At 36.5% G+C, this 57,241-nt stretch overlaps 1 pseudogene; it reads right to left on the bottom strand.

Annotated features, from left to right (window-relative positions):
• Window positions 1-14,584: 14,584 nt before the first annotated feature.
• Window positions 14,585-53,378, bottom strand: LOC134368525 (serine/threonine-protein phosphatase PP1-beta catalytic subunit-like; annotated as a pseudogene).
• Window positions 53,379-57,241: the final 3,863 nt, after the last annotated feature.

The following is a 57,241-nucleotide window of genomic DNA, read 5'->3' as shown; positions in this document are numbered from 1 at the left end:
GGGTATAGGGGATAGGCTCAGGGATGAGACATACCAGAATACAGAATAAGTATGCCACATCTTCCAGGAGGTAAGTTTTACTCAAAGGTAAGTAACTTAAAACAGTGTTTTTATGTTAAAACAATCAAGGATATGTAGTACCACAAAATAGAACGCATATTTTCTATTAATCATAAGGTAAGATGTCATCTTCACAGTAGATATCATTACACTATTCCACTAGACCTTTATTTAATTTTTGGAATACTTCATATAAAATTTGAGCAAACTGAAAGAGAAGAAATGTCTAAAATTCCCGACGTAGAGATTCATTGAAGTTAATAAGCAAATACTGGCAGGAAAGTTGTGGATAAGGAGCTTAAGGGGAGATGTTGTTAGTGCTACAGTTTTAGTCAAATTCCACCTTGAGGTAGCTTTTAATTTTGCGCTTAGTTTAGATATATCAAGAGAACAAGAGTTCTGATGGCAAGCATGAGGAAAAGAATGAAAGGAAAATTAAAATATGGGCCATCTCAATACGGGCAAGAGATGGGAAAAGAGGAAGAAATATGCTCACATATGGTAAAGTCCTTTAATGAATTTTTACATGGACTCTACCAACACTGAAAAATATCATTCCAGAATTGGTACATTCATACTTGAATAGAATGTTGTGGATTTTTTTTTTTTTTTTTTGTAAATACATCATCACATTAATTTCACAGGAATCTGAAATAATTTCTTCTCTCTAGGAATAATATAAAGGGTGGTGGTTCACAGAATCATACAATAGGAAAAGCAGTAGTCTGGGGATTCATCTGTCTATATGAAAAAGCTAATAGCAATGTCCTTAGGCAATTCAGTTGGAGCAGGCAGGTAAGCCTTAACTTAAAATTGCAGTTGCACACTGAGCACTTAATATATGCCAGACGCTGTGTTAAATGTTATACATGTATTATCTCATTTACTTCTCAAAACACCTGTATAAGGTGGGTTATAAAGTGTCTTACTTTGTAAGTCAGAAATTTGAGGTTTAGAGAAGTGAAGACATTTTCCCTTAACCACATAAGTAGTAAGTGATAAAACTAGGACTTGCATCCAGGACCGCCAGACACCAAAGTCCCAGATTCTTTAACCACTAAAGAACTGTTTTAAATATTAAATAAAGTCATGTATAAAACATTTGACACATAGTAAGCACTCCAATATTACTTACTGTCACCTTGCCAGGAAAACATAAACCTAGCTATGAGGCTGCTCTTTATATAAATTTAATTCTAGCATTAGCAGTGTAAATGTGCACAATAAGTGGAGACTCAGTGGTTAACTAAGCCATTACTGAGGGGAAAAAAGATGGGCTTATCATCTTTTTTGCTAAAATAAAATAGCTTTTAAAAAAGAATCCTTCAGATCCTTTCACCATCCAGCTGTCCCCCCACCCTCCAAAAAAAGAATGCTTAGTGAAATAACTATAGCATTTAATTAATCATCTATAGATTATAGAACACTTTTGACCTTAGCCAAGTGCTAGGTGTTATGGTGTTTGTAAAATACAGTCATGGACTGCATAACGATGTCTCTGGCACACAATGGACTGCATATAGGATGGTGGGCCAATAAGATTATGATGGAACCAAAAAATTCCTATCGAACAGTGACACTGTAGCCATCATAACATTATACTGCAATTACTTTATTTTTTAAAATAAATTCAGTGTAGCCTAAGTGTACAGTTTTTAAAGGCTACGGTAGTGTACTAGTAATAACTTAAGCCTTCACATTCACTCACCGCTCACTGACTCACCCAGAGCAACGTTAGGTCCTGCAAGCTCCATTCATGATAAGTGCCATTGGTATACCAGTTTTTATCTTTTATACCATATTTTTACCATACCTATTCTATGTTTTGATATGTTTAGATACACGAATACTTACCATTGTAGTACAAATTGCCTACTGTATTCAGTACAGAAACATGCTATGCTGTACAGGTTTGTACCCTAGACGCCATAGGCTACACCATATAGCCTAGGTGTGTAGTAGGCTGTGCCATCTAGGTTTGTCTAAGTACATTCTATGATATTTGCACAACGATGAAGTCACCTAAAGACACATTTCTCAGAATGTATCTCAGTTGTTAAGTGACACATGACTGCAATTTCATAGCACATATATTCAAATCTGATTAGCAATCCAACAAATTAGTGAAGAAAGGAGCATTATTATAACTCAATAATAAAGTGATAGGAATACATGGAAACCAGGTCTGAATAGCATTAAAGGAATGATGTTCTAGAAAATGAGGCAGGAAATGTGAACACGTGCCACCTCCCCCCCTTTTTTTTCAATGTGGCTTTGATTAGAAGGAAGAAAATGAACAGCAGCCAGAAGGGACAGTAATCAAATGAGAAGTTTTTTTTTTGTTTGTCTGTTTGTTTGTTTGTTTTTTAAGACAGAGGATAGTTAAGCATGTCTCAAGGCAAAAGGACAAAACCAGGTGAAAGTATCTGTTAAAATACTGGAGAACAGACCTGGATTTAAGATCTGATTCTGTCTCACCAGCTATGTGGCCTGAGGCTATTTAACTTCTGAGAGACTTGGTTTCCTCACTTATGATATGGAGATAATAAAAGTACCTATCTCTATTTAAAATCTGGTAGATAGCAAGTACTCTATAAAAAATATCTATGATTAGTCATTATGAATTATACATATTTTGTAGGGTTAATGAGAAAAGGAACTATATAGATAATGCCTAGCACAGTGCTGAATGCTTAGCAAAAACTTAGTATATAGCACTACCATTATTATATCATTAGCTCTTTTACAGGACACGTCTGTAAAAGGGTGTCTTTCAGGGAAAGAAGAGTCTGCATAGGTCAGCAAGCCCAATTTCGCCTCAACTACTACGTATAATTTAAACGTTAAGACCATTTTATGGGTAACAGAGATCAGTGGTTATGTCAGAGAATAGAATTTGTAAATAGACATGCTCTCAATTTTAACACAGCATGGCCTAATCAGTCTTTAAATGTTAAATTACTTCCAACGTCTTCTAAAACGTGGAGGCTAGCTGGCCTCCGGGCATACTGGATGTCACGTAAGAAGACAACACTGGTCAGTTTTGAGAAATGGGCTACGGGCCTAGCACTGAGATACCGCAGTTCGGATCTCACGATTCGGGTGCAGCCGCTCTTGGGAAAAAGGTGTGCTGAGTGGGACACAGGAGAAAGAGGCAGGACATACTCAGAAGACCACTCCCCATCCCACCAAGGCTGCCGGCGGGAGGCCGCGGAGGCAGGAGCTCTTCCACCGGGAGCATGATCCACAGGAGCCAAGGGCTGGGAGCCTCTCTCCCAACGCTAGGGCCGCCTGAGGGGCGCCCCCCGGTGGGACGCTTCGGGGCCCCGTTACCTCTCCTCTGTCCCCTCCCGCTTGGTCCTACCCCAGCTCGGGGCGGGCCCTCACTCCCTCCGGGCCCCTGGTCGCCGCGTCTCTGCAGCCCCAGGCCGAAGGAGCTGGAGTGTGTGTGCTCATCGCCGCGAAGTCACTGAGAAGGTTCGCCGGCGGAAGCGTGTGGGCCGCGGCCACCTTCTCACACATGGTGGGCGGCGGAGCGGACAGAGTTGCCGGGCACGACCGACGCTGGAGATACGCCTGCGCGGCCCGACGTCGGGGTGCGAGGAAAGGTACCTGCGAAAACCTGTGGCTCTGTGAGCTGGGGCCCGGAGGCAAAGTCGGCCTGGCACAGAGCCCTCAGGGACTCAGACGGTTGCTCGCAGGTCGCTACAGGGAAGCGACCCCCTCAGAGCTCTCCCGCCTACCAGGGGCCGAGCGAGCGCGAGGCCTGAGGGGCCACTCAGCGCGCAGAGCCGGCCGCGGGGTGCTCCGGGCCACGCCCCCACCCGCCCCCGGCCGCCCTCCCGGATGTCCGGCTCCCCAACCGCCTCCTGCTCCAACCTCGCCCTGCTTACTCTCTGGGCCGGGCACTGGCGAAATCCGCCCGAGCCTCCTCACTGCACCTCTATCCCTGGGCCACTTCTCCAAGTCGGCCTTGTGTGGAGATGGCGAGGCCCTCGGGGCTGGGCTGCAGGCCTCCCCTCAGCTCTGCCCCCAGCGCCCAGCACAGCGCCTGGCACACGCACTGGCGGCGCTCGGGCCCCGGACACTTCCAGACATGGAGGCGCACTTGGCAGCAGCCTTTATGATGTCCTTACACTTCCAGTGGTGTTCAAAATAATTACTTGAAATGAGGAAGAGCCCGCTTAACAAAGAAGAAGAAAAGGTGTGAATGCTGTGGGGTTTTGTGAGGAGAGGGAGATGTTATTCTATGGATTCCTCTACAACAGAATTTTTTTTTTTTTTTTTTTTGGCTTATCCTAGCGCTTGTCGAGTTGCCTCCGATGTAGTAGGTGCTTAATAAATACTTGTGGAATGAATAAGGATTTCTTTCCCCTCTTGGCACCCCTTCTCTTCACTTCCCTTCTAACGTATAACCCGCTTTCTGTCTGTTAATGTATCATGGCCTTTTTCCATGTGGCTATAGTCCTTCTAAACATTTTTAATGACTGCATAATATTCCAGAGTGGATGGATAATATTTAAACCAATTTGCTATTTGGATTGCTTCCAGATTTTTCTGCTACAATTATTACACTTAAAAAGCAATTTAGCCTTGCCTATTTGTGGTACTTTCCAGCAATGAGTTTCTCAGTCAGCAACACTGAAGAACACGTGTTCCCTTCTTTCTTGGACTCACACAGCAAGATAATGGCAAAATCACAAGTAAGACGAGGAGGCCATCTGGGAAGTAATTTTTCCTTGCAAATGCCTTTGATACTTTCTCCATGTTCCTTAAATGGGGGAATGGACCAGTCTCAACTGGTTGTAGAAATATACAGGAAAATGGTTGCTTAATGCTTCATTCCTCTGGCTTTTCCTGAGGATCCTTCCGTGGTTTGTTGGTCGGTTAGTCTGTCTCATTTCTTTCTTTTGCAAGGTATCTGGTTTTCCTGTGATTACTAATTTCCAACCTTGACTATAAAATATTGACTGGACAGTGAATGTCTACTACATGGAAAGTACTGTTATAAAATGTCAGGCAAGGGAAGTAAACAATGAGTACAACATGGCCTCCTCCTTCTAGACCTTTGTAGACAAATACAGACACAAATGATTAAAATACAAGGGACAATGAGTAATGCCATGAAAGCCTTGCATACACAATGCAAAGGGAAAGTAAGTTAGGAGAATGTACTCCTTAGGAACCCAAAACTGTCACAAAGGAATTTGTATTATGCAAAACTTGCATATAAACGTCAGCAAATACACATAAATGTTAACAAAGCTACTAGGGAAGCAACTTATTCCTTAAGTTCTGGCTTCTACTTAAGGATTACTACCAGTGAGGCCTTCATGAGTGTTCTCATTCCTGAGTTTTTTTCTATATTGGTGTGTAAGGAAAAGTGAATGGAAAAATCAGACCTAGTTTGAATTCAGGCACTACCATTTTACTAGCTGTATCAATGTGGGTAAATTATTTAATATTGTTATGCTTCAGTAAATGTATATGTGGGGTGATAACCACCTACTTCGTGTGTTTGGGAAAAATTTGATATTGTGGGTAAAGTGTCTAGCAGTGGATTGGTACATAGTAGGTGTTCTTTGTTAGTTCCCTTCTTGCCTCCTTTATTTGATCTGGGATTTGGATGAGGATAATTCAATAAGCATTTAACTGAACAGCCTCTGAACTGTCTGAAGTCCTTCCCCTCGTCTTATCCATCCAGTCCACCATCTCTTACTAAAAAGAATTATTCCCTTACTAAAGAAAATCACTGATTGCCCATAATCTGATCATCCTCTGTGCTGTGTCTGCAATGCCTCCAGTTTGTCCCTATTCTATTTTCCTAAATGCACCTCACCACTATCAAGTGAAAATTCTTTACTCCAGACTTACTAATATACTTGCTTTTCTCTGAACATGTCTTGAACTTTCCCACTTCATTGACATTGGTTACCTATAATGGGCTCTCTCCTGATTGCCCTCTCAACTTCTATCTAGTGTCCATCCTTTAAAATTCAGCTTAAATCAATCAGCCTATTATCATTAGAGTACTTAATAAGTGAATTGTTCTGTGCTGCTCTTGAATTCCTGTAGCATTTTCTGAAGTTCTCAATTGTTTATGTAATCTTATTAACAAGCTATCTTTTTAATAACAAATTTTGTGTAAACATTTTTACATAAGTGGGATTGTATTCATATGCTTAAAAAGGAAATACTTCATATGTACAAAGGAATATATGTAACGTATCCGTAGGCTGAAGCATAATAAAACAAAAACTCATGAGGCTACAACCCACCAACACAAATCTAACATCAAAGAAACAATATCAAAAATATTCTTGAGATTCTGTGTGTTCCTCCTCACATTAGTCCCTATGAAGTGACTTTCTTTCCTGTTCCTGTGCTTTTCTTTGGATTTAGTGCCGTAAGACAAGTTTTGTTTGTGAACTTTACACTCAACCCTTGTATTCTTCAGATTTGGTCATACTAATACATACACTGTGAATCATTTTCTTTGTTGTTTAGCACTCTGTTCTATGAATATACCATAATATATCAATCCTCCTGTCAATGGGCATGAGTCATTTTTTGATACTATGAATGCCATAAGTACTTTTGTACACAGCCAGTCATCAGCTGCAATGCCTGTGTAGGGCCATATTGACAGCTGACTCAGGTTCTGATTAGTTGGTGGTCTGAATCGTCAGTGCCTGCATTTTAAAGCCAAACATTTTGAATACTGTTCCTGCTTTTATAAACCCCAAAATACACATATGTAGTTTTTCTATAAATGTTTAAAAGTGAAATTGATGGGTTGTAGGGTATGCACATGTTCAACTTTACAGGATTATGAATTCTAAATCCATTTTCCAAGTAGTTTTAACAGGTTTGGGTTTCCTTTAGTTTACATCTTTCCAACTTCACATTTTCAGACTTTTCCCGAGCAGATTATTTTTAAAATTATATCATAGGGGACATCTTTGGATTCTTTCAGTACCTTTTCTAGGAAATGTTCTACCCAATCTCCCAAACAACTACAATGTAGGAATAGCAGCTATGTTCATGTAATATCCCTCCCATTTCTTACCTGATGGTCATAAGAGCCCTTGATTCAAGCTGGCCCACATTCCTTTTGTGGGATTTTGCATTAGAACCAAGAATTCAGGCTGGCTGACTGCTCTTTTATTTTTATTTACTTATTTTTTAAAAACTGAACCAACTACTTTTATTTTTTTGTTTGTTAATGTATATATTTTTATATTCTATGATGTTGCAGAGCATTTGGGGGGAGGGGAAGAGGGGAAACAGGAAGGAACTCTGGGGGAGAAAAGAGGAAGGGCAGGGTTGAGGCCTGTGGCAACCCTCTCATTCCTGCAGGGGAGACCAGGGGGCTTCCAGCAGTGTCTTGGTCATTGCTGGGCTGGGTGCAGATGTCAGGGGTATGTGGCTGAAGCTCTTGCCACCCCCGAACACCCCAACTTGGGAGCCTGGGGCACTTCTTGCAGCAGCTCAGGGGTCATCGCTGAGCTGGTTGTGAGTGTTGGGGGGGCATGGCCGAGGCCCGAGGCCCCCTACTACCCTGGCTAGGGCGAACCCAGGGCTCTTCCTGCAGCGGCTCAGTGGTCGTCAGTGGGCTGGTTGTGGGTGTCAGGGGGCATGGCTGAGGCCCCCAGCCCTCCCTCCTCCGTGGCTTGGTAGCCCAGGGGATTTCTGTTCTTTCTAGGTTTTATAGGTGTACTCCGGTGATGTGAGATCTTTACTAGTTAATACCAAACTTTGTCTCTGATCTGTGGGTATTTTGTTTTTTCTTCCAGTTCTGTGTTAGATTATTTGCTTTTCCTACCACTTAAACTCGGACCTGGAACTAATTTTTTGTCTTTTGCTTACTTCTAAAATTGGGGAACTTCCTGTGGTTACCTGCACTTGAGCTCTGTGGTTGAGCTAAATTGTTACTTAGCTGCTGATTCCCTGGGAAAGGCTTTTTGTGCAGCTCAGGTTTTAATGGTAAACTTTACAGGTACTTCTGACTCTCGTGAGATCTGGTACACATGCGTTGTGTAGACACTCTGATCTGCGCCTGAGTCTTTTCAGCAAACTGCACCCCCTGAAGTTCTGTATTCCTCACCAGTCTCCACCAAGTGGTCCTGCGCTGATTGCAGGGCAGATCAGTTGTCAATGCTGTGCCCCCGGTGGGCCCGTCTCCCCCACTCCCGATGCTCCAAACCCTTTCCATGGGACAGGCCATGCACCAGTGCCTTGCGATGACTCACCAGCCTCTGAGTGGCTCCCCACTCCTATGTGGATCCACAGGAACCCTATTAGTAGTCTTGCTGGTCTGCGAGCTACCAAGGCCCTATTCTCCCCTCTGGCCTCCAAACAACTTCATCCAAAGGGCACAGCTGTGTCTTTTGCTGGCTCCTGCTCCATGTGCTCACCAGCTCTAGCCTGGAAGCAGCCAGGGCTTGAAACAGGGCGGTTCTTTCTTTCTCTCATCGTGGACTCTCCTGCCTTCATGCACTCCGTAGGTCTCCCCTCTTTTCCTCTGAACTCTAGTGGCCTCAGCCTGGCTGTGGTTGCTTTTTAATAGTTGTAAATTGGTTGATTTGTGGGGAGAGTGATGATAGACACTGGCAATTGTCTATTCTGCCATCTTGACTGGAAGCCTGACTGCTCTTTTAAATGGAAGACATAAAACTCCAAGAAGGATCAGGAATAATCAAACAAGATAAAAAGAACTATATTAAATTTATCTAGAAAGTAGACCTTTTTGTTTCATGCTAAAAATATCTTTTTGTTCTGTGCTAAAAATATCTTTCTGTTGGTCTCTCTTTCCCCATACTTGCTTCTGCCCATAACATAATTCCCTGTTAAGTGAGGCAACAGCCTCTCCACTTTCAAGTTTGGATTCCTGGTTTGGAGTGTTTATATTTACTGTGTGAATTTTGAAAGATGAAATACTACACAAACTATAGCACTTTCCTAGAAACATGAACTGTCTCACTACAAAGGTGACTTTAAGATCAATAAGACAGATGACTACAGAAATGGGGAGGCCAGAAAGTAATGACCAGGATCTAGGAATGTTCGTTTCTCAACAGGCAACTTCCCCCATGTGACTGTCAGGTTCTACATGCAAAATGTTCTTTCAAGTAAATGCATACTTTGACTTCTTATATTTACCAGTATTCTACAAAATAAGCACCACGTTTTTGACAAAGAACCATTTATTTTGGCAGCACAGACTCAAATCAATTTTCTCTTGAGGCTTTTTCAAGCATTCTTGTCCTAAGAGACGAAAGCAACTCCGTGAGGAAAAATGAAAACTGGAAACTTATGATTTGTGGCAAGTTTCTTCAGGTCAAGGTGTCAAAATAATAATAGATGAAATAGAAGTAGTCATTTTTGAAACTCACTTGCCATTCCTTAAACAAATATTTGCATGCCTACTATGTGCCAGGCACAACTATAGAAGGAAGAGAAAAATCAGTGAACAAAAGAGAAAAAAAACCTCTGCCCGCATAAGCTTACATTCAAGTCACATACAATGACACTGAATGTATGGCTTTTAGGGGCAAAGTTTTGAAAGAACATTAAACATAACCTCATGGATCTCTATAAGGAATAATTGAGGCTCTATCAAAATTGGAATGGATTACAACTGTGTCAATTTGTCAGTGAGCATACCCAGGGTATAGGGAACTCATTTGCTAAAGGATTAGGATCTCCTTCCCAAAACAGTCTTTACATTATCATTACAGAAAGATTTTCATCTAGATCTTTGAAATGATTGATCAAATTAATTTCAGTTGGAGTTACCAGGCCCCAGCTGGAGATGGATTGATTATACAACACCTGAGACAATTATCATGAGATAGAGATTTGTGTTTCTAAATCTTCTTACTGCAGTCATACACCATGTAACAATTACATGTGCTGAGTTGGACCCTGGGCCTCACAAGATTTTCTGAGGTAATGAGTAGCTTTTTAATTATTAATTTGGTAAAATAAGTAGTTTCTCGAGTTCGCACAGACATAAGCTTTCTCAAGTGATTCTACCCTCTCAGGAATTTTTATTAAATTAAGAGCTAGACACAAAGTTCATGTTCATTAAGAATGATAAACAGTGTGTCAGTCTGTTGCTAAGTGGCAGCATTTTCAGAAACTGTGCCAATTATCAGTTTGAGAGTTATATATTAGAGGTAGCCTAATGTAAAGTTTCAATACTCTGGTTTTGTTTCCTGAGCTCATTTTTGTTCAACAAATATACTAGGAGGCTTAAGACTTCAAAGTTAATTCAAATTAAGTTTGTTACATAAGGAGCACCTTCTAGACATTTTCCCTGTTATATTTTTTTGTCTTCGAGACTTTGTCAATAATCAGTTTATATATGATAAACCATAACTTAGTGTGCCTTTTAATAAATTGGTGTCATAATCTGTCAGGACTTTTGGGGGAAGAATTTTGGCCTGTACATATATTAAATTACTCAGATGAAGCAGCTGTAAAAATTAACACGCATCTTACCCAGGTTTCCAACTTTTTGCATGTAATGTCTGAAAGAAATGCTGAACTGAACCTATAACCTCAGGCAGTCATTTTGTTCTCTCGCTCTCCCTCCACACGCGCGCGTGCACACACACATGCAGCCCCCTTCCACCCTCATACACTTGCAACCTTCCACCCTATTGATACCCAAAACCATGTGGTATTACAAGTACGATTTTATAACCACCGGGATCCCTAAAAGGAAAGAAGCAAAGATTTATGGCCGTTTTTTGTAAAGATAAGGGGTATTAATAAAACACTGGCAACCTGAATGAGAAAAGAAGTAAATTACAGTGAGAAATTAAAGAAGCTTACATTGTAAGTTAAGGAACTCAAAAGGTGGTGGTTGAAGGAAACAAGCTTTAATTTTTAAAATTTCCTAACAAGGAGATTTATTTAGAAATTCTGGCAATAAAACATACTGGCAAAATCCAATTTTAAAAGATCAAAATTGTGACACTGTATCTGTTTCACTTTTGTTGGCAAAACATTATAAAGAGAATAAAAATGATAGAAGGTACGTACTCATATGGAACCAGTAAAGTTGTATACTTATATGGAACCAGTTACCATTAACTTACTGTTTATTTTACAAAGTATGCTGTTACTTTAATATTCTTCTAACCACTTTTTCTCAGTCTTAGGAAATTATAAGCCTTTGAAAGCTACTAGCAAAAAGGGGGACAACCTATTTCTAAGTGGCTGCATTAGTAAACTAAGGCTTATAGTAAGTGTCTTCTCAGGTGCAGCTTTGATTCACTCATGGACTCATTAGGAAAAGAGGTGGATGAAGTTGTGCAGAAATAAGAATTCAGACTGACCACCCTCCTTCCCTAACATACTTTTAGCATAAAAATGTTTTAAAAAATCAGTCTTTTGGTTCAAAAGTTCTGATTGCCATGAAGACAAAGGGATATACCTGAACTTATAAATTGAGACATATTTCAGTTCCTAGGCTCAATATAATACACTTTTATATTCTTAAGTGACATCTCAAGATATTCCAGGCTTTGCCATGATGAAAATTTTCTTGAAAGGCTTGATTCTCCTGAACACCCATATGGAAAATTAACCACCTACTTTAATCTTTATAATTCTTCCTGACATAACTTTTCAGTTAAAAACAAACAAACAAACAAACAAAACGTCAGGAATGCCTAGGTATTCATTATAATGGAGGGACATCACAGCATGGATACTGTGTGGTTGGCTAGGCTCTAGTACCTGATGACTCACCACTTCACAAACCAGTCTCACTGATGATTAAAATTTGTCCCTGTGCAAAAGTAAAACAATAAATGTTAAAGCTTCAAATGCAAAGGATGCACTCTAGTTGACACTTTCCATTCAAGAACTAAAAGAATTTGAATATAATAACCTTGCTTAAACTCCCAAGTGGTCAACACATTATAACAGACAGCTAGTGTATTTAATGATTTTGAATGTCACAACACGTGGAATAAATTGTATATAGAAAATCACTAAAATGAAAAAAATTAGAAGGAAGAACCATATAAGTCAGTGGCAGTATAATCACAGGATATTTTTCTCGTAACGAATGAAGTTTTACTTATTTAATGTAGCAATGCAGCCGAGCAAATATTTTAGCAAACACCTTATTTGTACATGAATAAAAGCTATTATAGTGGTTTAAAGTGTTCAAGTAATTTTTAAACATAATAAATTTCTAACCTTTAAATTTAATGACAAATATTATTTGCTTAATTACTATTTTTTTATATGTAGTCTTGACCTAGGTTAATTTCTACAAAAACCCAGTAAGATCCACATTAATAAGGTTTAACTAATACTCAGAGTAATAGACTGCCCTTTCCCTGTCAAAGGCTTATTTTCTAGACCTGCTTCAATATGACTACTAAAAGAGTACATTTTTTTTTTTTTAATGTTCAAATGCTTATCCTATGAACTGTTCTTTCTTTTTTTTTTTTTTTTAATTTTGTTTTGTCGATATACATTGTGGCTGATTATTGCTCCCCATCACCAAAACCTCCCTCCCTTCTCCCTCCCCCCTCCCCCCAACAATGTCCTTTCTGTTTGCTTGTCGTATCAACTTCAAATAATTGTGGTTGTTATATCTTCTTCCCGCCCCCCCCCCGTTTGTGTGTGTGTGTGTGTGTGTGTGTGTGTGAATTTATATATTAATTTTTAGCTCCCACCAATAAGTGAGAACATGTGGTATTTCTCTTTCTGTGCCTGACTTGTTTCACTTAATATAACTCTCTCAAGGTCCATCCATGTTGTTGCAAATGGCAGGATTTCATTCGTTTTTATAGCTGAGTAGTATTCCATTGTGTAGATGTACCACATTTTCCGTATCCACTCATCCAATGATGGGCATTTGGGCTGGTTCCAACTCTTGGCTACATTTAAAATTCTATTATTAGAAAGTGCTCAACTTACACTCCAATCAGAAAGTTATTTAAATCACACTAGATGAAAGCTTATGTGACCTAACCTAATATATCATACACAGTTCATGAACACTTTCAGAAATCATTCAATATACATCAAGAACATAATATCTACCCGAATGAAATGTGTGTTCAAATGTCTCACTGTAAATTATTTAAAAAGGAATAAAATAATCAGTCAGGATTCATATCAATTAGACAAGTTATACTAAATGAGAAAACTACGTTTAAAATGTGCTTTAAAACATAATGGAATTAGAAAACAAGACATATGCATTTTAAAGAACTTTTGCACTGTGCTGAAAATGAAATCTCTTGTAGTAATACTATGCACCAATTCATAAGATCTAAGTTAACAGAACTCTCAATTTAACATTTTCAAAGACGATATTAAGGTCAAGAATTTCACATCTATGGTAGCACATATAGAAGGGCATTATAAATATGATGTCCATCCCTATGAAGCTTCCAAATTTGCCAATGCTCAATAAAAAGCTTTTAGAATCACATCCAATAGTGTCACATCCAAAGAATCACAAATCTGTGTCCTGTAATCCTGTAAGTACTCCTTCTAAAATCTTTTTGTTGACTTTTCTACTCCTTGCCATTTGTTAAAACTAACCCTTAAAAAAAAGAGAACAGGAAAAGAAATGCAATAAATTCTTGATCAGGTACAAAAATTATTGCTACTGTAGTTCACTACAAATCATGTCTATACAATGTCGTATGACCTTTGATTATGAAAAATCAGAATAAAAATCTTGAGTGACATAAGCCTTACAATTGTATACAATATTCACATGGCAATATTAGACAGTTAAGCACCCATAGTTGACAAAATGTACCACTGACCAGGATTCATTTAAATACATCCTTCGTATAGAGAGAAAGAAAGATAGTGTCAGCTTTCCAAGACTTGTCAAAAAAGGATTCTCATGTTTGTAAATCTAAAAACAAAACAACAACAACAACAAAACCCCCCAAAAACAAAACCAATGCAGGCGAGGGTGTTACCAAAAAGTTAAGCATGCCAAAGTTTTTCGTGCGAATTAAAAACTAAAGCCAAGTTACCACATAATCACATTACCAAATACTGGGTAATACTATGAGCCTTATCTTAAAGTTAAATGAAATGCTACTGCAGAATACAGCATCAAGTTAAAAGTTAGTGTGCACAAATCCAAATCAGTGGTATTTTCTGTATAAGCAAAATATTCACTACCAGCTGTAACGTTTGCCCAGCAAACTGATTAAAATCATGACATTGCACAGTTTGCATATTTTTAAAGACAATCAATCTCTAAAATTCCTTTTTATTGTAATAAGGCATAAGTTTTCTTAGTAAGATCACACAAGTACATAAGCAAGGGAAAATAATAGTTGGTGAATGTCTTTTAAGCTCTTCCCATATTTCACTTTTTAAAATGCTTAGGGAAAAAAATATTTGCCATTATTCTAGAAAAAACAAACAAAACAAAACAAGCCAAAATAATTAAACAACCAAGCAACACTAAAACCACATTACACAGTTGGATCATCATGCTTTCATCTGATTTAACTATGAAGTATGTCCTTAACAAATCTGATGGTTTCTTTACAGAATTCCTTTCTTCACCTTTTCTTCGGTGGATTAGCTGGTTGAGGTGGAGTGACAGGGCGTCCAGAATTCAGTCCACCATACTGGTACTTAGCTTTCTTTTCACATGGTTTCAATATCTGAAAGTAAATAATTTATTAACAATGTTATTCTTTCAAGTGCAGTAAGTTCAAGAAAACTGTTAGAATGGTGGGTTTTTTTCGATAATGGGCATATTGTAAAATATTGCCATTTCACAGAAATTGTAAAAGTGCAATAAAAATACAGAACAAAACAGCAAATTCCACAAACATTTCTCACATTTAAAGTGTGCAAATGTCTGAACACTGTTATTATGTGTCATTCCACTCATATTTTAGCAACAAAGGCCTGGGCACACTATTCCTATCAACTACCCAATCCCTAGATTTAAGTAATTTTTTTTTTTCAAATTAGTGATCTCTGTGGTGAGAAAAAGAACACCAGTTTAATAGTGAAAAGACCTAGGTTCTCATCATAATTCTGACATATTTATTTAGCAGGGTAATTAATCTTCAACAAGTCACAAACTCTTCAGACCTTATTTTTTAATGTATAGATTTATTTTTAAAAAATGCTTTATTTGTATATTTCACTACCATAAAGTTCACACATTTAAAGTGTGTATGTCAATGGGTTTTAGTTAGTTTACAAAGCTGTTCAACCACTACCATAATCTAATTTTAGAACATTTTTGTCACCCTATAAAGAAATCTTGCTCACATTAGTAGTCATCCCCCATTCCTGCTCTCCACCTCCCCACAACCCCTCCAAACCTAAGCAACCAATAATCTATTTTCTGTCTCTATAGATTTGCCTATTCTGGACATTTCATATTATTGACATCATATAATATGTGGTCTTTTGTGACTGGCTTCTTCCACATATGTTTTCATAGATTCCCCACATTATAACATGTACTTGATTCCTTTTTATTGCTGAATAATATTCCATTATATGGATATGCCAAATTATACTTACCCAATCATTAGCTGATGGACATTTGAACTATTTCCCTTTTTTTTTCTATTGCAAATAATGCTGCAATGAACATTCATGTACAGGTTTTTATGTGGACATCTGTTTTCATTTCTCTTGGGTATATAACTAGGAGTGAAATTGCTGAGTCTTATGATAACTCTCTGTTTAACCTTTCGATAAACTGCCAGACTGTTTTCCAAAGCACCTACCCATTTTATATTCCTACCAAACAATGCACAAAGATTCTGCTTTCTCCATATCCTTGCCAATACTTGTTACTGACTTCTTTATTATACTCATTCTGGTGGGTGTACCTAGAACTTTAACCTACATGAGAGATGAAAAATGTCATGATTTTACAGTAAAAATGTGTAGAAAAGATTTATGAAGTAATTCCTAAAACTATTCAGAACATCACAGTGCCTCAGTGAAAGAATATTTTAATCCAACTCCACAATGACAACTGTTGAAGAATTAGGCTTGGTTACTATCCCTAAATTATAAATGAGAAGTCAGTCATTTACCAATTGTACAAGCTGATAAAACAGTACAATGTAACAATGAATCAGAGGGATGGGAACATCCCACTACATTTAAAAAGAGAAAATAAAGTGTGTGCACGTCAAGGACATAAAATAACCTTTGCAAACACAAAGTATTAAGGTCATTTTAGTCAGTGAACAAGAATGACTCGTAAGCACCACACTCAAGCTAGAGCTGGCCTCTCTAAAATGTAAACGTTTCTCTGTTCATAAATGGGTACTTAAAGATTATTTACAAAGTTTTTTCATAAGTAAATATTTTACTTTATTTTCATCTGAGTTTATAATTCTCTCTCTCCCTCCAGTATCTGTCCCACTCATTCACCTTGCAAAAGAAAACGAAACGTTAAATTATGCATTGCCTTTACATTCTTCTAATAGGTAAGCCACAATCCAAAAGAGGAATTTACCAATTAAACATCTGAATCAAGGACGACTGACATACTTAAGTTCTCTAAAACCCTCATATTTGTTATATAACAAAAAGGCTGAAAACTCTGTGACTGAAAATAGAAATCTCCAATGAGTCTGAGTGGGAATCAATTCTGAATTTCAATATTTGCTCAAGGAAAGATCATAAATCTTCAAGAAAAACCCTCTGACAACAGTTTTAATTACATTTCTAGTTGCTATAAATTTATATTCATATCATACCTGAAAAGATCACATCAAAGTTTCATCTATGCTCATCATTCCACCAGCATTATCAAACTCCCCACAGTAAGTTGGGGCTGAAAATAGGGTTACCAATTGTCTTTTAGCAAAAAATTCATATCCATCTTCCACCACCTGTCAAAGGAAATGTCAAAAGAGAAAACATTTATTAATAGGCAATTCTCAAACATCTATACTAATTGAGATTAATCTGGCAAAGACATTTTAAAAACCCGGTTTTGTTTTGGAAGTTGTGGTTTTTATTCTTAAACTGCCTAGAGCATTAAAATTGGTGTGCCTTTCCTATAATGGCAGGCATTTATCTTAAATGGAATCATACATTATTACCAAAAGGCTTAAAAATCATACCATCTCTAAGGGTCCCCACGAGACAAAAACAAAATATGCTAATAGGTATAGCGACTGCAGGGAGCTGAGTGAAGGAAATGGTTAATGGACTTCTGTGGTTAGCACCCAAGGACATGTTCACTTGGTGAACTAGCAAACGAGTTAACAACCAAGAAATGTCAAGTACTGCAAACAATCCTTGAGAACGTTTGAAGTTGTGAGAAAACTTTCTTGGGATGTTGCCAGGAGGCGCATTATAGATAACCAAGTGCTTGAGAAGGGAGGTAACTGCCTTCTGCTCTTGAGAAAAGTATAACAGAGTTTGTGCATTAATGCTTATCTCGCATTCACAAGCTTGCTAAATGTAATAAATGCTGTAACAGCGGCTGGGTCGGGGCTACTCCCCTGAGACACCAGTGCCCCCCCCCCCCCCCCCCCCCCGCTCTTCACCTGCATCTCGTCTGCTGTGCCTTCCTTCACGTCTCTGATCATTTTAATCAACAGCTGGGACCCCCAAGTACTTCTCTGGTGATGACAGTATAATCCAACTATTCTTGCTTTGCTTTTAAATATTCTATTAGTATTATAGCTACATATTGAAAACATTACTAGGTTGAATTTAATTCACACAGATTATGCTCCTTAAATTACTTGCCAATAGATTAACTTTTATATGTGTTATCATTTTCTTTAATGATTTAACATGATTTCTAGACTCTGTTGTCAATTCCTGAGTGACTTAGACAATTAATGTTTCTCTTGGCTCCACAAATTTTAGAGGGAGGCAATAACATGTAAACATTTCATATTTATTTACTTAGGCAACATTACATTCTGAAGCCTCTTTTAGGTATCCTTTAATAAGCAAAATTATCCTACAATACTTGCTAATACAGGAAAGCACCTCTAAAATCACTTGCTTTTAAAAATAACTCCTACCTCCATACTGAGAACACATTCTGTTGAAATTACTTCATAGTACAATTTAGATATTAACATCTTCTGTTAAGACTGAGGCCACCTTATCTATCCCCAGTTCAGCATAGTGCTTGCCACTCAGTACATGTTTCTTAGATCTTGGATGATTTGTTCATCCTTTCACACATTTTTTAAAGGAAATACTTTTAGTTTGTGTTATTTCCTATTGGAGGTCTCTTAATTTTAGAGATAACATTCTTGAAAATAAGCAGTATAGGATTTTGAAGATTTCTGGAAAAGAAAAGACCAGGCAAACTAAAGTAGTTCAATAACCTGACTTAAATTATCATCTTTTTGGGGGGGAAAAAACAAAACAAACAAACAAAAAAAACAGTGAATGGAGATCTATGGCTGAAAAAAAACGACTATGAGTGGGTATTTCATAGTTAGGAAACTTAGCAGCTCTGCCCTGTTATCTAATAGAAGGCTTAATTTCCAAAACCATAAACACAATGTTTGCTGATAAAAAGACGACTTTGCCAAATGCAAAGGATTCGGGAATATGACTGTTTCAATTGAACAACCAGAAAATTCTGCTAGAAAATAGGTATGTGATATAAAAATACAGAGAATGAGAAGCCAGCCATTTTTGTTTTTCACTTAAGGTCACAAAAAGAAGTAAAACTAGCCAAGTGACATGAGGAATAAGACCCAGAGAAAAAGTACTGTGGAACAGCGTGTACTTAGTTTAATAAATTTGGCTTTAACAAAGTAACATGGAATCTTAAATACATTTTTAAAAAATCAAATACTTTTAGTAGCCTCAAAGGTAGCCTAAGATATTTTTAAATGCCTTTCAATCCCATTTGTTTATTTTTCCTTTGGTTGCCCGTGCTTTTGGGGTCGTATTCATGAAGTCTGTGCCCAGTACTATTTCCTGAAGTGTTTCTCCTATGTTTTCTTTAAGAAGTTTTATTGTTTCAGGGTGTATATTTAAATCCTTAATCCATTTTGAGTTGATTTTAGTGTACGGTTAGAGGTATGGATCTAGTTTCATTCTCCTGCATATGGATATCCAGTTATCCCAGCACCATTTGCTGAAGAGGCAGTCCCTTCCCCAGAGAATAGTCTTGGTGCCTTTGTCAAACATCAGAGATACCATCTAACCCCAGTTAGGATGGCTAAAATCCAAAAGACTCTGAACGATAAATGCTGGCGAGGTTGCGGAGGAAAAGGAACTCTCATACATTGTTGGTGGGACTGCAAAATGGTGCAGCCTCTATGGAAAATGGTATGGAGGTTCCTCAAACAATTGCAGATAGATCTACCATACGACCCAGATATCCCACTGTTGGGAATATACCCAGAGGAATGGAAATCATCAAGTCGAAGGTATACCTGTTCCCCAATGTTCATCGCAGCACACTTTACAATAGCCAAGAGTTGGAACCAGCCCAAATGCCCATCATCAGATGAGTGGATACGGAAAATGTGGTACATCTACACAATGGAATACTACTCAGCTATAAAAACGAATGAAATCCTGCCATTTGCAACAACATGGATGGACCTTGAGAGAATTATATTAAGTGAAACAAGTCAGGCACAGAAAGAGAAATACCACATGTTCTCACTTATTGGTGGGAGCTAAAAATTAATATATAAATTCACACACACACACACACACAAAAAAAAAAAAAAAAAAAAAACGAGGGGGGGAAGAAGATATAACAGCCACAATGACTCGAAGTTGATAGGACAAGGAAACAGAAAGGACATTGTTGGGGGGGAGGGGGGGAGGGAGAAGGGAGGGAGGTTTTGGTGATGGGGAGCAATAATCAGCCACAATGTATATCGACAAAATAAAATTTTTAAAAAAATGCCTTTCAATCAATATATTATGTTTTAGAGTACAAGCACTTGACATGTTAAAGAAGTATTAAAATAGGTTATTGCTTATTAATTCATTTCTTCAACACAAACAAAGTGCATGCTACAATTGCTAGTAACTGTACAAGGCAACAGAGATTCAAAAATAAAAAAGCCATAGTCCCCTCCTTAAAGAGTGTACAATCTACATGTGAAAAAATCCTCAAAACTCTAAATTGTAGATCTGCTTTTATAATGAAAAATTGCAAATATAGGCAAAAGTAGATAAAGACTTCGATAAACTCCTTTAACTCAACACTCATCCTGATTCAATAATTATCAGGATTAGGCTACATTTGTTTCATTTATCCATTTCTAGAAAAACATGGACATTCTTTTTACATAATAATAATGATTTTTATCACAGCTAAAATAATTAACAAGGACACTCGTATGTCTACTACCTAGTTTATAATCACATTCCCCAACTGTTTCAAAAACGTTTTTACAGTGTGTTTTTTTCTTATCAAAGTCCAAACAAGACCCACACAATTCATTTGGTTGTTATCCATAATATATAAGAACCATATAAAAATCTAGACTATGTCTACAAAGCTTGGAAAAGCACTGAAAATTGTTAGGGTTTCATTGTACTAAAAATGTGTTCTTTTGAAACATTTCCTCTTATAGGGTGAGAAAAGGTTAACAAACCATTCATTAGGTTGTTAACTGGGAGACATAGATATTGGCTTTGCCTATCCTACTGCTTTTCTTGTTACATGTCATTTAGCTTTCTTGGACCTCAGTTCCCCCAAAAATAAAAAGAGGAGGGCTTGTGGGAAGTTAACAACTGTTGTTAAAATATGCAAGAGTCATATATTTCATACCTGATGAGTTTGACAAATCAAGTCTAAATCATGACAATTCAGAAATTTACTGACTACATCACCTCCAAAAGTGAAGGATACACCATGATCATTTTCTCCTCAGCCTTGCACATCTTTATCTGGGTCAGACCACAGCAAATCCCAGAGCAAAACTTTAAAGAACAGCAATACAACAAGGAAAAAAACCAAAATTTATATAATAAAGCATACTTTTTTCACGTTTCAATTCTTCTCCTGCCCTCTTACCCTTTACTAAACAACCCCTTGCCCCCAAGGTATCCCAATTTATCTAACTTACACACTCTTTGTTAAAGCAACCATACAGATTTTGCTAGTACTCTCTTAAGGGAGTAATTTCCAAATATATGAAATAAGTGTACAGCACACTCTGAACACAACAATAAATGAAAAAGGCTGTTAATCTTTTGTGTATAGTTTCTCTACCTGAAGAAACAATTGAACCAGCAGCATTTCCTGAATATTTCATCCTTTCCTTACAGAGTGACAGAGTCTGATTCTAAGCACCATAGTCTATTCCATTAGTCTATTCTACTTATCCCTGAGCCAATAACACACTAGAGCTTTTTAATGTCTTTATATTTAATTGGGCTAGAATCCTGCTTAATTATTTTCTTCAGGATTGTCTTGTTATTTTGATCATTTGTTCTTCCACATAAACTTCAGAATCAGCCTGAATTAATTGATATGGAATTTAATTCCATAAAACCTTCAATTGTGATTTCATTAGAATTTGATCTATAGATCAATTTGGAGAAAAAAACATTTCCACTGAGGCCTGGTAATATGGAGAAACAAATCAGATAGATCCCTGACTTTAGTAATGTTTTGGGTCTAGAAAAAGAGGTCAGGACTAAAAATATCTACCTGGGTATCTTCAGTGGAAATCTTGGGAAGAGACTCAAAGTCTAATTGCAGTGAGATTAAGAGCAGGGTGGATGTTGAGATATGAAGTAGTTTTCTAAGAACCATGGTGGCTGAGGGAAGACTTTTTTTTTTTTTTTAATAGAATCAGTCCGTTTTAAGAATTTTCTTTTTCAAGAATCCAAATAGTTGATAATACAGATTAGCAGGAAAGGAGATCTCATTTTCAGTCATAGTACAGCTTGTCTCAATAAAATTATCCTTTGAAGACCTTCGAAAAACCCTTTGAAGAATTAGTGGCAATGTACTCTTAATTTCTCTCATTGATATTTCCTAAGCTCCCACTATGATGTTTAAAGAAATCCAACAGCACAAAAATCCCCTGGGACAGTGAGTCTCAACTCATAAGTCCTCTCTGGTTGAAGAGGAATCTATAAAAAACACATACACACACTATTTATAATAGTGTACTCATACTCATGACTACACTATTTGATGTGCAATCATGAGTAGCACTTAGAGTGATATTATCAGGCTTTCAGTACAATGAGCAAAACAATCCAATGACACTTGAAAATAAGTGATAAAATGCATGTTTTTAACAGCCCAATTTAGGGGTTTAGTCATGTTTTTCTCAGACACTGGTCCATGAATATTTTTCAGTGCTTATCTAAGAATCTTTCAATCTTAAGAGTGGGAAATGAACCTAGTGAACACCCAGCACAATACTTACTTGAGGAATAATCAATTCCCCTTTACAAAATTACCAATAAATAATCCTCTTATCAGTAAGCTAAAGGGCCATTCTTTTTTTCATATATAGTATATTGCTAAAGTGGGCTCTGTAAAAATAAACCCTCATAAACAATAAGATTTAGGGAGCTTCCAGGTTGGTGAACACATTGGTATGCTGGGAAGGTAGCATGCCCAGAGAGCACAGGGAAGATCTGGGCTATCCCTCCTCTACCCCTAGTACCTTTCCCTATGTATCTCTTTCGCTTGGCTATCTCTGAGTTGTATCCTTTATAATAATCCAGGAAATTTAATTAAAGCACCAAAGGAGGGGTTTGTGGGAACCTCTGAATCTTCAGTCAGCCAGACAGAAATGTGGGTCAACTTGGGACCCCATTTGTGGCTAGCACCTGAAGTGGGAGTCTTGTGGCAGTCTTGTAGAATGGAGCCCTTAAACTGTGGAGTCTGTGCTAATTCTGGGAGATAAGGTCAGAACTAAATTGAACACCCAGGTGGTGTCAAAAATTGGGTATGTGATAAAAACGCACACATTTGGTGTCAGAAAACTCCACATAGAGAAGTATTGATGTTTTAAGCAAAAGCTAAACTGAGGAAGCAAAGCAACTTAACTTCATTCAATTCAACAGGTCTTCATAAAGTTAGGGTAAGCAGCAAATGTGACTAAAACTTATTTATAAAGTTATATTAGGCTCATTTGTTAATCAACAAAGCATTTTACGCACAACTGAAATTTACTTTTGCTTTGACTTGCTTAACAACTCAACGTTCTTTACGTCTAAATAGTCAATTTTCATAATTTTTTCTCAAGTTTTCCCATACATTTTTCACAATTTTCCTAAAATTGACCACACATTTCTAGAGCCTTTAGAGTTCTGAAAACGTGAAATACAGATGATGCAGAAAATAACAGAAAACTACTAGATAATTTAAAAGAAGGTCACTGTATCCTTGACTAAGAAAAAAAGACTATTTTAATTAAAAAAAATCCTATTGACTAACTTAAGTTTTTAAAGGACGTTACCAATGCCAATATGAATGAGGGAATCTAGAAAGATAGGAAGGTACAAGGAATAAAGAGCAAGTCTTTTCAGTGATAAAATAAGTGTGACAGAATCAAATTATATAAAAATTTTAAAGTTCTGTATTTTGTGGAATGATTATTACAAAATAAAATAAAGTAGTTAACTTATTAACTATAAAAAAGAGCTCTTTTAAATACATAAACCGTTCCTACTTTCACTAAGTATAATTAGGTTCAAATATGCCAACACTTTACACAAATTAATTAATGAAATTATTATGTACTTACCTGTATCAGGGACATCCGTGGGTCTTATAATTCTCTGAATCTGTTCCATAGATTGAAGATCTGGTGACAGTCCTATAAAGGAAAAAATGAGATGCAGGCTTGACAGCTAAACAATTTTAAGTCACTCAAAAAGCATTTAATCATAAGTAGATTCACTATGTGAAAATGGTTACTTCAAGAGTTCCTTTGGAAAATGTGGTACATCTACACAATGGAATACTACTCAGCTATAAAAACGAATGAAATACTGCCATTTGCAACAACATGGATGGACTTGAGAGAATTATATTAAGTGAAACAAGTCAGGCACAGAAAGAGAAATACCACATGTTCTCAATTATTGGTGGGAGCTAAAAATTAATATATAATTCACACACACACACACACACACACACACACACACACACACACACACACAAAAAAGAAAATCCGGGGGGTGGGGGAAGAAGATATAACAACCACAATTACTTGAAGTTGATACGACAAGCAAACAGAGGGGACATTGGTGGCGGGGAGGGGGGAGGGAGGAGGGAGGGAGGTTTTGGTGATGGGCAACAATAATCAGCCACAATGTATATCGACAAAATAAAATTAAAAAAAAAAAAAAAGAAAAAAGAGTTCCTTTTAATGTTATCTTAAAGGTCAACATTTTGAGTTACTATGAATCTCACTTTGATATGATAGGGAATTAATGACTACGTCATCTTCTCCATTTTTACCTACCAGAGAAATGAAATTCCCTTATATTTCAAAAGATTTCCCATGGAAAGAGGCCCACCATTCTATCTTTCCAAGCATTCCCTGTCCTTCACAGGAACATACTCAATTGCAACCCTTCCTACCACTCTTGCTACTTCTTCCCATCTAATCTTAAACACTTTAACTTCCACCTTAAAATGCCTCACTTGGTCCCCTAAGACTTTCTTACATCCCACTCCAACATGCTCATTATCTTCAGGAACGCATAAACTATTGGTCAGAAGGATACACAAGAAGAAACACATAAAAAATTCTTTGCAATCTGTAAAGTGGTACATAAATATATGCTATTGTTTTTCTCTTGTAGGCAACCCAAGTTTCATCTGAGGGAATGAAAGCTAATCATTCATATTCCATACTACCACATTTCTATTCTTAGCTATACTAATGGACAAGAACTAACATTCCTTAAATGTTTAATATTGGAAAACATGTTCCAATTAATAGAGCAAATTATGTTCTGTCAGAGGACAGTACATCTATCTTTTCAGTGTTTTGCCACTTTAATTCTCCGCATGTATTGACAAAAAACTAATTTTCTTACACTGTTTCCATTCAATTACTTCCCAGTACAAAAAACCCAATATAGCAATTAAACTATTCAACAAACTCCTTTGCTCAGTATTTAAATCTCTATAATCTGATCTTGTCATTCCCCAGCATGTACTCGACATTCTAGTTGGGCCTGTCCTTGCACATTCCCTAAACTAGACAACATACATAGACTGTCAAGTCCGATTCACATCTCCAAAGTCTATTTATCCTGTAAAATCCATGCCTCCATAAACATTTGACCAACAATTATCTCCTTTTCCTGACTTCTGATAATAATTATGGTCTCCAGAAGTACTCATAATTATATCCCTTTTATTACTCAATTATCTGTTTCATAAATACGTTTTATCAATGGGTTTTTTAATTCTTCAACACAACCAGATCATACACTATCTGATACAGATTGAACTGTGTCCCCCAAGTTTTAAATCACTGAAGCTTAATCCCCATTAAACCTGTTGAGGGTGAGAAATCCTACTATGGTAATTGAAATGTGGGCCCGTCTTGAAGAGACGATTTGATCCTAAGGACCATGTCTACTGAATGGATTAATAATGGTGGTCATGGGATGGTTCTGAGGGCTTTAAAAGGAGAGCATGTGAGAGTCTCTCTGCTCTGCTATTTTATGCCACGTGAGACCCCTGTGCTACAACCAAAGAACACCCTCACCAGATGTGTTCCCTGGACTCTTGACTTCCCAAACTCTGAAACTGTAAGCAATAAATTTCATTTACTTTACAAATCACCCCATTTCAGGCATTTATGTTATAAGCAACAGAAATGGACTAACACATTATCCATATGTTTCCATGGCATCTAGCCAAGCGCTAGACACATATGTTAATTTTTTCAAGTGAACTTTTATATATTCATGCTAATTTCACAAATCATATAAAATAACTTACCATCCTACCAAAAAATTTTAGGACCAAAGCAGACATATTGCATGAAGCCTCAAACTCAATTATATTTGGATTCTGATGAAAAGTATTCAATATAGGCAGAAAGATAATGATCCTCTCATTTTTACTGAGAACAGGGGTATCTTTCTTTCAAAACGTGAAGCAAAGGCGAAGACATCTTTTCCAAACAAAACTCTACTTACACTCTTTATTTGTGAAACTCTCTAAAGATAAATATTAAATGTTCATTATTTATAAATAATCATAAATTTCTAAGTATGAAAAGAGATTTTAGCCATGTTTAAAACAGTTTTAATCACTTGAGTTCTCATACAAGTACTGCTTTGTTTCTCCATAGCATATGAATTATCACATTGTCATAGGTCTTTTCTGGTTTCCTTTTTATTATTATTTATTTATTTTTGGTGGCTGGCCAGTGCGAGGATCCAAAGCTTTGACTTTGGTATTATGACACTGCTATCCAACCAACTGAGCCAACTGGCCAGCCCCTTCCTAGGTCTTTTCTGAATAATAAAAGAACAATAAGAAAAATCCATAAGGCAAATTTACTAGCCTACCTCCATGGAGAGAAGATCTTCTCATCCACAATGGCAGCTATAGGCAGACAGTTAAAACAATCAGTGAAGGTCTTCCACAATTTAATATTAAACCTTCGTTTGCCTAGAAAAAGAACAAGCAGAATAGAATAAATAAAAACCCCAAAATTGTTCTAATTAGTTCTCCATCTTATGATTGATTTCAATTTTCTTCTTTATACTTATGTAGCACTTTTTCCATAATGAATAATTGTAATTTGTATCCTTTAAAAAAGGTAATAAATAAAATAAATAAGAATAACAATAAAATAAACTTTTAATAAAGTTACAAAGACTTCAAAGATTGTGCTAGATGTGTTATAAAACAAATATATCAAGCAATTTTGTTTTTTACGATCACTATAATATGGAAAATTTGAAACAATTGAACAGGCTACTAGCTCATTTTTTCCCTTCAGCATGTGCACCAGTTAAATACATGCCAATTAAGTAGACAGAAGTGGAAATGGTGCCTCGGGAGACTATCCATTGTAACTCTAATGCACTGAGTAACACAGTCTATAAACTTACTGCTAAGAAAAGAGAATTTCCAAGAGCTTAACTGGTATTCCCTTGTGAGTGAATTACAACTTGGTGCTATAACAAATATAAATAGAGACACAAAGGCTATAATTTTCCTATAGCTTAGCATAAATAGCTAAAAGAAAGACATCCTTAAATTTTAATATCTTTTTGGAGTTACTTGATTGTCCTGAATTTGCAAAAAGTTGCAACTTCTATGCAGGGGAAAGGATGAAAGACACAAGTACTAATTTTCCTATGCTTTTATGCTATAGCCCATCTCTTATTGAGTATGTATAACTCAAAGCACTGTTTATGAGCTGCTCTCCCATACATTATTTCATTTGATGTCATTTCTTTCCACAAGGGTACTCATGACCGTATTTTATCCTTTAAGAATACACCTCTGTTTCTGATGTAGCTTTAGAAAGAAGTAGGTTTTAGTTTGATGTACTCCAACCAAACTTCCTCTCTACTGGTCCGATTTAAACAATTCCAACCACACACTACATCTCAGAAATAAAAATGCAATATAAAATCAAATATAGAATCACTCTCATTTGAACAAAAGCTACATGAGAATAGAAGTCATCTGTCTCATGTATTGCTGTATTCCCAGCACTTAGAATAGTGGCAGGCATATATAAAATGTGGAGGACATTTGTCAAATTATTATATGAATCAGGGAGATATGGGTTCAAATAGGACTCTACCATATGGTAGGATGGAAATAAGCAAAAGTAGACTTTAATGAGGAATTCAGCAGTAAAAAATGAATTCACTTTGAAAATAATTGTGACTCCAAATTATAATTAACTAAACAAATAATCATTACCATACTTAGAAAACAAAACCAAAATATCAAATGTAGTAAGATTATTTAGTTATTGCACTTGGAAACACTACTACACAGCAGGAAATCAGTGATTCATACTGATGAATAAAAATACAATAAAATAAGGATATTCCAGAGTATTCAACACTCTTTCCTCTCTAGATTTGTAGGCATAAACTAAAATTTTAATAATAAACTTTTAAAAAGTTTCACAGAAATTCTCAATAGTTCTTGTAACAGGGCTAATAAAGAGCTTCTGTCATATCACAAGAATGGTGACAGTTAAAACTTAATGGACACACACAAAAAAGTAGCCACTGTCTATAATGACCTCCATTGTCAGCTGGATATTTTTTTTCCCCAGGTAAACTAATTAAAAAAGGGTGTCTTTAGGCACATAAACTGCCATCAATCTGAAACACCATGACCAAGGAAATCCCAAGGAACCAACTTAATTAGTGACATGTATCCCAGTTTCAGGTCTTCTTCCTGGGCCTATGCCTGGTAGATCATATTTTCAAAATACTCTGAATTGGAAGAACTCGTTTAAACCAGAAAATTATTAGGAAATGTTTCCATTAATCACTTTCTAAGTTTTCATTTTCACTTACATTCATCAGAGAATCCATAAATGCGATTGATGCTAACACACTCATGGTTTCCTCTCAAGAGAAAAGTTTTCGGGATATTTGGTTTAATAAGCCAATAGCAAACAAATGGTTTCCAGTGACTGCTTTCCTCTGTCCACATAATCTCCTAAGAAAAGATAGTTGGCTTCTGGTGGGAAACCTCCATACTCAAATAAACTCAGTAAATCTGTACATTGTCCATGAATATCTCCTAAAAACAGAAAAAAAGTTAGTTTTAGAAAAATTGGTTAACTGTTGTTACCGTCTTCTATGAAATGGTCCCCAATGTTCATACCCTTGTATAATCTTTTCCCCTTGCGTGCAGGCTATACCTAGCAACTTGCTTCTAACAAATAGGCTACAGCAAGAATGAGATGGGCTGTCACTTCCAAGATTAGGTAACAAAAGAATGTGACTTCCACCTTGCTTGCACTCTTACCTTCTTCCATGCTCACTGATGAAGCCAGCTGTCTTATGGAGAAGCCCATGTAGCAAAGAACTGAGGGAGGCCTCCAGCCAACCTCTCATTTGAAACTGAGGCCCTCAGTCCATCAGCCCACAAGCAACTGAATTAGACTTCAGATGACTGCTGTTCCAGATTACAACTTGACTGGAGCCTTGTGAGAGACCCAGAACCAAAGGACCCAGCAAGGCTGTGCCAAAACTCCTGACCCAGAAATACTATGAGATGGTAAATTAATGTGGTTGTAAGCCATAGAGTTTGGGGGTAATTTGTTATACAACAATAGACAACGAATACATTATCTTATCTGGTGATTTAATTTAGGTCACTTTGTTATACTAAATAAGAAGAGAAATAGCAAGAACTTAGAAATATGTAGTATACATAACTTCTATTACCTTCAAGTTATTTCTATACTAAAACCTTTTAAAGAGTACCAGTAAAGAGCACTTCAGATCATTTTAAAGATCACCTATAAGCAACTATATTTGCTTTATTTACATTCATAGAAGAGACTGATTGTTTCCACAAAATTTGCAATTACTCCCTGTTAATCCATTCAACAAACATTTATTTAGTTAGTAGCTTATTTGCTGGGCACTGTACAAAGAAGCACCAAGCACATGATTTAATAAACAACATTTAGAAAGAGATCAGAAAGTATTTAAACAGCACACTAAGCACGTGCAGTTTACATGGTGTGAATGTGGATCGCTAAGAAATATGCAGGAGAAAGAAAATTTTTGCATGCAGCAAACTATCCTTGTTCTTGCAAAAGCTGACAGTAAGTCCACAAAAGCTATGTCATACACACTAGTAACTACTACAAAGAATACCTGCATTATCAAACCAAAAGCCAGATACATTATTTATATCATTTCCTAATGTTATGTGAATTAGAGAAAAAAATGTGACTTTCTAAGCAGCAATATTTCTAGTTACAAAAATGAGATCACTCAAGTTAAGGTCATAAGTTTTTGCTTTTAGCTGAAAGCCACTGGAAGACTTAAAAGAACCAATACAAATTGCAAAGTAATGTGTCTTCAAAATTAGTTTAAATGATCATAACAAAGTAAGAAGACCACAGATATCGCCATATTGACTCCTAAAATTCTACACCTTTTTTTTCCAACCAGTGTACTGGAATTCCCATTTCTCCACATCCTTGACAACACTAAATATGAAACTTTGACGTTTTTGTACTCTGACTAGAGCTGGGGACTTGTTTTAAATAGCATTTCACTGATTACTAGTGAGTCTGCGGACCTTATGAATACCGGTCATCTGAATTTCTTCTAAGATTTGCCTGTCCCTATTTTTTGTTATTTTTCTATTATATTATCTTTTTCATTTATTACAAGAACTTATTATATATAAAGAATAGCAATCTTTTTATCTGTTGTATAAGGACCAAATATTTTGTCTTTTTTTATGACAGTGTACATTTTTATATTTTATTTAATGAAACCTAGCAATCGTCTCTTTAAAATAAAAAATTTCAAAACATTTTACCTAAATTATCCTCAAGGTAAATATGGAAGGGAAAACATGATTCAGAGAGTTGTTTCCAGCTTTATCCATTTACGTACCACAGATTATCGCTGGTGCTTCCGATTCCAAAAGAACAGGCTGGCTGAGAAAGACCTCCCGAGACTTGATACATAAGCCCCGAACTTCCGCTTCAGTCGTCTGTACAATCTTTCCTGGACGACATCCTCGTACTGATAAACAGTGAATAAAATCATCAGTTCTCTAAAATTTACCCATAAAAGAACAACCCATAAGAAAGCATCATGCCCACATTATTAAGACCAGAAAAGTCACACAGGCAGCAAACTACCCTGTTGGGTCCTATGGCTCACAGTGAACTTATTCTATGGCCTTGGGCTCCTGTCTCCACTGTTGCTGGTTCCTGATGACGCTCCTCGTCTGCTGCCAATGAAATACAGTTCTCTTCTTTGCTCTCCAGTGGCCAACCTGAGGTCCAGCAGCCCATGAGAGTGAAAAGTTTTCGGGGACAGCACCCCTGAATGTCTGGCCAACTTTCTCATCAAAACAAGTTTGCATCTCATACGAGGCCAGGATAGCATTACTAAGAACCAGCAGCTATGAAGAAAGGGAGATGAAAAAGTAGCTGCCAGTAGGTGATTTAGTTTCGCACATTTCCTTGGAATATCATCAGCAGTCCCAAGAATTTGAGATACTTTCTGATCAAATATAAAAATGGTGTGAGCTATTTATTAAACTCTAATTTATCACGGTATTCAAAATAGGGCATTATATTATGACCTCTAAAGGCTATTTAGATAAATCATTTTTCACATAAATGAGCAATAAAATCCATAACATAATGTGGCTTTCAGTAACTTTAGAAATAGACAGGAGTGGAATAGTACATGGGGAGAGGCAAGTCCCTTATTTGCCCTATTGAACTGAACATGTAATCATTTCCTCTCATCATCTCTACTGGCTCTTTCCCTTTATTTTTAAATATACTGCTAAGCTCTCATTCAATTGAAAAGGTATTTTAAAACAAACAAACAAAAAAACTATACTTCTATATACCCCTACTGTTTCCCATTTACAATTTAGTCCATGCATTTCTCACTAAACATTGCTATGATTCCTTTGTCAGGTAAATGAGACAGGCTTAAAAAAAAAAAAATTCAGGCCCCCACATTCAAAAGCTATATATTCCATTAATCCCATTACATATTAATATAAAAGTAAAAAGGAAATAAAAGAGAAGACAGAGACAATGTGCTTTAGCAAATATCCTGGTTTATAAGACTATCCCTGAAATCAAAAACAATGATCAGTAGAACTGCCTTTATTACGGGGAACTTAGCATAGCTTCTACGTTAGTACTAGCTCTCAAGCATTAATCACCTACTTCTTACGCACATTTGGATTTTTCTAAGACGAAAAAGGACATCCTGCCTTATATCTTGCATTAAGTATCTGGAATACTAGCTCAGATGCAGGAACAGATCTTAATCTTCGCATTAGTTTTCAATGTGGAAAATTTAGGTTTAAGGGGAAAAGAGTATTGACCTTGAAGAATTAAAAATCTCTGGTTGCTTTCAGAAGACAAATACAAAGCTAAATGTGATTATTCAGAAACTTTTTATTAACTCATTCAAGAAATATTTGAGAGCCTACCGTGTACTAGCTGTTCAGAGATAAAAGTAATGGACAAGACTTTAGGCTCTTATAAAATATTTCACAATTTATGTTGTGACTGTGTAGTAATAAAACACTAGGTTACCAAAATTTAGTTGTAACTTGATGGTAATTATTACTAAGTAAGTAAAAAAAACAGTGTGGGTCACTTCAATGTGTGAATTTAAAGTGTCCAAATTACAGCGATGAATATGTTACCTCATATTTTATTTTCTCTGTAAATTATGTGTTTAATTTTGACCTCCCGAGTGAGTATTTGTGGAACAATGACTAACATTTTTACAGAGCTATAAAATGCTTTAATTTAAAAGTCATGCTAATCCACACAAACTAAAAATTTCCCAATAAACCGACAACGCACTGCATAAAAACCTCTACTATTTCACTGATTCTAAAATGCACATTTTCCCCTAATTAATTTCTGTCAAGTAGTCAGATATCTTGCAATCAATAGCTTCTTACAACTATAATTGGCAGTGGCTTTTTCTCTCTTGGTTGCACATAAAATAAAAGTGCATTTCATAATCAATTACATCATAAGGGTTGATGAAATGCAATTAGAGAAGCTAAAGGTTCTTGCAAAGTTTAAACCTTTGACAAGTAACCAAATGTTACAAATGAATCAGCCAGTGTCTGGGATAATAAAGTAGGTGTCTCAAAGCAATCCTAGCTATCTTCCTATTTTCTTATGTACTCCCAGATTTCTAAGAGCACTTCAAATTTCTCACAGTCATCTGAAAAAAAGAAAGAAAACAGGGTGACCTGTAACACAGGGCAACCAGATTGCTGTTACAATATCTATGGGGGATTCCAATATTTGGATATATGAACCTAGACATAATGTCTTATTGAATTATGAAAATAATATAAATCTGCATACTTCATTGGGTGCAAAGCACTTTCACATCATAGATGTCATTAAATCCTTTTTACATCCCAGGATTAGAAAGGGAAGTTTTCATCTCCACCCTACAATGATTGAAAGAGATTCAATGATTTGCCCAAGATCACAGTGCCCAGGTTTTATAAGACTGGAGGGAGTGAAAAGCAGCAGAGAAAGATTTAGAACCAAAGTCTTTGAACTCAAAGGCCACACTGTGCACTTCACCACATAAAATTTTTGGATTAAAAATTTCCTGAAATATAAATTTCAGCATGTAATAATTCCAAGCCAACCCCACTGTACCAAATATCACTGTTCAGAAAATATTTTGAGGTATTACATATACACAGCAACATATACTAACTCAACATGTATGTCAATGATTTTTTAGTTATGTTTATACTTGAGTAACCCCCATCCAGATCAAGACAGAATGCTTCCTACGACACCCTGAAGGAAGGGCCCTAACCAATGATAGTAATGACCAACGATATACAGTTCTCTTATTTCTTCCACTACAGATTAATTTGACCTGTTTTTGAATTTTAGATAAATAGAAACATACAGTATATACTCTTTTGCTCATTATTATTATTATTATTATTTATTATTATTATTATACCTGAGATCCATCGTGTAATTGTGTTTAACAATCATTTGAAGTATTCCAATTTATGAATATACCATAATATATTTTTCTATTCCATTTGGGTCATTTCCAGTTCGAGGTTATTACGAATGTTATGAATATTCATGCACATTTCTCGAATATGTATATAAAACGAGTACAATTGCTGGGTCACAGAGAAGGCTTAGTTAAGTAGTAGACACCACCAAACAGTTTCCCAAAGTGGTTCCAACAATTTACAATCCCTCCAACAGTGTTGCTACATATCTTGGCCAAAACTGCGTATTATCGGTATCTTTAATTTGCTATTTTCCTGGGTGTCATTTTAATTTGCATTCTTCTGATAACTAAGGTCGCTGAGGACCTTCTGATATGCTTAATATTAAGGCCATTTGGATATGCTTTTTTGAAAAAGTTCATTTAAATTTTTTGTCCATTCTTATTAAAACTGGATTGTGTTTTCCATCTCTTAGTGCTGTCTATTGATGAACAGAAGTTCTTTAATGAATTTAAATTTAAAACAATATTAAATTAATGAATATTTTCTTCTTTGGTTAGTGCTTTTTGCATCTTGTCCAAGAAATCTTTGCCTTTTCTAAGGGAATTTTCTTCTTTCCTTCTAGATAATTTATTATTTTAGCCCATTTCATTCTATAATCCACCACAAATAAATTTTGTGTATGGTTTGATGTAAAGGTTCAGGTTCATTTTTACTCACACAGATATCCAATTGATTCAGCACCATTTATCATCCTTTCCCTCAGTGAGCTGCAGCGTCAGCTTTGTAGAAAAATCAGGTGAACCTACTTGAAATGGTCTGTTTCAGAACACCACACAGTCCACTGCTCTGTTTGTCTATGTTTACATCAGTACCATTGTCTTAGTTACTGTAGCTTTTTATAAAGAGTCAATTTCTGGTAATATAAACATTTTAATTTTTATCTTTAAAATTGTCTTGGCTAATCTTGTGGGGGTTTTAATTGGGAATGAATAGGTAAGTCAAGGGATAATTGACATTTTAACAATTTTAAGTCTCCCAAATCCATGAACATGATAGCCTTCCTTTTATTTAAGCTGTCATTTATTTCTCCCAGCAATGTTTTGTAGTTTTTAGTGTGGCGATCTTGCACATTTTTTATTAAATTGATGGGGGAGGGCTGCTACTGTAAATGTTTTCTTCTTTCACTTTCCAATTGTTTGAAGTTAGTACAGTAGACCCTTGAACAACTCAGGGGTTAGGGTCACCAATCCCATCCCCACATAGTCAAAAACCCACATAGAACTTTTGACCCCCCCAAAAAACTTAACTACTCACAGCCTACTGCTGACTGGAAGCTTTACCAAAAAATTGTTGGTTAACACATATTTTGCATGCTATATTTTGTATTATATACTGTATTATTTTTTCTCTTTTTATTATTTTGAATTATATACTATATTCTTTTTTCTCTTTTTAATACTGTATTCTTTTAATAAAGTAAGCTAGAGAAAAGAAAACTTTATTAAGAGAAAATCATAGGGAAGAGAAAACTGCAAGAGATTACTTTTTACTAAGACAGGCAATTTACTGGTGAGATGAACTTCTCACTCAGAGATGAAAAGCACATGGCAACACTTGAGCTCTGCAACACTTGAGCTCAGCACCACGTCATCACACCATAATAGGCTGCAAAATTATTACAGTAGCACAGTATGTACTACAGTTCACTTTATGCAGTTATGATTTATTACTGAATCTTTATGTTTGTTTACATTTCTCTGGACTCAGAATGGCACAATGTACAGTTTGTAAGTGTGTAAGTTTTGAATATTTTTAACTTTTTATAATAGATTTGTATAAATTTTATGGCTGTAATGTTGAAATAGACTTATCTACATACATTCTATGCAGTCATGACATAGCTAAATTTTTCTTAATTTTTTAAAAATTTTTGATATTTCTAGGCTATGCAGTTTGTGAGTTTTTAAAAACTGTCACAAACCCGGACATATTTATTGGAAAAAAAAAGTATGAATGGACTCAGGCACTTCAAGCACATGTTGTGCAAGGGTCAACTGTATAGAGAATTATAACTGGTTTTTGTACACTGTCTTTGTACCCTATTGTAATAGCTTGTAGATTTCTTTGGATTTTCCAAGTATACAATCATATCATCTTCAAAAACAGTTTTATTTCTTTTCCAATACTTTTAACTTTTATTTTTCTTCTTCACTGAAATTGGCCAGGAACTCCAGGATGATGCTGAATGGAAGTGGTGCTACTGGTGTTCCTGAATTGGGGGGAAAAGGCATTCAGTACTTCACTACTACGTTTGATAGCTACAGTTTGGTACATTTCACCTTCTTGAGAAAATCTGGCCTCTGTAAGAATTTTTATCATGAAGTGGTGTTAAATTTACCAAATTCTCATCCATTGAAATAATCATGTTTCCCCCCACCCCCTTTATACTGTTAATATGATTTACCTTGAATGATTTGAGTGTTAGGCTAACCTTGGATTCCTAGAATAAACACCACCAGTTTGTGACTTACTATTTTTCTTATACCAGGGTACTTCAATAAGTTTGTGGGAAAATAGAATTAATATACAAATCTTCACATGAGCTTTCTGAAGTACCCTCATATATACCAGGATTCAATTTACTAATATTTTGCTCAGGACTTTTGGGGCTGTATTCATGAGGGATATTGGTCAGGGATTTCCTTTCCTTGTTATTTATTTATGACATTTTGGTATAAGGGTTTTGCTGGCTTCATAAACAAGTTGGGAAGTTTTACCTTTTTTCCTATTTTCTTTAGAGACTGTATAAAACTGGCATAACGTCTTTAAATGTTTACAGTCACCAGTGAAACCATATAGGCCTGGAATTTCCTATTAAGTAGTACTTCAAGTACAAAAAGATATAAACATTTAACAGATACGACTATTCAGATTTTCTATTTTTTGTGTTGGTTTAGCCAAAATGAATTTTTCATCTAAATTGTCAAATTTATTAACATTAAGTCACTTATAATATTTTATTGTCCTTTAAAAAACGTACATGCAGAACTTTTCCCTGAACCACCTGAGAAGAGCTTTCATACACATCATGATCTTTTACCCCTTTATACACATCATGATCTTTTACCCCTTAATACATCCGTATATATTTCCTAAACCTTCTCTAACATAGCCACAGTATAAGTTACCAGATTCAGGGAATTTAACATTAATACAAATCCTTAAAGAATATACTATAATTTTATAAACTCTCCTAATCATGTCCTCTATACCTTTTTCTTTTCCTCTACTACAAATCAGTCCAGGATTGCATTTTGCATTTACTTGTTCCATCTCTTTTGTCTCCTTTATCTTTCCTGATATTGGTAAATTGTTTTCTTTTTCTGTTGTTTTTTAATCAGTCTTTCTAGAAGCTTTTTAAATCAGTCTTTCTAAAAGGTTATGAATTATACTAAGCTTTGCAATTATTTCATTTTAAAAAATCATACGTCTACTTTTTATTTCATTGATTTGTTTTTGCCTTTATTTCATTTTTTTCTATTTTATTATAATTTGTTATTCCTCTATTGTCTTAAAATAGAACTTTCCATTTTATTTTTACTCATATACACATTTAAACCTATATATAACCTAAGCATTACGTTTTAGCTGCAACTGCACAAGCTTTGACGTATTTTTATTATTTAGTTCAACACGTTTTACAATTTTTGTTGCTATTTCTTCTTCGACGCACGAGATATGTAAAAGAATATTAATTTGCACCTACTTGAGGATTTTTCAGTTATGTTATTGATTTCTAGCTGATTACCACTGACGTCAATTTATCTGTGATTTCATTTCTTTCAAATTACTGAAATTTGCTCTATGGTACAGCATATGGTATATTTTAGTAGCTGCTGCATGCATACTTGCAAAGCATGTATATCCTGAAGTTGCTGGGTGAAGTGTTCTGTGTGTGTTACCCAGGTCAGGCTGGCTGTGTTGTTCAAACCTATATCCTTGGTTTTTTCCTGCATGGTTACTTAAAGAGGTACGTTAATCTATTACGGTTGTGGTTTTGTCAGTTTTAATCTTGTAGTTCTGTCTTTTGTTCCTTTTTGTGTTTTAGACCCGTATTATTAGATACATAAAAAAAAATTAACATTATCTTTTGGGTGAATTTATCCTTTCAGCATCATACAATACCTTTCTTTATCTCTAGTGATATTTCTTGCCTTACAGTTTTTTCGAGCATAAGTATAGCCAACCCAGGTTTCCTTTTTTTTAACATGTGCATGATACTCCCCTCCCTCCTTTTTTTTTTAACTTAGTCACATGTGTCCTTCAATTAAAAATATGTCCCCTGAAAACAGTTATGTGGTTGGGTCTTCTATGCTTTGTCTTCAATCCAATGTTTGTGCTTTTACATTTACTATACTTACTGGCAGTTGCGTTTAAGTCTACCATTCTGTCATTTGTTTTCTTTGTCCCATCTGTTCTGTATTCCTTTATTTCTCTCTTGTTGAACTGCTTTGGGGTAATCAATTATATTTTATTATCCCATTTTCTCCTCTCCTAGCTTTTTAGCTATATATTCTTTTATTTTCCACTTAGTGGTTACTCTAGAGATTACAAGTGCACTTTTGACTTATTACCTCCCCACAGCGTTTTGCTCTACAGTTGTCATATATTCTTTCCACATATTTTAAACCCCACCAGCCACAGATACTATTTTAAACAGTCAGAATTAATTTATATTTATTCACATTTATCCCTACAGTCATTCAATACTTTCTGTAGGTCTTTGCATTTATCTGGTATCATTTTCTTTCAACATGAAGAATCTCCTTTAGTATTTTCTACAGCCAGTCTATTCACAATAAATTTTCACAGCTTCAGCCTGTCGTTATTTTGCCTTCACTTTTGTTGACTTTGTTCACTGGATTAAGAATACTAGGTTAGCATTATTTTTTCCTTTCAGCACTTGAAAGAGGTCACTGTATTGTCTTCTGGCTTCCACCATTTCAGGAGAGAGATCAGCCATTATTTTTACTATTGTTTCCTGAAGGTAATGACTTCTTTCTTCTGGCACCTTTTAAGTTCTCTTTCTCTTTGATTTTTAGCAGTTAAGACTATAATGGGTCTCAATACAGTTTCCTGTGTATTTACCCTGCTTGGATTTCACAAAGCTTTTTAAATCTGTGTTTTGATATCTTTCTTGTTTTGGGAAAATTATGGGTCAATATTTCTTCTATCCCATTGTATATCTCCTGTCTTTCTGGGACTCCTATTATACATGTTAGACCTTTCCACTGTGTCTCAGGTCTCTCATGCTTTTTTCTTTATCTTCTCTCCATTTTTTCCTCCCTCAGCACTAGATACCTACTAAACTCTTTTTTTTCTTTTTTTTTTTCCCTCTTGGTTTCTGATCAGTTCAGTTCTGTTAGCATGCCCCATAATATTTTGCTGCGTGAAATACTAGAGTATGGATGAAAAAATTATGAAAGATCTAGATGACATCTTCCTCCAAAGAGAACTGCTTCCTTTCAGTAAAAGAACAGAAATGACTTACCCGCATTTTCTTGACGGCTGGTCTATTTCAGTTTTGCCCTCCATCTTAGGAAGTGGCCATGATGAGGTCTTGAAGGAAAACTCAGGGTGTGATAAGGCCCCTCCAGCTTCACAGGGTTTGAACTTCAACTTTTGACTCTCTGGAATGAGGGCAATGCCGAAATGTCTACTCTGTTCTTCAGCTTTCCAGCTGTTTCCTACTGGGTTTCTTAGAATGTTCTCTTGCACGTGTGTACGTCTGAAGCCAGTCAATGACTTTAAAGAGACCTGACTGCAGATTTTAAGTTTAGATTCTATGTGGTTCCCTCCTCTCCTGGACTTTGGTTTCAACCACTTTAGCGGCCCCAGACTTCCACCTTCCCTCCTTAGCACAGTTAGACTGTCAGTTTCTTTTTGGTATTTATTCCCTTATGCCACAAACTAAGAAATGCCTCCAGGAAAATAGCCAGGGTGACTAGTGAGCTCATATTGTGTGCTTCCCTTCTGCTCAAGATCAAACCCCTTGATAAATTTGTGTTGTTTGCTCTTCCGCATTGGAAAGGCTGCTGAAGTAGAACAGTGAGGTACAAAAAATGTGAATTATTGGGTATACGCTTGAAATTTAGATGATTATCTAAAGAATTTTAATGAATACCTTGCCCAGGACTAGGCACCATGGGTCCGAACCCCATTATTTTACCTGACTTAGTCACAAAACTCTGTGGGATTGCCAAGGTTTCCTGACTCCTAGTAAGGTAATCTTTCTACACAATGTTGTTTACATTAGAAAGGTGGAAAAAACACACCCCAATTCAGTGAACTAAGGCCTAAAGGTCAAATGTGGCCCAGTTTCAGTTTTTGCATTGCTTGTGATGTAAGAATAATTTCTGCATTTTTCACATGATTGGGAAAAAGCAAAACAAAAGAAGAACAATACTTGTAACACATAAAAATTACATACAATAAAAATTTTAGTGTCTATAAAGATTTCTACTGGAACACAAGCATTCTCATTCATTTCTGTGTTATCAATGGGCACTTTCATGCTACCATGGCTGTAGAGTACTTGTGACACAGAGCACATGTTCACACTGCTTCTCAGCATACTACAAATTGCCAAGATGCAGTTATACTCTCACAGTATCTTGAGTGTCATGCATTTTTCTGTACTGCAACATTTTATTTTTATTACCCCTGAATATTCATGTCAAAGCAAGAAACGCAAACTTTGAATGTTGTGCTTTTAAGACAAAATGGAATGCCGATTATTTTGTTATTTAATTGGAAGTTAAGCATTATGTTTATTATGCAACAACACTATAGCTGTGCTAAAAGAATATAATATATATTGACATTATCAGACTAAGCACTCTTCACAACATTTCTACTTCACAGGAATGCAATGGTTGGAAAATTTTTTTTTAAATTTAAAATGGAATATCTCATCACAGCAGAATTTCCTCATAAAAATAAAAACTTTTTAAAGACTATTAGCCTTTCTGTAAGAACGGTGCTTGAATAGTTGGGAACAAAATTAATAAACAATTAAAAATAAGACGAATAATTCTGAATGGTTTTCCTCGGTTCTTGGTATGTTGACACATATTACCAATACTTCTAGGTGGTTGTTTATTAGAGGAGCCGATGCTGAATCTTAAGCAAATGGAACATTAGCCTCTATGAATAGTATTTGTAGAACTACAGGGAAGAATATTTTCAAAGCTGAGTAAAACTAACTCCATACAACGTGAAGTGGAATTTGCTAAGACATGTTACAACTGATGGTGGAGAAAATACACATGGAGCAGAAAAAGATATAGTTGACAAATTTTTAAAAGTTTGTGAAAACGTATAAGGTGTTTAAAGTCTATGGTGCAGTTACTCTGTGGAAAAATATCTTAATCTATCATGTGTCACTGAACCAGTAGTATCAACGGTGAACTTCATTTGCTCTCATGAATGCAACCATTTTCAGTTTTGTGAATATTTGCCATAAAATAAAAGCTGACCATCCCCACCACACAGTTCGGTGGCTTCGCAGCAAAAGTTTGTTGTGATTTTTATGTGCTCAGGGCTGATACTGAGATTTTTCTTAATGAGAAGAATCATCCTCAGTCACTTTTACCAAACACAGAATAGGGTTAGAAATTAGATTTTGTTGCGAAACTGACGTTTCTTCATGAGTTGAACCACAAACTGTAAGGAAGCAAAAGCAACTTATAAGTGAAACTGACATTGCCCCTAAGTCATTTTGACAACTAATACTGTTCGAATCACAAGCACGCTGCTGTATACATTTCCCATGCTGCAACAGGTTAAAACAAGTAAGGTCTTCATTCCCACACATATTTGCAGCAGATATGTTTTTCAAGCTCAAACTATAGCATTCTTCAGACGTTGATTCAAGGTCAGAAGAGATGTGCACGTACCAAATCCATTAACTGTGCACTTGAGGAGCTTCCACCTAACCCTCTACTGAAAGTGAGTAATTTGCAATGTAAGGACATGCTAAAAGGTAAATAAGGCACAATTCTATAAATACTCTCCAAGTGATGAGTATGCTCAACTGCAGTCATTTACTTGTGGACTGATATTCGCCTCTGACAGCACCTATCTGTATGAAAAGAGACCTTCAAAGACGAAATACATGAAAGCTCATTACAGACGAGCATCAACAGATGATACTTGTGATCAGTTTTGATGACAGAAACACTGAGCATTGAACCACAATTAAGGAAAATGTTATCCTCTCCCCAAAGAATTCCATTCTTCTCATGATTAAAAACAACTGCCTTCAACCATTATATTTCAAATTTTGTATTTGTTTAAAAATTATTCCAATGCAGGTTTGTCTTTTAAATTACAAAGGGTATATGATATGTTTCTGTGTCTGTGTGTATGCGTGTGTATCCTAAATTTTATCTTTCACTAACTGTAGTGGATTGAATTATGTCCCTCAAAACTCACTGAAATTTGAATTGTTTCCCCCAAGGTTTATGTATTAGAAACTTAGCCCTCACTGGGACTGTTAAGAAGGTGAGAAATCCTATTATGGTAATTGAAGGTGGAGCCTTGAAGGGGTGATTGGATTGTAGGACCGTGCAGTAGTGAATGGATTAAAAATGGTGGTCAGGGGTGTGGGTCTGAGGGCTTTAAAGGAAGGGGACAGTCAGTCTGTCTCTCTCTCTGCTCTCTCTGTTTCCACCGTCTTGCAATGTAAGACCTCTCGGTCACTGTCTCCACCACCAGATCGACTTTGCACTTCCCAGCCTCAGAAACTGTAAGCAATAAATTTCATTTTCTTTTTAGATTACCCAGTTACAAGCATTTTGTTATAAGCAATGGAAACGGACTAATACACTAACCATCTGCTTTCTCCAGCAAGTTCTTATTTATAACCATCTTCTCTAAAACAGAAAGGATGACATGAAAAAAGAACTTATTCCAACACCTATGCACATCTGCCTCATGAAATCATAGTAATCTTCATTAATATTGATATTTTAACTCCCACTTCCTCTACCCTCCCACCCCCAAGATTCACTCAAGGTTACATACTCATTAATGGCAAAGTTAACTTAAATCTAGTTTTCCTAAAAATTTTTTCTGGCAATTTTTTCATATCTAGAATGAAAGTCTGCCTTTAAGGAACAGAAAGAAAAGTAAAATTTTACAACTGGCTAAAATGTGGAATTTTCGTTTTCAGTGAAAGAATTCGGCAGCTGCCATAATTTCAATACATCTTACGTCTCCCTGATAGAAATAATTAATGTAGATTCAGAGCCTATAGATGACCTTGAGGAGCTATATATATAATATCTCAGATTATCTGTAATACTGTGTATGTACATGAATATTTTTTCTGAAAAGGCTGATGGTTTTCATGAATTCTCAAAGGCATCTCTGATTCACCATATGTAAATAATCATTCCAAGAATACTGGTAAACAACCAGTATAATGAGAAAAGTGTTTAAATGTAAGAGGTGAAGGCTAAACATTTCAGGATTAGAGGAAGGAATGTCTTAACCCTAAAGAATGAGCTCTATTTTTTTTTTTTTTTTACTGTTTTGACATTTGCATTGATGGTGCAAAAACAATGGTAAGCAAAAGTGGCGGTACCTTGGGTCGGCCCTGTGGCTCACTCGGGTGAGTGTGGAGCTGGTAGCACCGAGGCTGCGGGTTTGGATCCTATATAGGGATGGGTGGTGCGCTCACTGGCTGAGCGAAGTGCGGAGGACACCAAGCCAAGGGTTACGATCCCCGTATTGGTCAAAAAAGAAAAAAAAAAATAGTGTTGGTACCTTAACACATATCGTCAGTGGTACCAAACTGTATGGGTAGTCACACAATGTTCACTATCATTGTTTCTCCTTGAGGAGAAACAAAATAAAAACCAGCTTCAATTAAGAATGCCCTTGATGAAGAGGTAAAATCAATTTTATTCAGTCTCCACCCTTGAATACATATCTTTTTAATATTCTATATGATAAAATGGAAAGTACCCATAAAGCACTTGTGCTGCCCACCAAAGTACAATGGTTGTCTCAAGGAAAAGCACTCACGTGCGTGTTTTAGTTCCAAGCTGATCTGGCCACTTTTTCCCACAGAACACCTTTTTTATTGAAAACCACAACTGACAAACTATAGTCATCCAGACTTAGATAATTAACAGATACCCTGGAAAATGAACAAAGTAAGCCTGTCATATCAAGGAAAACAACTGATAGCATTTACTGCCAATGATAAAATTCAACTTTTAAAACTAATTAAGATTTTTGAAACCTTGTATCTAGCGCCATGAACCTATTATCTTCTCCATACTTAAGGACTCTTCTGATGAGATCTTGTAATATTAACAAATATTATTTTTTTGATATATGGTATAATAAGATGTATCAACATTTGGACATCTGCGTAATTCAGCCAATTCCGTATTTTCCAAATGACGGATGCATGCCACAAAGTCACGTGTAAAATCCATTTAAAGTACAAGATACATCAATGGATTGTAATGAAAGAGAACAAAAAAAACTTTCTGGTATCACTTCAGATTCTACATTGCAACCAACTCAAAAAAAATTCCATTTGCCTCTTTTTGGTATAATAGAGAATACCTACAATCATCTAAAAAGGCTATTAAAATACTCCTGCCTTTTTCAACTACATATCTGTATGAACAGACTTTCTTCATGTACTTCAAACAAAACAGGATATCAAAACAGATGAAGCAAAGCGGAGATAAGAATTCAGCTGTCTTTTATGAAAAATAATAAAAAGATTGCTTAAATGTAAAACAATGGCATTTTTCTAACTTTTTTTTAGAAAAGTTAATTTTTCATAAAAGCATATTTTATGCTAAAATGTAATGTTACTTTAAATGAATTAAATCGATATTTTTAAGTTCTCAGTTTTAATTTTTAACAGCATCGATAAACTCACGTAAATAAAAGCTCTGTCCTCAATTCTTTAATTTTTTTCTTTTTGTGTGTGTGTGTGTGTGGTTAAATATATTGAACACAAGAATTGACCTCCAATCTTTTTAAAAAGTATGGGGAAGTTGATTGTAAAGGGGGCCCAAGACTCAAAGTTTGAGATCCACTTCCCTAGTCCCTAGCCAAGTCCCTAGCCAAAGAAAGCATGCAACACATCTCCTAAAATCACTTTTCATCATGTTGTTGCGCCTAGAAACCTCTTCCTGTCAGCATCAACAGTGGTATGTCAAACCAGACAATAAACTCTGGATAATGGGAACAGGAAAGAAATTTTCTTATGTACTTACATATGAATGAAAATGGTGGTTGTATACGATAAACACAAAGTGTAGGATACAATATCAGTAAAGCACCTGCAAAAAAGAGCCTTCTCAAAGATTAGTATGGGAAAGGTCCAGTGCTCAGCCGCATAAAGAGCCCTCTATTATCTATTTCGGAGCTCAGGTGTGCACTAAGCAATAATGACAGCTAACAGTTTCTGAGCTTTTATGTGCCAAGAATTATTTGAAATGATTTGCCTCTTTAATCTTTACAGAAACATTATGAAGTAGGTACTTACTATGATCCCCAATATGCAAAAGAAACGGGCAGAGCTGAAATTAAAACACACACAGAACCCGTATCCTTAACCCATTACACAACATGAACTCTCACTGTAGCAATACTTACTGATGTTTCCTGAGTAAGCACTTAATTGAGTAAATACCTGATATCATTCAGGATTCACATAACTTTTGAAGTTTGAGTCTAAAATTCACAAAATCTATTCCTTCCTGTCATAAACTCTAATTTAATCTAGTGTTTCTCACTGACATTTGCAAATTCCTCACTAAGAAGTCTGCTCCTTTTCTGTCACTACTTTGGCTCAATTATTTGATAAATACACAACACAGACAAAACCTACAAGCACCTATTGAAATTCCTTCTCAATTTAATATTGAAAAAAAATTAATGAGCTATTATAACTGCAAGATATATAATATTAGACAAAGCTATGCAATATCAGACACTTTTAAACTTCTTTATTGTAAAAAGTATTAACTTTTGATTTCTCTAAATCTTGAAAATAGGAGATAAGATTGGGGGGAAGTTTAAAATTACTTAAATACTCAAAGCAAGAAAGTGTTTGGGTCACCCTGTAAACTGACCAGGTGGGAACTTCTGCTGCTCAGAGAAATTCTGATTAACATTCTTGAAATGAAATTCCTTTATGGTAAAACAATCTGTGAACAAGATGTGTCAAAACCACCAAATTACATAGTGTGGGCATGCATCAAGAACCAAAGGCAACGTTCCCTCCAGGTTGTGCACGTAACATACACACTTCTACCTGTCCTTGCACAGATGCAGGTAAATTTGGGAAGGGAGTGGGCGGGTTGAGGCCAGTGATTTTCAGGAAGGTTATGCACACCCTCGTTAATCACTGTGCTACACACATAAGTACAGAGGCAGAATAAAGGACAACTACCACTGACCTATTTTCTACTGCCTGACAAGTACACACCTTGACCAAGGATTCACTACCTCTATCAAACCAGGAAAAAATTGCCTACTGCTTATTTATACTTACTACTTGTTATTTATACTTATTTAACTTCAGAACAAGTTTCTATACTTTAGTCTTCTACTTCTATTTAAAGACCAAACTCTGTCTCCATTATAATATTTTCATCTTGTCAATCCTATGGAAAATTTCTGTTATAGAGTGTTATTTTAGAGAACATGGTTTAAAAAATTACATTTTATCTACAATAACCACAACTTCAGAGGTGACCTGATTCAATCTTCGAAGTAAGGTGATGTTGTGTAGGGAGAAAGAAGAGTTGTGACCTTGATCTCTTTCCCCTTCCTACCATCACTGATCCTCATTTTCTGGGAAGAATAAGCCTTGAAATGCCTTTTTACAGCTGCCAGAGAAGGAGTGGTCGCAGACTGAGGGTATAAGTTTGTATCCAATCAAAACTAAATCCTAGAAGACTCACTGGGAGTCCATCCACCACCACCACACCATTAAGCCTACTGACATTTATGAACCATTCTTCCCCTTGCCCCCCTACATCACAAGACTTCCAGGATAACCTAGGTTTCAGAAACAGTGCGATTTTGGTCAATATTTCTAAATATCTTGACATTCCTATATTATTCTACTTCTGTTAGAATTGTTTGAGAATGCATGCCATTGGAATGCATACTGTTAAATGATAAATGTGGAGAATAAGATATGAGAGGAAAAAACCTAATAGATGTAATTTATTATCTTAATCACTAATCCTAAATCTTAATGTAGCCCTGTCTCTACACTCAAATTTAAATAGATTTCTAAATCACAATGACTCTTATCTTGGATTTAGAAATTTACCAAAAAAAGTCTATTTCTGCATTCAGAAAGCAAAATAAAAACAGCCCTTTGTGGGATTACTCAGTTGGTTAGAGCACAGTGTCCACAACCCTAAGGTCAAGGGTTCAGATCCCCAGCACCAGTCAACCTACCACCCCTAATAATAACACCTCTGGGCTACTTCAAACTGTTTCCCTCACTTGATGGAACTAATTACTAATTGATGGAAAAAATTATCCAAATCAGTTAAATAATATGCCACCACCTTTACGCCTGCCTCCTCTAGCCTCTCAGCCAGAAGAATCAATAAAAGAGATAAAGTATGCCTCAGGTGATCTCCTCTACTCCTAAACCTGCACTTTTCTAACAGGTCTGGTTCTGGATCTACATAAAACACTTCTTGTGCAAGTCGAGGATGTCAGAAGCAACTAGTACTTCCTTCAAACTGCACAACCTTTAGACTGCTGGGTCAGAATTAAACAATCAGTAGAGAGGCTTTAAAAAGTCTGGCTGTTCCTCGAAACGTTCACATCAAGTTACCATATGACCCAGCAATTTCACTCCTAGCCATATACCCAAGGGAACAAAAACTTGTACACAAAAGTTGATGGCAGCATCATTCACAAAAGTCAAAAAGGCAAAACAACTCAAATGTCATCCACTGATGAATGGATTAAAAAAAAAGCGGTATGTCCATACAATGGAATGTTATTTAGCCAAAAAAGGAATGAAGTTCTGATACATACTACAACATGGATGCACCTTAAAAACATTAAAAGAAATCAGACATACAAGACCATATATGGTATGATTTCATTTATATGAAATGCACATAATGGAAAAATCTGTACAGAAGAAAGTAGGTAGTAGTTGCCAATGACTAGGGGGATGTCAGGGTGGAGTGGGGGAAGGAGACGAAGGGAAAGGGGGAGTGTCTGCAACTAGAATCAAGGTTGGGGTTGTGTTGAAAATACACTAAAGCTGATGGTTGCACAACTCTATGGATATAATAAAAACCACTAAATTATAAATTTAAAATAGGCGAACTGTATGGTATGTGAATTATATCTCAATAAAGCTGTCATTTAAAAAGTGGGGCTTTAATGTTATTTTATTAATCTATTTCATTTTTCTTTCTTTCTTTTTTTTTTTTTTAAAGATGACTGGTAAGGGGATCTTAACCCTTAGCTTGGTGTTGTCAGCACCATGCTCAGCCAGTGAGCGAACTGGCTGGAGTGTGGAATTATGGAAGACTTTTTTTCTTTTATATTTTTTTATTTCACAAGTTTTCCACAAGAATGCCTTATTTTTACAATCAGAAAAAAAAGCAAATCCTAAACACTCAGTTTCATGTTATCAAATAAGTGATATACAATAGACCTGTATTAATTATCATCAAATGGTAAAGCCCAGTTTTAAAATACTTGGATCAAGTCTATGATTGAGAAAAGAGCTGGCACCATCTTAATCACTCGGCAGTGGTTTTCTATACTAAATTCCTCCCAAATGCATCAGATTCAACTCATCTCATTTCACTTCCTCCAAAATAAACTCAGCATTTATACTTTGAACAAAGTTCCCCAGGTAATTCTGCTATATTCCAAACGCCCATACAAACTTTTTTCAAAATCACTGATCTAAGTAAAAAGCTTTTACTGGATGTTCCATGAAACCCATATAAACCAGCTTCAATTTAAATAATCAGTCAAAAGCAATATGATAAGCAATGAGAATGTGGTAGCAGAGTCTCCACAGGACATAAAGTGGTAGAAGTCTTTGGTTTTCAGTTCTAAGTAAAACTTTCTGCAAGAAAATATAGTGGAGGATTATGCACTATCTGAATAATACATCAGTATTTTTGTTTTACTTTAAATAATAGCATAAATTTATTTAGACATCCTAAAGGCACTTCGAAAATACTGCATCAATGATATGCCCAAGTAAAAAAGAAAAACATGATTCAATTCAACATGTCACTGAAAGTGTCACAGCTGATCGGCAATTTGATAGGGTAAAAAGGAAAAATAACCAGGAATATGTTGTGGATTTACAATCAGCATTTGAAAATGCGATCAAGTCCTGCTGAAGTTTTTCCTCTAATGTGAAGAAATTCTGGCCAAATTCTGGCTTCTACTTCCATTTAACACTAAAAATAAAAACCGAACCGTAGCTACATGGGTACTTCAAAATGTTCATGGAAAGATTCACGTATTTTTCAATTCTATTTTTCCACAAACTTTTGGAAGTATCCTCGTATTCTGCGAGGTAGCTTTACAAAACACCAACACTTGAATCTCAGTTAAGTTTAATTAGAATGTAACAGCTTTGAACATAAAGACAACCAAAAATTTTTTTCTTGGAAGATCAAAAATAATTACTAGAAAATCCAAATCTGCTTTAGACAAGTCTTTGAGTAGGTCTAGATTTGGTAAGGAGGGGAGTATCACGGAATATTGCTGAGTCTCGGGGAGGCACTGTCAAACTAAATATGCTCCCACAGGATCAAGAAGCAAGTGATGAAACTCTTTACTGAACAAGTGTGTGAACCAAAGAGGAGGCTGCAAAAAGGCCCAAAGTCACTCGTTCAAACCGGGGAGCTCCTTGAGTGACGAGATTGTGTCTTATCCTTGGATTGCTGGTGCCTGGCACAGAGGAGGTCAATAAACACTTGCTATATTAGAAGAGGAAAATATGTCTAGACTGGAATTCTCACGAAAAAAAAAAGAAAAAAGATTGTCCAAAACCACAACCGAACATTTAATTTGAAATCACAAAAACACTTAGGCTACTTTTCCCAGTGTCTTTTTTCCCAATAACCCTGAACGAACCAATAGTGAAGTTTTAAGTATCTGTAATCATAAAAAGCTGTGTCCGACGTAGGTTAAAGATCAAACATTTTAACTCGCATAAATCTGTGTTTTAGGCCTATAAAGTACACAAATATATGTAAAATAAAATATGAAGTTTAGATACAAACACCAAATTTAAAAATATTTAAACTCACAAGTGAAGTTTAAAATGTATTAAAAATAGTGGTAGGCCTAAACTTTCCCAAATGTGAACAAGAAATAAAAATTTTAAAATAACTGTATTTCCCTCACAGGACAACATACAATTACAAAATATAACTTTTTTCAAAGCGGATTTCTCACAGACTCAGCAAGATGTTCCCATCTGTTAAAGATACAACGTCATAAGCAGTGAACACTGACTGCAGGCAGCAGGGGCCTCCCGGGCATATATAACTTGATAGTAAAGGAAAAGGTAAGTAAGAGTTCCTGGTAAAACTTTTGCTTCCTATTCAGTTTTATGTCTGCTGGAAAGTTTTCACATCTGGAGGGAATATACCGAATTTATTTACACAATGGGTACACACAGAAATGATGTTTTAGATACCAACACACTAGTTGAACAAAGGAAATAGTCCCTCAACGACCACCACCAAATCATAAACCTTCTTTGAGGATTTTCCAAAAATATAAGCACATACTGTTTCAATGTGAAAAGCAATTTTTTATCAGGTAATTTGGAGGAAAATAACAGCAGTACATGTGCAATCCTTCGACGGCATCTGACAAAGAGGACTCGAAATTGTTTTAAATGGCTTAAAATTCTTTTTTACACACTCACGAAACAATGAATGATGACGCATATTTTAGGATAAAGGGACTCTTTGGCAGAAGAACGCGTTTAACTTTGAACGACGTCCTACAGTGAATCAATACATATATAACTCCTGGCCTCTCCATCCCTTCCCACCTTTCCTCCCAGCAACATAAAACTACTCAGTGGAAAACATGAGAATAGGGTAACTTCACATGCTGCGAAGACTCGTAAATATCGCATAAACACGAAAGGCTTTAGAACCTGTACTAAGTTTGTACAGAAATTAAACTCTGCTCAAACCTGTTCACTTTTCAAACCGCAAAGCCAATCCCTTCGGCAAACCTATCTATACATTTCTTATTTCTCACGTGCATCTTCAACCCGATCAAAGGTTTTCTTTTATACTTTTTTTCCAGCAAGTAATAGATACGAAGTAAACTCCCGCTCATTTTACCCTTTCTTTAAGAGCCTGTTCTACGGCGTCGTATGAAAATGCAGAACAGATACAAGTCCTCTTGAGGAGAAGATTTTTTACAAAATTCACTCCGGAACAACAATCGCAGGCAACCGAGGGCGATGCACCCAGAGCACAGAGAAGAAACGCACCTTCCGGGGACATACACTAAGCCCAGCGGCAGGCAGCCTCGCACCGCCCTCCCTGGAAGGGTCAGCAGAGGCGAGCGCGGAGGCGACGGGCGGAGGCGACGGAGCTCCGGCCTGTCTGCAGGGCTGCCTCCCGCAGAGCACTCCTCACACACGCGGGTCCGGTCGGCGCACCTCGGCCCCCGAAGGTCTACAGGACAGGGAAAGAGTTTAGAAACATTCCCAGTTTGGGTCCTGTCTTAATCCCAATATCTCAATTGTGTCTAGAAAGGCTGAGGCCCTGACAAGGATGTATTAGTGAAAAGGAGGTCCCAAGAACCTAAGACACGAGCCCAATGTCACGAACCGCGTGTTGCTCAAGGTGGACTCTCTCCCGACATCTTAAGACTCACCAGACGAAACCTGAGTTGCAGTGCAGAGAAATAACACAAGCTAGTTTCTAGTGGACCGATCCTCAGTGGCCCAAGTGTCCACACATACCTGCAAATCCACAAGAGCTGCCTTGTGGGGTTGAGGCTTCAGGTGTTTTGATTTTGTATTTGTTTATAGTGTAACGCAATCAGACGAAATTAGGACAGCCTTCAAATATTCATACATCACAATAGCTTAAGAAACTATTGGTTTTTAAAGTGATAATCATACTTTTAAGAATATAAAAATTTTATACACTTATTTAATTTAAAATTTTGAAAAACTGCGAAACTTGTTTCCTAAGAGTCTGTACCATTTTCCAGTGCCACCAGCAACATGTGAGAGTGATAAAAAAAGCAAAATTTTAAGTAGTCACAGTAATGGTAAAAATGTAATCTAGGGCATCTAGATATGTGTGAGAAACTTTTCTTCCATTGATTTTAAAAACATGGCTTTTTCTTCCCCGAACTGCTTCCAGGGGGCCACACCAACCTTCTAGTCAACAATAACTCCACTTGGCCTGGGGCTTCAACAATTCCAAGTTTCCAGATGAACACTCACAAAAAGCCCACAGATAAGAAATATAATCATACATAAGATTGGTATAATGTCCATCCTAATTCTATTGCTGACCAGTACCTGAATTCTGACAATGCTCCCTATATCCTTAAAAATAAAACCAGGTGAAGGTTGAAACCCAAAGAGATTATTTTGCACCTGTTTCACTTGAACCAAATGCTGGCGAGGGTGTGGAGAGAAGGGAACAGTACTGCACTGTTCGTGGGACTGTAAATTAGTGCGACCACCATGGAAAACAGTATGGAGGTTTCTCAAACAACTACAGATCGATCTTCCATACAATCCAGCAATCCCACTTCTGGGTATATACCCAGAGGAATGGAAATCATCATGTCGAAGGGATACTTACCCTCCCATGTTCATCGCAGCTCTGTTTACGATAGCCAAGACCTGGAACCAACTGAAATGTCCGTTGATGGATGACTGGATAAGGAAACTGTGGTATATATACACCATGGAATACTACTCTTCCATAAAAAAGAATGAAATTCTCCCATTTGCAACAACATGGATGAGCCTGAAGTGTCAGGAGCCATTTTTAACAATAGCCACCATTTTAACAAATAACAGCCATTTTATGTAAGCCTTTCTCTTCCTCCTCAGAAAAGCCCACGTGCGCCAAGCCAACACCTCTCCCACCTCCTCTTCTCATACCACGCCACTATCACCCCACTGCTTTTCCACCTATCATAAGGTGCCACACTCTGTGACAGCCCGCCCCTTCTTCACTATGTATATAAGCAATCGCCTGACAATAAAATTTTGAGGCTTGATCAGAATCTTGTCTTGCCTCCATTCTGTGTGTCTCCTGTCCCTCCCCCTTTTCACCAGCTATAGGTAGTCCTCCTCGAGCCCACGTTCTTACCTGTCCCGCAGACCGGGACATTCTGGCGCCCAAACGTGGGGCCCGAGGCACGGAACAACGTTGCTGGCACCTACTCGGAAGACACCTGGCCAGGCATACCCTGAGCTCCTGAGCTCGTTTCGAGCCCGTGGGTGATCAATCCTCGGGACAAGACTCGATTTTGATCGTCGCTGGACTAGCTGCCCCAGCGGACATCGGACCGGTGAGTAGGTGATTATCATGGGACAGGAATTGAGCTCTCATGAGCTCTTCCTTTTTTTTTTTTTTTTTTTTTTAATTTTATTTTGTCGATATACATTGTAGCTGATTAATGCTCCCCATCACCAAAACCTCCCTCCCTTCTCCCTCCCCCCCTCCCCCCCAACAATGTCCTTTCGGTTTGTTTGTTGTATCAACTTCAAATAATTGTGGTTGTTATATCTTCTTCCCCCCCCCGCCCCAGTTTGTGTGTGTGTGTGTGTATGTGTGTGTGTGAATTTATATATTAATTTTTAGCTCCCTCCAATAAGTGAGAACATGTGGTATTTCTCTTTCTGTGCCTGACTTGTTTCACTTAATATAATTCTCTCAAGGTCCATCCATGTTGTTGCAAATGGCAGTATTTCATTCGTTTTTATAGCTGAGTAGTATTCCATTGTGTAGATGTACCACATTTTCCGAATCCACTCATCTGATGATGGGCATTTGGGCTGGTTCCAACTCTTGGCTATTGTAAAGAGTGCTGCGATGAACATTGGTGAACAGGTATACCTTCGACTTGATGATTTCCATTCCTCTGGGTATATTCCCAACAGTGGGATGGCTGGGTCGTATGGTAGATCTATTTGCAATTGTTTAAGGAACCTCCATACCATTTTCCATAGAGGCTGCACCATTTTGCAGTCCCACCAACAATGTATGAGAGTTCCTTTTTCTCCGCAGCCTCGCCAGCATTTATCGTTCATAGTCTTTTGGATTTTAGCCATCCTAACTGGGGTTAGATGGTATCTCAATGTGGTTTTGATTTGCATTTCCCGGATGCTGAGTGATGTTGAGCATTTTTTCATATGTCTGTTGGCCATTTGGATATCTTCCTTAGAGAAATGCCTACTTAGCTCTTTTGCCCATTTTTGAATTGGGTTGCTTGTTTTCTTCTTGTAAAGTTGTTTGAGTTCCTTATATATTCTGGATATTAATCCTTTGTCAGATGTATATTTTGCAAAGATTTTCTCCCACTCTGTTGGTTGTCTTTTAACTCTTTTAATTGTTTCTTTTGCTGTGCAGAAGCTTTTTAGTTTGATATAATCCCATTTGTTTATTTTTCCTTTGGTTGCCCGTGCTTTTGGGGTCGTATTCATGAAGTCTGTGCCCAGTCCTATTTCCTGAAGTGTTTCCCCTATGTTTTCTTTAAGAAGTTTTATTGTCTCAGGGTGTATATTTAAATCCTTAATCCATTTTGAGTTGATTTTAGTATACGGTGAGAGGTATGGATCTAGTTTCATTCTCCTGCATATCGATATCCAGTTATCCCAGCACCACTTGCTGAAGAGGCAGTCCCTTCCCCAGTGAATAGGCTTGGTGCCTTTGTCAAAGATCAGATGGCAGTAAGTGTGTGGGTTGATTTCTGGATTCTCTATTCTATTCCATTGGTCAGTGTGTCTGTTTTTATGCCAGTACCATACTGTTTTGGTTATTATTGCTTTGTAGTATAGCTTAAAGTCAGGTAGTGTTATGCCTCCAGCTTTATTTTTTTTGCTGAGCATTGCTTTGGCTATTCGTGGTCTTCTATTGTTCCATATAAATGTCTGAATAGTTTTTTCCATTTCTGAGAAAAATGTCTTTGGAATTTTGATGGGGATTGCATTGAATTTGTATATCACTTTGGGTAGTATGGACATTTTCACTATGTTGATTCTTCCAATCCAAGAGCATGGAATATCTTTCCATCTTCTTGTATCCTCTCTAATTTCTCTCAGCAGTGGTTTGTAGTTCTCATTATAGAGATTTTTCACCTCCTTGGTTAACTCAATTCCTAAGTATTTTATTTTTTTGGTTGCTATTGTAAATGGGCAGGCTTTCTTGATTTCTCCTTCTGCATGTTCACTATTGGAGAAAAGAAATGCTACTGATTTTTGTGTGTTGATTTTGTATCCTGCTACTGTGCTGAAATCATTTATCAATTCCAAGAGTTTTTTTGTAGAGGTTTTAGGCTGTTCGATATATAGGATCATGTCATCTGCAAACAGGGACAGTTTGACTTCATCTTTTCCAATCTGGATGCCCTTTATTTCCTTCTCTTCTCTGATTGCTCTGGCTAGTACTTCCAACACTATGTTGAATAGGAGTGGTGAGAGTGGGCATCTTTGTCTAGTGCCTGTTCTTAAAGGAAATGCTTTCAGCTTTTCCCCATTCAGGATGATATTGGCAGTGGGTTTGTCATATATGGCTTTAATTATGTTGAGATACTTTCCCTCTATACCTAACTTATAGAGGGTCTTTGTCATGAATGAGTGCTGAACTTTATCAAATGCTTTTTCAGCATCTATAGAGATGATCATATGGTCCTTGTGTTTGAGTTTATTAATATGGTGTATCACATTTATTGATTTGCGTATGTTGAACCAACCTTGCATCCCTGGGATGAATCCCACTTGATCGTGATGAATAATTTTTCGTATGTGTTGCTGTATTCTGTTTGCTAGTATTTTAGTGAGGATTTTTGCATCTATATTCATCAAGGATATCGGCCTGTAGTTTTCTTTTTTGGTTATATCTTTACCTGGTTTTGGTATCAGGATGATGTTTTCTTCATAGAATGAGTTTGGGAGATTTGCGTCCGTTTCAATCTTTTGGAATAGTTTGTAAAGAATCGGTGTCAATTCCTCTTTGAATGTTTGGTAAAATTCTGCTGTGAATCCATCTGGTCCTGGGCTTTTCTTTGTTGGGAGCCTTCTGATAACAGCTTCAATCTCCTTTATTGTTATTGGTCTGTTCAAATTTTCTACGTCTTCACGGTTCAGTTTTGGGAGCTTGTGTGTGTCCAGAAATTTATCTATTTCCTCCAGATTTTCAAATTTGTTGGCGTATAGTTGTTTATAGTAGTCTCGAATGATTCCTTGTATTTCAGATGAATCAGTTGTAATATCGCCTTTTTCATTTCTAATTTTTGTTATTTGAGTCTTCTCTCTTCTTTTTTTTGTTAGCCATGCTAATGGTTTGTCAATTTTATTTATCTTTTCAAAAAACCAACTTTTTGATTCGTTGATCTTTTGAATTGTTTTTTGGTTTTCAATTTCATTCAGTTCTGCTCTGATCTTAATGATTTCTTTCCGTCTGCTAACTTTAGGATTGGATTGTTCTTGTTTTTCTAGTTCTTTAAGGTGAAGTGTTAGGTTGTTCACTTGCCATCTTTCCATTCTTCTGAAGTGAGCATTTAATGCAATAAATTTTCCCCTCAATACTGCTTTTGCAGTATCCCACAGGTTTTGGTATGATGTATCATTGTTTTCATTAGTTTCAATAAACTTTTTGATTTCCTGCTTGATTTCTTCTTGGACCCATATGTCATTAAGTAGAATGCTGTTTAATTTCCATGTGTTTGTATAGTTTCCAGAGTTTTGTTTGTTATTAATTTCTAGTTTTAATCCATTGTGGTCTGAGAAGATACATGGGATAATTCCAATATTTTTGAATTTATTGAGACTTGATTTGTGACCTAATATGTGATCTATCCTGGAGAATGATCCATGTGCTGATGAGAAGAATGAATATTCTGAGGTTGTTGGGTGGAATGTTCTGTAGATATCTGCCAATTCCAATTGGTCTAGAGTCTTGTTTAGATCTTGTGTTTCTCTACTGATTCTTTGCCTAGATGATCTGTCTAATATTGACAGTGGAGTGTTCAGGTCCCCTGCTATTATGGTATTAGTGTCTATTTCCTTCTTTAGGTCTAATAGAGTTTGTTTTATAAATCTGGCTGCTCCAACATTGGGTGCGTACATATTTATGATTGTTATGTCTTCTTGATGGATCAGTCCTTTTATCATTAAGTAGTGTCCCTCATTGTCTCTTTTTATGGTTTTTAGTTTAAAGTCTATTTTGTCAG

This window comes from Cynocephalus volans, chromosome X, assembly GCF_027409185.1.
Source record: "Cynocephalus volans isolate mCynVol1 chromosome X, mCynVol1.pri, whole genome shotgun sequence".
Taxonomy (NCBI): Eukaryota; Metazoa; Chordata; class Mammalia; order Dermoptera; family Cynocephalidae; genus Cynocephalus; species Cynocephalus volans.
This window is presented reverse-complemented; position numbering and strand designations above follow the sequence as displayed.